Below are 71687 nucleotides of genomic sequence, written 5' to 3' on the forward strand. Positions count from 1 at the left end.
AGACTACTTCACAAAGTGGGCAGAAGCAGAAGCCCTAGCGACGATTACCTCAAAGAGGATCCTCGACTTCGTGGTCAAGAATATTGTCTGCCGATTCGGGCTGCCAAAGAAGATCGTGTCGGATAACGGAACACAATTCGATAGCGACCTCTTCACCGAATTCTGCGAGAGGCACGACATAGTTAATAGCTTCTCCTCCGTGGCATATCCCCATGCTAATGGGCAGGTCGAGGCTATGAACAAGACTCTAAAAGCAAGCCTTAAGAAGAGGCTGGATGAAGCCAAGGGGATTTGGCCCGAACAGCTCCCCCAGGAACTGTGGGCGTACCAGACCTCGCACCGAACATCGACGGGTCACACTCCTTTCTCCCTTACCTTTGGGAGTGAGGCCGTCCTTCCTGTCGAAGTAAAGATAGCCTCGCACAGGGTCCAGACATTTGACCAAGACCAGAACAAAAAATTGCTTTGCGCATCCCTCGACCTAATTGACGAAAAACGAGAATCTTCGCAGCTACAACTTGCTCATTATCAACAGAAGATCACTCGTTACTTCAATTCGAAGGTCAAGAAACGCATTTTTAGCGTAGGCGACCTGGTGCTCAGAAGAGTCTTCTTAGCCGGTAAGGATCCCAAGGACGGAGTGTTAGGGCCAAGCTGGGAAGGACCTTATCAAATAATAGAGGTTGTGAAAGAAGGAACCTTCAAGCTAGCTCGGCTTAATGGAGAGGCGGTCCCACGAACTTGGAACGCTATGCACCTAAAGAAATATTATCAGTAATACTTTTGTAAGGCTTAATTAGAAAAGCCACCTTGTTTTATTAGATAATGAGATAGTTTCTTCGTATTATTGTATATTTTTGTGGGCGAAATGTTAGAAGAGCATGTTTCAAGTAACCATGCAAGTTCCTTCCCTGGTTACTTGGAGGGCATATATCCTGGAAGTAACCAGGTCCTAAACTTAGAAGTCGATTCAGATTGGTTAATCGATGTTTTTCTTAAAAAGCACGAGATATCAATAGAATTGATGCGAACTAAGTTTTTAAAATCAATATCCTGGAAGCAACCAAGTCCCGAACTTAGAAGTTGATTTAAATTGATTAATCGATGTTTTTCTTAAAAAGCACGAGATATCAATAAATAATTAACGCGGACTAAGTTTTTTAAAGTCAATGTCCTGGAAGCAACCAGGTCCTAAACTTAGAAGTCGATTCAGATTGGTTAATCGATGTTTTTCTTAAAAAGCACGAGATATCAATAGAATTGACGCGAACTAAGTTTTTAAAATCAATATCCTGGAAGCAACCAGGTCCCGAACATAGAAGTTGATTTAAATTGATTAATCGATGTTTTTCTTAAAAAGCATGAGATATCAATATATAATTAACGCGGACTAAGTTTTTTAAAGTCAATGTCCTGGAAGCAACCAGGTCCTAAACTGATAGACCCAAAACGGATATGTTTTAAAAATTTATACTCGCAAGCGCACGAATCGTATATGGAATATAGTGTTCGTGTAAGCACGAGATCGAACCCAAATGAGTTGTCTAAAATAAAAAAAGAAAACTATTTTAAATCAAAAGTAATAAATTCTAACCTAGCTCCAAAGATTGATAAGATTTTTGTATAATGAAAATAAAATAAAAGACAATAATAAAGATATTAAAGACAAATATATAAACATAAATTAAAAGTAAAAATCAAGATGGTAAAATAAGATTGTTAAGGATTAGAATCCACAAAACATAAGTTCAATAATATTTATAAGTACATTGATTCCCAAGTTTTAGTGATAGTTAAAATAAATCAAACTATAGTTTTCTAAATAGATTTATAATTTTAAGCACAAATTACTTCTAAAAAGATAGGATTTTTCTTCACTTTTCAAAAATTATAATTTCAAAGTATTTAGTGTAAATCAATCTAATGAATAACAAATAAATCAATGAATATTATTTATAAGGCAAAACATAATATTTTTGTTCTAAGCATGGATGTGTACAATTTAATGACACATCTTACACAAAGAATATTATATTTTTGCACTAATGAAGAACAAAGTGTAAATATGTGCTAACAATCCAAAATACATGATATTTAAGATGAAAGAAGATATTTGAACAAGAAAAATCCATAAACTTTGTTGCACAAAATGGGAAATCAATATACAAAATAAACACTATCTAGTTACATATTGTTTCATCATCACCTTAATAATCTTAAAAAGATTAGAAACACATAACTAGAATAGCAAATACAAACTAAAAATTACAAACATAAATAGGAAAATTTGGAGAATGAATCCCCAAATTTTTCCTCTAAAAATACATAGAAAATAACCAAAAAGAAGAAGAAGATGAAGAGAATAGAGAGGTTTTGAAATGTGTAGAATTTTTGGTATGGTAACCTCTCCTCTCAAAATTATCCCTAAACTCCCTTATTTATAGCCAAAAAATGGGTATTAAAGTAATCAATTTAAATTAATTAAATTTATTAAATTAATAAAATATGGAAAATAGGGGTAAATTGTAGGGTGTAATAATGATTTTTGGGTAAAATGTGTAGAGAATTTTTGGTAAAAATGTGACATTTTTAAAGAAAGGACAAATGAACATTGTTGGGCTCAAGATAAAATGGCTTTGTGGCTGTGACAGATAGGAATTTGGGGGCTTGGACCGTGCGTGGTGCATCTGGAGAAGCTGCCAGGCGGAAGTGTTTTTCGGAAGCAGCTAGTGTGAAGGTGTTGGCCGAAGGTGGCAGCTGGAGACTAGGTGGCGTTGGGTGCTGCTGCATTGGTGTTGGGCCTGCTAGTAGATGAGGCATGGGCCTGGTGAAGGAACTGAAGAAGGGTTGTTGGGCCTTTGCTGAGGAGGCCGCTTTGGTGGCTGGCGAGGGGAAACCGTGGGCTGGGTTCGAGCCTGGCTGAAGGCAGGGATCACTCGGCTGAATGAAGGCTGGAGGCGGCTGGGTGCATCAGGCGGTTGACAGCTGGCGGATTGGCACTTGGAGTAGGAGGTGTGGCCGAATGGAAGCTGTTGGCTGGGACATCCTCGTGGGCTGGGCTTCGGTGGCAGCTGTTGAGAGATTGGGCCTTGTGCTGATGGTGTTTCAAAAATGCCATTTTTCACTTCTTTTTCAGCTTTTTATCATTTTTTCCAAACACAAAAATACAATAAAATCCCTACAAAATAAACATAAAATAAATCATAATAAAATATTTTCAACTATAAAATAAATCAATTTAATTATTTGAAAATATTAATTATATCTTAATTTATATTTAACATTTAAATTCAATAATCCAACATTTTTTACCTCAAATTCAACTACAATAATTCAAATAATTAACTACATCATTTTACAACAAAATAACTATAAAAAACACACAAAAAATATATAAAATTAAATAAACCCAATAAATTCAAAATTACTTTAAAACTTAATAAATCAATTAAAAACTCAAGAATTAGACAACAATTAGCACATAAAAAGTGGTAAAATAACTCTATTTTGTAGAGTTATCATAAACTTAGAAGTCGATTCAGATTGGTTAATCGATGTTTTTCTTAAAAAGCACGAGATATCAATAGAATTGACGTGAACTAAGTTTTTAAAATCAATATCCTGGAAGCAACCAGGTCCCGGACTTAGAAGTTGATTTAAATTGATTAATCGATGTTTTTCTTAAAAAGCACGAGATATCAATAAATAATTAACGCAAACTAAGTTTTTACCAAATGCGCTAAGAATAAATGGCAATAATGGTAAAAGTAGATTAAAATGAAAAATTGGAAAAACCCATTGTCTCGAGGAGAAAAACCTAGTGGTAAAAAATTACAAATAAATAAAAAAAAAAAAAGAGAAGTCTAGGCCCCCCCAGGCCGTTCCGTTGAGGTCACCCCTTCGGTCTCCTATTCGCCTGCAGCGGAAGTCTCCCCGGTCTCAGAGGGTGCCTCCTGTTGAAGGCGAGCCTTGAACTTCTCGAGGAAGGGCTCCCATACCTCTGGTGCCAGGAAGGAAAAATCTCCATCCTGGTTGAAGGCCCAACAGTAATAGAGCATGGCTTCCATGGAGGAGCTGGAAGATGCCCTCTCTGCGACAAGGGCAGCCTTGGCCTCCTCAAGCTCGGCCTTTGTAGTAGCCAGGCCGGCCTGTGCAGCCTCGAGATCAATCTTCGTTGTGGCCAAGGCCCCCTGGGCGGCTTCCAGATCGGTCTTCGTGGCGGTCAGTGCGACCTGCGCAACCTTTTCATTTTCCTTGACAGCCGTCAAGGCAGCCTTGGCATCTCTCTCCTGCTGTAGTGCAGACGAGAGAGCGGCCTGAGCGGTCTGGAACTCACCCTTGATCTCATCAAACCTGGCCCTAGACCAAGCTATGCTGCGGTGTAGAGCCAAAGCCGTCTGCAAATGAAAATATAGTAAGGCATGTGCTAAAAGAGAAAGCAGAGAAAATTGACTAAGTTAACTACGCAACCTTACCGTGAGGTTCATCCCCAGCGAGGACTCCATGACATTCTCGAGGCTCCTCATCTCGATCTCCCGCAAGTCCCTCAGGGTGGCGTTGTAGTAATGCTCCACCATGTAGCTCGCGGTCTCATAGACCGTCCCTCGGAAGGTCTCGGGGAGTTTCTCCAAAGCCTGGGTGTTAACTGGTATACGCACGGTGGGAGTGGGAGTTGGCGGGGTTCTAGTTGGTGTCTCCTGGTCCCGAGCTAGGACAGGAGGTAGCGGAGGAGGTGGAGGCATGTTCTCCACTGCTGCAGGGCCCTGGCTCCTCCCCTTAGTGGGAGACTTGTTGACGGGTCCGGGAGGAGTCTTCTTGGTAAACCGGGGCTTCTTGACTAGGGGCCCTGACGATCCGGAAGGGGGATTCCCCCCCTGGAAGATGGACTGCAGGACGTTGTCTCCGGGTTGTGCCATCTCTTCACCTGAAACAAAAAAGAAGCGTTAAGACACATGTAAGGTTATTCGATTAGAAGAAAAATCTAAGGATATATTAAAAAGGTCTTACCCTCCAAGCTGGAGGAGGAATCTATTGCCACGACCTCCGGCCGCAGAGCTTCTATGGGGGACTCTAGGTTTATAACCTTACGAATGAGAAGGGGCTCGGGCTCCGGATTAGCCTCAGGACTGGACTCCTCTACATACTGCCTAAGCCCCGGAGCGACTACACCCTCCAGAAGGGAGGGCCACGACCTAAGGTTGGTCCCGTACTCCTCAAAGAAGGCTGACCTAAAAGCCAGGGTGTTGTCTACTGCTACAGTGCCCCTAGGGTGGCTCATGTCAAAGGGTAACACCATTTGATCTACACACTGGAGTAGAGTTAAGTTAAGGTCTAGGTCATCTTGGTGGCGATGTACGAGCTGGCTTGGGTTAAACCTAGCGAGCCGAAGGTCTACGACAGCCCTGTCTAAATCCCTAAACAGGTATGGGTTACCTTGGCCAGAGGGGCCGGCTGCTGCCCCGGACTGGATCCGATCCGCGTCAGGGTCCCGAGCAACCTCGAGGGGCCACTTCCGACGCACGAGTGGCACCTCGTCCTCCTCATCCTGCTCGTCATTCAGCGCAGCGCCCCCCTCGGGAATGGGCGCCAGCTCGCGGGTTACTGGGATGGTCCGCGACCTCCTCAAGGCCAGAGTCTGACCCGAAGAAATTAACTTGCACGCCAGCATCGTCTTATCAGACACGAGCTGGCGGTAGTCTTTTTCGCTTGGTGGGAGCCCCGCCAAGGTCTCGTATTGACCCTCGAGGGTCACCGATTTGGCCGTCCTCGCAAAAATAGTTGCACGATGGTATTCAAGTGAATGCTCAAGGAAAGAAACACATCAGTGACGATTTTGCAAGCTAAGGATAGAAAGAACTTATGAGGACGATTGAAGTAGTGGTGATCGCAGTTGCGAAACCCCGTCGACATAAAGAACTGGTCCTTAAAGTCGTTGGGGTGGCTGGGCAGCTCGATGACCGCAGCAGAGTTGGGAAAACAGGTAAAGTAATAGAACATGTCACCTCGCCCCTGTTGATCCAGGCTGCAGAGGAAGAAAAAATAGAGGATGTCCGCTGGTGTAGGGACCTCCCATTCATGTTTTAGGAAGAGGTACCTGAGCCCCGCCAGCAGACGGTAGGAGTTCGGGGGCAGTTGAAAAGGAGCCAGTTTCACGTAATTCAGAAAGTCTGCGAAGTACTGGTCCAGAGGAAGGAAGGCCCCGACCTTGAGGTGTTCGTCGCTCCAGGCCGCGAACTCCTCGTCGAGAGGTGTGCAGCTCCTTGCACCCTCGAAGGGAGGTCGGACAACAAGAGCGCCTGTCCTAATTTCGATGTTATGGGACAGCAAGATCTTGTTGACCCTCCCTTGGGTCGTAACCTTCGAGACTATCCTCTCGGCCTCGAAGAAGGCATTAGGTCCCACCTCGACCTCTTTCTCCACGGTGGGACCAAAGTAGGGAATTGGAGATTCAGCAACTATCTCTTTCCCCTTGCTAGGATGACGAGCCGGCGGCACTCTTTTTGGGCATGTTCTTCCTGGGACCCATCTGGTCACCTAACAAACAAAGATGAAGAAAGTTTAGATAGGCGGCCTAAAAATAGAAAAGGGAATCTAGCGCAAGAAGTGATTATTGTACACGAGCTAAGGTAATCTCAGCCCGCGGTGTGTGAGGCCACGCGATGCTGTGATCACGCGCTTGTGTTTCCAACGGATCCCCGATTGCTCAGGATCTATGTGTCAAGAGGGTCAGGATAATGTTTTCCTTGGAGGGAAAGTTTCAAAAAAGCAAAACCGCCTAGGAAGCGTGACCCCTAAGCTACTCGGTTTTGCACCCCAGAAACCTATCGCCTTCCCCCCTCCAAACAGGCATCCCAGAAAAAACTACCCAGAAAAATTTACCCAGAATTTATCTTGCCCTATACATCACATTCCTAAACATGTTCTTATATGATCAATGCCCCTAGGATAAAAACCTACGCACAAAACACCAGCCAAAAACAACCTACTGTGTGCGACTAAGAAAGAAGTTAACCTAACAAAGGAACGGAAATATCACAAAGTGCAACAGGCAGAGGACTTACAGTGTTTTTTCCGTATGAAAGTCGCAAAGAGCGTAGGAGTCAGAGTCCTGGTGAAGCCTTTAAAGCTGGAGTTGCGAGAAAACTCGTGGCAAGAGCGTAGGGATCTCTGGGACGACAACCGAAAGAAGAAAGACATCTGAGGTTAAAGAGGAGAGAAGATGAAGAAAAAAAAATTCAAATAAAAGATGGCTCATGCGAAAGGTGGCCAACCTTATATATACGTAAAAGGCAAAGGGATGAGGATCGTTCGATCGCATCAATGCAAGATACGAGGGTCATAACTCGAGAGACGAAACGATGGCCGAAGATAGGCTAGGCCATTTAATGCGATTATCGGAAGACGGACCGTCGCCAACCACGGTGCTCCACGTGTCCGATACCTACGCAGTGGACGGGACATGAAGAGTTGAAAAAAGGAACCTAAAAGCCCCCGCTGTGGTCACAAATGACGTCATGTGTCATGAACAGAGGCTTGGGGGGCAAATGTACACCCTAAATATCTGTGAGTTATTAGCGAGCTGGAAAAAGGCATAATTCAGTCCGCCACGTGTGAATCGTCCACCCGGAGCTGCTATTATGAGTCTCCACCTCCCTAGCCCGAGCTGATCAGAGAGTTAGCAGTCTACTCGACGGCAAAGGATCAGTAGTATGGACTGGCGCTACATCAAGCCCGAGGTGCGGCATAGATTTTACACTCGAATCGTTGTAAAGGCTACCACGCAATGTAAACGTGCGCATATCAGACATCACGTGTCTATTCCATTCCTGAATTCTCGGACACGCAATATAAACGTGCGTGTTCAGGCTTCCCATGACTGGTTTGGGCCATGCGGCCCATTATCCCCCTTACCTATTGATTAGACAACACCTCATTGTCAAGTTTTAGGAATTAATCATCAGTGTCACAGAAGTGACATGACGGGTAAGAAGGTCACGGGATGACCCCCTTTACCAACGCCCAGGTATCCTCTCCCTATAAATACCAAGGCCCTGGGCGTTGCAAGGGGTTGGTGTTTTTGTGGTAAAGAAACACTCTGTAAGGAATACTCAAGAGATATCAATAATACTGACTGGTGGACTAGAGGGATTTTAACCTTCGAACCACCTAAAAAGGAAAGGAGTGATAACCTTCCCCCGATACTAATTTTGCCAGTTTAGAGTTACGACATTTTCATAGTACGGTTCACGATTTAGCACTAATCCATCCCGTTTATTCGTATAATTACCTGTTGACGAAGAACCGCATCAACAGGTGTATTATCTTGTTTAAGATATTTATTAGTTGTTTCCAAGTGGTTTGAGGTTTAGAAAAGACATAAGAGATTGTTTCCGTTGAAAAGTTGTCCAGTAAGTGAAATTTTGTGTTTTATGAGGATTTTGTGGTTGTTGGAGTACAAACTATTTTTTTTTTTACATATTTGACTGAGTTTATAAAACGGTAGATATTTTTATAAAAGTTTGAATAGACGTGGATACTCATTTAATTTGGGTGATGATCTTGGAAATTAGAATTTATCAAAACCGATATATAATAATTTTGTGATGACGTTTGTTGGTATTTGATATATGTAGTTGCGAAGGTTAGTTGATATTGATTACTAATTGATTTTGATATTTGAGGATAGGTAAAATTAAGTGGAAGCTCTCACAATATTTCTCCAAGTATCTAAGATAAATTTAACACTCGATCTAAGTAGTTTAAGATATTTTAGGCATGATTTGGATATGAAATTTGATATGATGTTTTATGGATATTTGTAAATGGTAGTTCAATGTCTTGCTTCCATCATTATGGTGTGTGTTATCCCCATTTCCTGTCGTGGGCCTGGGACGATGGTCCAGGCCCATGGTCCGGGCGTTCGGATGTGGGCCCAGCCCAAGCCCGCTTGGTACAGGAATAACCAAGGGCTACGGCCCAAGTGTGATTCTGGCCCCTGATGGTGTCTGGGATGGTGATCCAGGACAGTAGCCCGGGAGACGTACTGACAGTTCGGATTGCTGTTGAAGTATACGTAAAACGATCCCAGAGCATGGTAAACGGTCCGGGCCTGTGGTAAACGAAGAGGGACAAAGGTAAACGAACCCGGATCAGGTCCTCCCGGTTTGGCAAGGAAAAGCATCCATGACCCTGAAGCCGTCCCACGACGCATGGGGGTTGTCCCCACTTTTCACCTGCGGAAAAGGCCACCTCGGGATTGCACGCCGTTGTTTCAGACCTGCACTGCCAAGTACTCTGACTGGCTTTGTCCCCTGAATCTGCCTCGTAACTCGAAGTGCCCAGACCAAAAGCACCATTCTGTCGGGCGAAATATAGTTCTTGGGCCGCCCTATTGGGACTTAATTAGTCTTGAACCTATGTATGTTTTATCTTTTATATTGGGCTTTCGCCAGAGAAGCCAAGAGTATCCACATCTTTGACGGGCTCGGGTCATACCCGGCCCAGATCCAGTGTTCCTATGAGTCTATAAATACAGGCGATAGAGCACTGAAAAAAGGATCTCTCTTGGACTTGTATACAATTGCTCTGTCAAAACATAGAGAGAAACTCCATTGTAAAAGACTTTCCAAGCTCTAATACAACTGACTCGTGGACTAAGGCTTATTAACGCCCCAACCACGTAAAAATCCTGTGTTAATCTTCTAAATTCCATATCATTGGTCTCAGCTAATATTCATTAGTGTAGTTTCCGAAAATCTCGGTAAACATTTTGGTGCTTTCATTGAGAGCTGAAGAAAGCTAGTGCTAACACCAAGCCTTTACTACAATGGTGAACACACGACACACAACATTCGACCCTAGTAATCCAGAGCAGGGCAATGAAGATCCGTTACCTTCCCAGCATCTTCCTCAGGATCTGCCTAAGAACGCTCCTCCTAAAACATCTCACCTTGACGAGTCACAAGACTATGAGGGTGGGACAGAGTACGAAGAGGAGAACGAGGACGAATATTATGAAGAGGAAAGCGAGGGGGAGTACCACGATGAAGCTGCGGATCCTAAGATCCCCGAAGGAGAGCCCAACCAGCAGGACCTGGAGGTGACTAGACTGAGGCAGCAAGTCCTGGACCAGGAGGCCAGGATCGCTGAGCAAGCGGAGGCGCATCGGCGTATGCAAGAGTCTCTCCAAGCCCTGCAGGCATTCATAGCCGCGCAGGGTCCGGCGACCAATCCTACAGCTGGCCCACTTCTGGGAGCGCAACAGCCCGCTCCGCAAGTCCGAGCCGGGGTCCCCGAAGAAGCAAGGCCAGCCCCTCCCCCGGAGCAGTTTCCTGAGCCAGCCCAAGGAAACTTGGATAGGGAGAAAAAGAAGGCCGGTGGAAAGACCTGAGAAAAGAGCACCCCCATCACGAAATTCGGGACCCGTTCCCGGCCGCTCCCTAGAAAAGAGAAGGTGCGCCCCGTCCCAAGACGAGGCCACCCGATCGATCCGCAGGGGACACGGCCGCGGAACGCACGGCCCCGGCACGCCCTAGGGCGAGACGAACGGGAAAGGTCTTTGCACCCAAGCGCCTCAGTAAACAAAAACCGTCGGGAGCGGCCGTGCAGCGAGGAGCGTCATGCCCTTAGTTCAGGGGACGACACATCCCGGATAGACCTACGCGACGGACTGAATGCTCAGAAAGAGTGGGCCTGTAAGGAAAAGATTCTCCCCGAGGTGGCGACCTTAAGAACAACATCAACGATAGGAGGAACGGAAGAATCCCCCTAGAGGACGGCACGGCCAGGCAGCTCATGGAGCAGCTGGCCGCTTTGAAAAAGGTCACGGACCGCTTGGTCCGCAAGCAGGAAGGAGTGGATAACGACTCTAATGAAGAGGATAAAGAGCCCTGCGCGAGGCACACCCTGGACGCTGTACTCCCTAAGGGGTTCAAGATGTCAAGCCTCACCGCCTATACTGGAAACAGCGACCCCAGGGACCATCTGTCCCGATACAACCGGCTCATGACAGTGGCCCACGTCAGTGACGAAGGCAAGTGCCTCTGTTTCTCAATCACTCTAGGTGGTCCCGTCGAGGAGTGGTGGAAAAGACTTAAGCCGAGATCCATCCAATCCTGGTTCGGACTGCAGTCAACGTTTCGCAAGCAGTTCGTGGCTGCCATGAGGATGGACATGCAGATCAGCGCCCTCGCAAATATCAAACAGCTCCCCACGGAGACACTGAAGGCCTACATCCAGCGCTTCACTGAAGAAGCCTCTAAGACAAAGGTGGACAACGGACAGCGCCTGGTAGCATTGCAATCCGTGATCTGGGCTGGGTCCCATCTCTGGGATGACATGCAGCATAATAAGGCGGCTACCCTAGAAGAATTCATCAGGAAGGCCCAAGGATTTATCAATTGGGAAGAAGCCCAAATCCAGGCTTTCGGATGGCCTCCGGCACCACAGCCCAGCGCCCAAGCGTTTCCGGGGTACGGGGCACAGTTCCCAGCACAGTCCTACGTCGCGCCCCCGATAGCCTCGGGACCGACCGTTACTCCTGGAATCACCTACACCCCTACGGTGTACGGTCCCGCCTCTTCGGGATTTGCCCTGGCCCAATCCGCCCACTTCTCCGGATATGGGGCCGCGCCGGCGTGTCACAGCGTCGCCCCCGTCGGGGCCCAGCAGTCACAGGCGGGAGTGACAGAAGCAAGCGTGAACCCCTCCCGGGGGAAGCGATCTGGCAAGGGCCAGAACCGACCCAAGCCGATTAAGAAGGGAAAAAGGGGCTACGAGCCCCAATATCATAATACACCAATCTAGTGGACACCAGGGAGAACATCTACCTGGCCACAGAAAGGGCGGTTCACTACCGGAAGCCTAGCCCCATGTTCACGGGGGGGAGGAATCCGAGGGATACCAGCAAGAGGTGCGCCTATCACAAGGATGTGGGCCACACTACCAAAGAATGCCGACAGCTCAAAGATGAGATCGAGAATCTCATCAAACTGGGGCATCTCCACCAATGGGTCAGGATGCCCGTGGGAGTCCCGGGCCTGTCAGCAGGCCCCGGACAGCCCACGGTCCCGGTTGCACCCAGGGCATACCCGCCTCAGGGAGGGTATGCACAGGGACTGACGGCACAAGCCTCTCAGGGGGCCCCCATTGCGCAAGCTCTCAGCCCTGGAATGCCTTACTCATCCGGCGCCGTCCCCCCTCGAGTGGACGGTAATGTGGCCACCATCTCGGGCGGACCTCACCTGGGAGGACCGTCCAGGAATGACCAAAAGTGCTACCTAAGTGAACTGGACCATGATCAGGAGGTATGCGCCCTTGTCCAGGCCCTGGCTCAGCGCCCGAAGTTGATGAACCTCCCCATCAACTTCACGGAGGATGACGCTCGCAACGTCCATTTCCCGCACCATGACCTGCTGGTCATAGATGCGCAAATCGCCAACAAATTGGTGTCCCGCGTGTTGGTGGATGACGGGAGCTCCGTCAACCTCTTGTTCAAGCCTGCCTTTGGCTTGACTAAAGCGGATCTGGCATCGTGCCTGACCCAGATTTACGGCTTCAACGAAGACGCACTACTCCCCATGGGGAAGATCCAGTTGCCCGTTACGTTGGGAAGTGAGTTGCAGCACTCGTTCAAGTTCTGCACCTTTGTAGTGGTGGACTGCCCCACCGCTTACAACGTCATTTTTGGTCGGCCCGCATTAGTCGAGTTCGGGGCCATCACCTCTATCCAGCATCTTTGCATGAAGTTCCCGTGCGACAACGGAGGGGTGGGGACTATCCGCGGAGATCAGAAGAGCGTCCAGAAGTGCTACCATGTGTCCGCCTAGCCAATATATATGGTCTGGGACGAGCCCTTTCAGGACTTCATCGACCCGATTCCTCCCCCACCTGCTGAGAGGGTGATCTGGGAAGAAGATGACATGGACCCGAGGATAGGGGATGACCGCGTCCTAAAGCCAATGGACGAGATAGAGGAGGTGTGCATCAACGACACCGATCCAACCCGGGTCATCCAAGTCAGGAAAAATCTGCCGGCGGATGTTCGGGCCGCCATCATCGCCCAAGTTAAGGAGAACCAGGATATCCTGGCCTGGTCTCACTCGGACATGACAGGGATCGATCACAACATCATCTGCCACGCGTTGAGTATTGACCCAAACACGACCCCGGTCCGCCAGAAACGCAGGCCTTTGGGGACGAAGAGGGCCGAGGCCCTTAAGCTGGAAGTTGAGAAGTTGTCTTCAATCAACTTCATATGCGAGGCTGTATACCCCGTGTGGCTGGCCAATCCCGTTCTGGTGCCGAAACCAAACGGGACATGGAGAACGTGCATCGACTTCACGGATCTCAACAAAGCTTGTTCGAAGGATTGTTTCCCGCTGCCCAGGATCGACCAAATGGTGGATGCTACGTCCGGGTACGAGATCCTAAGCTTCATGGATGCTTACTCCGGCTACAATCAGATCTCTATGCATGTGGCAGACCAGGGGCACACCAGTTTCGAAATGGACAAGGGAATATAATGCTACATAGTCATGCCCTTTGGACTGAAAAACGCCGGGACAACCTACCAAAGGCTCGTCAATCGAATGTTCCGGGCCCAGCTAGGGAGAAACATGGAAGTCTACATCGATGACATGTTGGTCAAGTCCAAGACATCCCGGAAGCATTCGGACGACCTGGCTGAAGCTTTCGCAGTCATTCGGAAGTACGGGATGAAGCTGAATCCCAAGAAGTGCACTTTTTGCGTGGCCTCCGGGAAGTTCCTGGGCTTCATAGTAAGATTCTGGGGAATAGAGGACAATCCGAATAAGATCAAGGCACTGATTGATATGCCCTCTCCTCGAAAACATAAGGACGTACAAAGCTTGACTGGGCGAATAGCCGCCTTAAGCCGTTTCATTTCCAAAGCCACGGACAAGTGCATCCCGTTCTTTAACGTCCTTCGGGGAAGCCAGCGTTTTGAATGGTCAGTTGAGTGCGAAGAAGCCTTTCGGAAACTGAAAGAACACCTAGCCCAAGCACCGATCCTGGCGAAATCGGTGGACGGGGAACCTCTATACCTCTATCTGGCAGTGACCGAGCACGCGATCAGCGCCGCGCTGGTACGGGAGGAGGAAAGGACAAAGCTCCCGGTGTACTACGTGAGTAAGCAATTGATGGATGCTGAGTCTCGGTATCCATTAATCGAGAAGCTGACCTTTTGCCTGATAATGGCATCCCGGAAGCTCCAGCCATACTTCCAGGGCCACGCCATAAAGGTCCTGACCAACCACCCCCTGCGGCATGTGTTACAGAAACCCGAGTCCTCGAGAAGACTCCTAAAGTGGGCCATGGAGCTAAGTCAGTTCGATATATCCTACGTCCCTAGAGTGTCCATCAAGGGGCAAGCCCTGGCCGATTTCATCGTTGAGTGCTCCGGGGTATCTCGGGAAGACGATAATCCCGAGGTCCCCACAGCGCCCGTATCGAAGGTCTTCGTGGACGGGGCCTCGAACATGAACGGGGCCGGGGCCGGGATCATCTTGGTGTCACCATAGGGGCACCAGTTACAAAATGCTCTTCGTTTCCAGTTCAAGGCATCGAATAACAAAGCGAAGCACGAAGCTATCTTAGCCGGGCTGCGTTTGACCCGGGAAGTAGGGGCAGCGAACTTGGAAATCTACAGCAATTCCCAGCTGGTTGTCAGGAAAATCTCGGGGGAATATCAAACTAAAGAAGAGAGAATGGCGGCTTATGTGACCCAAACGAGAGAGATGATGCAGGCGTTCACAAAACACTCCATCCGCCAGATCCCCAGAGAGCAAAATATCTTCGCGGACACACTAGCAAAGCTGGCCACCGACGCCGAAGCAGAACTGGCTGGGCTAGTCCCTGTTAACCATCTCCCCATCCCAAGCATCAGGGCCCCCGCGGTCCACACCGTCGATCACTCCACGTCTTGGATGGGACCGCTTATCCGCTATCTGACAGCCGGGGAGGTACCAGCCGACAGGGCCGCAGCCAGGAAGCTTCAGTACCAAGTCCACCAATATGTCATGATGGACGGAAAACTCTATCGCCGGGGTTTTCCATGCCTTACCTTAGGTGTGTGCCCGGGACAGAGCTAAGCGCCATCATCCATGAAGTGCATGAAGGCTTTTGCGAAGATCATACAGCCGGGCCCAGTCTATCCAAAAAGATCCTGCGCCAAGGGTACTTCTGGCCGACCATGAAGAAAGATTGTATCGATTACGTCCGCAAGTGCAAACAGTGCCAGAGGTACGCAAAGGTCCCGCGGGCCCCCCCGATAGAAATAACCTTGATGACTAGCCCCTGGCCCTTCGCGGTGTGGGGGGTCGATCTGGTAGGATCGCTCCCAACCGGGAAGGGAGGAGTGAAGTATGCCATCGTGGCCATGGACTACTACACCAAGTGGGTTGAGGCGGAGCCCATGAACACAATCAATTCAAAGAAGGCCTTGGATTTCGTCATCAACAACATAGTGTGTTGGTATGACCTCCCCTACAAAATCGTATCTGATAACGGGAAACAGTTTGACAGTGCCCACTTCACGGACTTTTGCGAGAGGCATGGCATCGTCAAAAACTTCTCCGCGGTCGCCAGGCCCCAAGCAAACGGGCAGGCAAAAGCCATGAACAAAATCCTAAAAGGGACGCTGAAGAAAAAGCTCCAGGCCTGCAAGAGCAAATGGCCCGACGAGCTACCCCACGTGCTGTGGGCATACCGGACGACCAAGAGGACATCAACCGGCCACACTCCTTACTCCATGGTCTATGGATGTGAAGCCGTCATCCCCATTGAAACGACCATCCCGTCTCACCGAAGAGACACGTATGACCCCGCCTAGAACCACACCTTACTCCAAGAATCACTAGATCTCATCAAGGAGATCCGGGAGGAATCGCAGGTGTAGCTGAAGATGTACCAAGGCAAGATCGCACGACATTTCAACTCGAAAGTCAAAAGCCGAAAGTTCAGAACCGACGACTTAGTCTTGCGAAGATTCTTCCCTGCTACTCAAGATCCGGTAGTGGGGGTTCTGGGCCCAAATTGGGAGGGGCCATATGAGATCCAACATGAAGTGTGCCCCGGGACATACCGCTTAAACCGGCTAGATGGCTCGGAAGTCCCGCGAGCCTGGAATACGGAACATCTCCGTCAATACTATCAGTAGTCAGGAGAGCGTGTTCCAATTTTGTATTTTCATTGTAAACAATGTACGCCTCAGGGCGACCCCCTTTGAACAATACAAATGGCGTGTACAAAACGCCATAAAGAAATATTGTTGAATAATGAGAATCTTCCTCAAGTGACCCCAGACCAGTCTCCGCTCACTTGCGGGGGGTATCCCAGGTATGAGAAAATACCCGGTGGGGCGCAAGCTCAGGCTAGTCCCGGCTCGAACCAACGAGGTCCGGGTGATACAAACCCCGTGGGATCAAGCCTAAGGCCGGTCCCACCCCGGACGAGGGATGTCCGGGGGTATAAATTAAAGAGGACCAAGCCTAAGGCCGGTCCCACCCCGGACGATCGATGTCCGGGGGTATAGATTAAAAAGGACCAAGCCCAAGGCTGGTCCCACCCCGGACGAGCGATGTCCGGGGGTATAAATTAAAGAGGAGACGAACGATGTCTGGGTGGTATAAATTAAAGAGGACCAAGCCCAAGGCTGGTCCCACCCCGGATGAGCGATGTCCGGGGGTATAAATTAAAGAGGACCAAGCCTAAGGCTGGTCCCACCCCGGACGAATGATGTCCGGGGGTATAAAATTAAAGAGGACCGAGCCTAAGGCCAGTCCCACCCCGGACGAACGACGTCCGGGGGTATACATTAAAGGGGACCGAGCCTAAGGTCGGTCCCACCCCGGACGAACGACGTCCAGGGGTATGCATTAAAGGGGACCAAGCCCAAAGCTGGTCCCACCCCGGACGAACGATGTCCAGGGGTACAAGTTAAAAGGATCGAGCCCAAGGCTGGTCCCACTCCGGACGAGCGATGTCCGGGAGAGAGAAGCATCTGGTACGCCCCAGGGCAAAGTCGTGGCCTACAACTGATAAAGGGAGAACAAGGTTCCAAAATAAACTCAGCCACGTTGGCCCGGTCCGTTGGAGCCGGGATTGGAAACTTGGCAGTTAGGTCTGAAAACTCGACAAGCTAGTCAGTTAGTCTAGTCCAAGCCGTTGGAACTGGGACCAAACCCTCTGAATCAGTCAGACACGACAATAAAATGAAATTTCTACTTAGGGAATAACAAAAAAAATATATAGATACCGGAAAAAACAATACAAAGTGTTTTGGACGCATACGCGTCCAGAAAAGTTATTACAAAATTACAAAAAAAAAAAGAGATAGAGAAGAGACAAGGTGAGGATCCGGGCCTAGGCTTCATCCCCCAGGAGCTCCGCGCCTTCCTTCTCCTTGGCCTCGAACTCGGCCCTCTTCGATTCCGGATCTGGGAAGACCAGGAGGTTCATGCTTTTGTCCTTGCGCCAAGCCATGTAAATGGCCTCCTCGAAGGTGACCTCCAGCATGCCGTCCGCCTCCTCCTTCTCGCGGCGGGCCTCTTCGTGCGCCGTCTTCTCCTCGCGGAGAGAATCGTCCAGTCCGCGGACCCGTGCCGTCAAGGTCTGGATCTCCTCCTTGTCCCGGGAAGACTGAGCCGCGGGCGCCTCTAGAAGGGTTGCCCTCTCATTGGCCTCATTTCCCTTCCGGGACAAAGCCTCTTCCAGCCCGGCCTTGACGCGGTTGAACTCCTCATGGCCCGCCCGAGCCTGGGCCGTCTCCCTGGCAAGGGCCTCCTTGGCGGCCTCCCTCTGGTTCACGGCCGCCTCCAGCTTAACTGTCTCCATCTTCATGGCCAACTTGACCACCAGATCGGCACTCCGATGGGACAGCAGATCAACCTGGAGCAAAGAAAAGTTAGGAGAAATCCTTATTAACAAATAAGAAGAGGGAAGAAAAAGACAAGTAAAACTTACCGCGGTGGCCTGATGGCGGAGTGCCTGAGAGATAAACAGCAAGTCCAGATTGGCTATGGTGGTGTACCATTTGAGTTGGAGGTTGGACATGGTGTTCCCCACCTGGTCCAACAAGTCCGCCGCCAGGGGGCCGTGTCCTGCCCAAACTTAGGGCGAAAGCCTGTCTTAGCGGCTGGCCGATCCACGATTGGTTGAGGGGCGCTGAACGCCGCCAGACGCTCCGCGAATTCGACCTGACAGCGGATCGTCAGGGCCTTGTATGTTTCGTCTCTCCAGCCCCGACCATTCTCCCAGGTCCGATTAATCAGCCGGGACTGCTCATCCCGCACAACGGCTTCCCCCTCCTCGAGTAGTGCCGGACGTATGGGGAGAACCGACGGTGCAGGAATCTCTTTCGTGGCGAGTAGACTTTCGCCGTGCGACTCGTCGGTCGAGCCAGCCTGCCTCGTCCGGGGCCTCTTCTTCCCGGTGTTGGCCTCCTCAGCACCAGTGTCCAGGCCCCTTTTCCCAGAACCTTGGCTGGCCGCTGCACCCATCTCCAAGTTAATCACCGGGTGTTGGGCGGAGCCGGAGACTGCAGCCGAGTCCACGGCTTGAATGGGGACCACGGCAAGGGCTCCCCCGCCGGGTCGAAGTTCTGCCCCGGGCGCTTCCTTGTTGAGGCTTGGGTCCGAGCCCGTCGCCTCGTTTGCCTTTCTGGCAGCTTTCCTGGTCGCCTTGTCCTTGAGGAGCTGCCTCATTTTTCTTGCGGGGGTAGACATGCTGGAGTCTCCTGCAAAAGCACAGAAAATATAATTAGTATGGAAAACCAAAAGAATCAACATCAAAACTAATAATGACCCGGGACGAACCCTCATCTATGCCCCGGGCGCGACTCAACTCCTCTAAAGCGAAGAATGGACTCGATCCCCCATGTCGTCCAGGTTCAGGAAATTCCCGTACTAAAGGAACCCAGATAAGAACATAAGAACCTCCGAGCCTACGGGGACGGGAGACGAAGGTATCATCTCCCCGTCAGCCCCGAACGCGAGGCCTCGGAGTACTAGCCTATCCCTAGCTAAGTCCCCGACTTGGGGAGCATAAGTCAAGATTAAAGGGGAGTTACCTCACCCCGATACGCTAGCCCCAGGAGTCCCTGTGTTCGGTAGGGCGTTCTCGAAGAGCTCCTCCAGCTCCTCAGAAGTGCCCGCCTCCGTCTGGGCCTGGTCCCTTTTTTGCTTGGCCGCGTCAGCTCGCGCCGCCTTCTCCACTTCTGCAATGTGGTCCAAGGCCAGTTGCTCCTGGATGGCGACATTCTTCTCACACTGGATCCCTCGAAGGTTGTGGATGACAATGGTCTGGTGGGCCGCGAGCATCCCGACCAGTCGGAGGTTATTCGTGTTGACGTAGCCACCTACGTCCAGGTCCTCCGCGCTCAGCCCGGAGTAGAACTTCCTTCATTCCATGATGAACTGGGTGAGGGGAGTTTGAGCGAAAGGTCCTGACACCCGGAGGAATATGATGAGAAACGAAGAAAAAGAAAGAAAAAAATAAAACAAAAAGGGGACAAGGTTCGGGGAAGCACTTACCCACTCGCTGGAAGTCTAGCAGCAGCGTGGGGTTCTTCTCCACAAGGAACCCGGACGTCATAAACCAGTAATGAAGGATGTTCGGGGGATGCTTCCAGGAGCTGGCGGGAGCGGGATAGCTACCTCGCGGCTTCAGTCTGTAGAAGTCGTCCAAGGTCCTGTCCTTGGCATTCCCCTTCGGCTCCATCTTGTAGAAATACAAGATTTCCGCAGGGGTCGGCTCCGCGATCTCCTTCGCGATGTAGAACACTCGCCATCCCGCGAGTAGCCAGTACGCTTGTGGCAGGAGCTGGAACGGCGCGATCCCCACATACGTCAGGAACCGCACGAAGTAATCGTGGAGCGGGAGTGTGGCTCCTGCACTGATGTGGCCGGCGCTCCAGGCCCCGAACCCTTCTACAGACGTGTGCGCCCGCTCCTTAATCCTGGCCATGCGATTGTGGAAGAGTCTGGGAGTGGACTCTAAGCCCAGGCGCTTCTCCAGGATGTACATCATCCGGTAGTTTCGGAACAAGTTGGTCACCATGTCCATCTCCCATCTGTTGCCCTTGGGGGTCCGGGACCCGGAGAGGACGACAGGGGCCCTATTGACTTCTTCCTCGAAGTGAAGGGTGACGCCCGTTGCCATAGTTGATGATCTGGGAACAAAGAAAGAAAGCCAAGCAGTCAGTACCTAAACCCAAGAAAGTCGGTTAAGGTACGGGGGGTCTCCTAAGGACTTCTTGGAGTCCCCTCCGGATCAGGTCCGGGATCACCAAGGAACCACGAAACCCAGATCGGGAATGGAAAAGGGGCTACTAAGGTTCCACCATCTGTCTGGGAAGCATCCGGACCCGGAGCAACCCGAACCAGGCGGCCTTCCTAACAGTTCCTAAGTGTAATCAGATTCTAGCAGCCTAAGCATACGAATTAAAAGAACAGCCTAAGTTCGTATATTCATCAAGAAGGTCAGAAGGACTTACTGGGAGTTGTTGGCCGTAGAAGATGGTGGTTGTCCGACGGTAAGAACGGCAAAACTTCGTTCTTGAACTGGTGAAGCCGGTTCAGCAACTCGTCGATAGGGCAGACCCAGGACATGCTCTCAGGTGGATGGGCAGACGCTGGGACTGTCGGAAATAGACGATGGCGTAGAGTAAGCAGGTGATGAAGGATGTCGTCGGCGATATCGGACATGCAAAGCTTATCAGTTCTTGAAATGGCTCGAGAGTGTAAAAATGGCAAATGAGTGTCTGGGGAGTATTTATAAAGGCCCAAATCCTGGCCTCTGATCCAACGGATAGAAATCTCCCCATCGAATGGTCCAAGATCGTGCAGGGGCATTTATGAGCACTCTAAAGCTGGATCCTCGCCATCTCGGATCTAACGGCCCAGGAGAGGCAAATGTCAAAGGTCGCCCCATCTGACGGTCCACATCAGCACAGGAGCATTAATGAAGGACCCCCGTGCGGATGGGACGCTTCGAGATCTGTGATGACGCACTAGCCTAGGCATAGCGACCCTTGAGGTGGCTAAGTGACCTTTCGAGGTCGAGATCCATCCATGCAACAGTCGCCTGGCGACACGTGTACCCCTACCACGAAGCGGGACTTAGGTAAACGTACCCGGACACTGGTAAATGGTCCGGGCCCAGCCTACGGCCAGCACCACTGCCCTTTGTCACGGACCCACAATTCCAAGCAGGAACTAGGAAGACAATCGTGGGGTGTCTGGGAACAAGGCAAGCCTACACCTGGCGGCCCCAGGCGAAGGCTTGGGGGGTAAATGTTATCCCCATTCCTGTCGTGGGCCCGGGACGATGGTCCAGGCCCATGGTCCGGGCGTTCAGACGTGGGCCCAGCCCAAACAGGAATAACCAAGGGCTACGACCCAAGTGTGATTCTAGACCCTGATGGTGTCCGGGATGGTGATCCAGGACAGTAGTCCGGGAGACGTACTGACAGTTCGGATTGCAGTTGAAGTATACGTAAAACGATCCTGGAGCCTGGTAAACGGTTTGGACCTGTGGTAAACGAAGAGGGACAAAGGTAAACGAACCCGGATCAGGTCCTCCCGGTTTGGCAAGGAAAAGCATCCGTGACCCTGAAGCCGCCCCACGACGCGTGGGGGTTGTCCCCACTTTTCACCTGCGGAAAAGGCCACCTCAGGATTGCACGCCGCTGTTTCAGACCTGCACTGCCAAGTACTCTGACTGGCTTTGTCCCCTGAATCTGCCTCGTAACTCGAAGTGCCCAGACCAAAAGCACCATTCTGTCGGGCGAAATATAGTTCTTGGGTCGCCCTATTGGGCCTTAATTAGTCTTGAACCTATGTATGTTTTATCTTTTATATTGGGCTTCCGCCAGAGAAGCCAAGAGTATCCACATCTTTGACAGGCCCGGGTCATACCCGACCCAGATCCAGTGTTCCTATGAGTCTATAAATACAGGCGATAGAGCACTGAAAAAAGGATCTCTCTTCGACTTGTATACAGTTACTCTGTCAAAACATAGAGAGAAACTCCATTGTAAAAGACTTTCCAAGCTCTAATACAATTGACTCGTGGACTAAGGCTTATTAACGCCCCAACCACGTAAAAATCCTGTGTTAATCTTCTAAATTCCATATCATTAGTCTTAGCTAATATTCATTAGTGTAGTTTCCAAAAATCTCGGTAAACAGTGTGAAGTTGGGTTTCTATAAAATAGGTCATAGTAACCTCTTTAAGTGTTAAAAATTTTCATGGTCAAGATTAGGAAATTCCAAACAAATTTTGGGATTTTTCAAAAGGATTAAAACAATGAGCTAAGTTTTTATATATGTCATTAAAGATCCTAAGAAAAATTATATGTTTGAAATCATGCGAATGGTAAAGGGGAACTAAAGCATGGTCCTAACCCTAATTTGTACATATGAACTCAACCTTATGTGGGTTAATTTAGTTTATCAATGTGTATGTTTATATTAAAGTGTGAGGTTATGTTTTGAAAATAAATTGAGTTAGTTAATACTTATGTATAATATGTTTGAGACACACTTTATGTTTAATATAAATAGTGTGATTTATATATATAAAAAACCAATATCCACACTTCCGCTAAAAGTAATTATGATATGGTTTAAGATTTTTACTTTAGGAATCCAGTCCTCAGTAATCATTTACTTGTACAAACTAATGAAATCTTATTTTAATTTGCTAAACGAATGGAAGCCAAAACAAATGATTTGTAGTATTAATTTTAATAGAAATTACCTAGTTTACCTATTGCTTCTGTGATGTTATGGTTTATATGTACATCAATATATATATATATATATATATTTCATAGGTTTTATTTATATATATGTATTAAAACTCCATTATATATGTCTTTATTATATGTGATTCCTTTTATATATATATAATTGTTTACCCAAAAACATTTGCTCGATGACGTGGCACGATCGAGGCGCATGTGAGCGGCACGTGACTGTTTATTAATGAAAGTCCGGTCAACCAACGACCAGGAAATTAAGCTGCCTGATAGGCACGAGGGACATGCTAAGTAATAGGGAAGCTGGCATATGTGACTAGATCTGCTCGTTGGACCGAAGCCACAATTCAAATACGGTTATGAGTTAGATATTTCTAGGATATTTGATTTTCTTTATATGTAAATATTATTATTTATGTTATTATTTAAATATGATTGTGGCATAAGTATAGGACGGCCCATAGTCCCATATGTACATTCTAGAGCCCATAAATAGGACTTGTGGGGTCCATTCGAGGGATAAGCAATAATTTGTACTCAAGAGAACAAATAATTTTATACACGATTTTGTATTCCACTTTGGAGCTTGTGAAACTTAGTGAACTCTAGTTTGCTGATCGCAGGTTTCAGGGTTTACATCAATAAAATCACTAAGTGGTCGTAGGTTATTCTCAATTTCTGGAGCCGAACCACTATAAAATAGTTGTGTCGTTTTAGTTCTTGCATTTAGTTTATTAATTATTTCATTTGTAGTGACTCCTTGTCATTGACTAAATCAAGGGTTGATCTAACGAACACAACGCATGGGCAGGGCTGATCTTAATCACTCCCGAGGGACATCGGTTTCCTGCTAACTTGCTCCCTGGGATCGCCTCGTGCCGAGTAACTCAAATAAACCCACATAATAATGGGGTCTCTCACATATATCACATAAATATACAATTATGCCCGCAATAGGCCCACATGCACATTTAATATCTTTAAACATGCACAACTAATCATTTAATAACATAATCCACATAATTACAATTAAATATAACAAATAAGCACATAACTCCACATATTGCCATCATGACCCCATATTCAAAGCCCTAAGCCTTATTAGGAAATTTTGGGACGTTACACGTTCATAGGTATCATGTATAAATATCTGAGAAGAGCAAAGGGGAAGTGAGAATCTACGACCAATAGATAGAAGAAAAATGAAAGCAAGGATAACACTGCTCGTATATAAAACTTAAGCTTTTATATGACTAGCAACATCCTAATAAAAACAAAATAAACATGTGAGCATGGTGGAAAAACATATCAAAAAGCGAATTTGAAAAGTTTTTTTTGGAAAAACTTTTCAACTCTAAAAAACAGGCGGGAAAACCCAGTTTTTCCGAAACATTCAAAATCAAATTTTCACTTCGATTTTGAACCCGAAATGAATGTAAATATACTCCCTATTTCTTTTTACACATTTTCTTGTACATTATACTGCCTAAAATCCCTATTCTAGCATAGTTATTCTATGTATTTTTGCCTAAATCTGATTACCCAAAAAACTTTCCAAGAACAATGTGAACCCAGTTGTGAAAACAGGCAAATCAGTGAAAAAATACGTGAAAATTGCTACAAAAGTAAGAAGATGGAGTCGAAAACTTACTTGAAGTATGAATTTGTTGAAGAAAACATGAGGGTGGTGCTTGAAGTTGATCGTAGATGCCTCGGATCGAACTGAGGGTGCTGGTTTTCTTGGAGGTTTCACTACAAGAAAAAATGCTTTTAATAACACCAAAAATGTGTTATCAAAACATACCATAACACTTTTTGATGTGTTAAGACTGACTATGTTATCGTAGGTCAGGATACTTTACTTAACACTTTATCATTGTTATGCAGATGTGCTATTATACCGTCAATGATAGCACACTTTCTGTGTTATTTTAATAAATAGATAAGTGTTTAATTATATTGTTTATAGTTGATTATATAACATATTTCAATACTTATAAATTTGTGTTATATAATGAAGTTTGCATAACAAAATTCTTTACATAAAAAGTATTATTGTAATAGATATTATAACACAATTTTCGTATTATTTTAATATTTAGATAAGTTTAAATTCTCATTATATATTCATTTATATAATACTAATTTATTCTATTATATTTTAATTTTTTTTATATAATTAAAATTAACTTTCTAATATATACTAGCATCATCAAATGAACTTGATTTTCAAATAACAAAAAGTAAAAATATTCAACATTGTATTAACAATCCACAAATTAGTTTAAAACATTTAACACTGTCATCAACAACAAAATATTCTTGAAGTATTCAAGTAGTCTTAAATATTCAACATATTGAAAAGTTACTACTTTCAGTACAAAATATTCTACAGCTGCCCAACACAAAGCCTTCAAAATTAAGTTTCATTTTCTCCTCCAATTGATGGAGAAAGAGACATTTTTCCCCTACAATAGCAGATAAAAGGTAAGGTATATGCTTAAAAAAATTAACTCAACAAATTTGAATTTTTTTTGCATGTACTCAACAAATGTAATCAGTCCAGGACAGAGAAAAAAGAGCTAAACTGAGTGTAATGGGATGAGACAAAAACACACTAAAACAAAAACTAATGAGAAAAAACACTTCCCAAAAAGGAGCAACTCAAACCATATTTTAAACTCCTCAAATAATAAGAAACAAAAACCGGGAATAAGAAACTATTATGTAGGCATCACATTACTTCAAAAACATAAAGAATGCATAAAGTACAACATTGTATTACTGTCTCATGAGCAGTCTCCTGAAAGAAACCATCAAAATAACTTATAGGGGCAAAGGATATAGAAAAACTGTTGACAACATAGTATTACTGTCTCTAATTCTTTACTCATACAGTAACAAGGAAAAAGAAAACCTTTTGGATAGCTAAATTATTTCATCACTGATGTTACATAAGATTATATTTAAACCAATTGATATTTTTTCTAATGGGAAAAAAGAAATGAGGGGAATATATTTGATCACTGTCATAAAGACTTGGATTGAGCTGAAAACGGAAAGAATCAGTTCCAAGTCAAAAAGTGAATCAATAATATATTTCATAGCAAATGGAATTTAGAAACCTAAAGCTAATTATGATAAAGCGATTAAGCCAATAAATCGAAGCAAACAAATACTTTTATCATCTAGCTTTCCAATGTTTTTTAATCGAAATGAATTGTTTGAAACTCAAAATTCAGAACAAAAGAAAAAAGAAAGGCAACTAAAGACTGAATCTTACTTAAAAATGTTAATCAACCAAAGCGAGGAATGGTTTGGCAAAGCAATGAAAAAGCAAACTCCAGCAGCTAACCAAACAATAGAGACAATTGCAAGGGTAATCTTAGAGACAGTCTGACCTCCACGCTGTATAAATACAAAGCCATCATCACCAACAAAAGGTAAAATTCAAAAATAACAATGCATAACAACATAATTACCACACCAAAACAATAAGGCTCCTCAATCAAGAAGAAGAAACCCAATAATAAAACACTACAGATGCACCTGGAACTCTGCAGTAGGATCTTCAACCAATGACGGAAGCTGAGAAAGGCATATCTCAGCAGCCATGTCTCATGCATCCCTGCAGTGTGCAATAGTTACAGAGTGACTTTCGGACTAATAAAACAGTAAGTATTAACTTCTTTAGTGTTTCCTTTAGTACTACCACATGTGATGCTGATGGGTAGGCGGCAACAATGGATGAGAGATCAGGGAACAATTGGCAGAATGCATAATTCGCTCAGCAAGTAAAAAATTTCGAAAAAAACTAGCGACTAACAAATCTTGCCTGAACAGCCTCTGGAAAAGCTCATCAGCAGAATACAAAGGTATGAGAAACATATAGCACCAAAAGAATCATAAGGGTACTTCAATTCAAAGAAGTTAGACCATAGAGCATCAAACCATAGGAAAGAAAAAATTACCATGTGGCAGAACGTTCCATGCAACGGTATTAGTCACTGCAGTGAAAATCCAATTTAATTCCCCCAAAAGTGTTTTGCGGTCATTTTGGCGGCCCGGGATTTTATCAATTAGCGACTCATCAAGAGATTCATGTAGTAATGAGCGTCTGCAAAACCTGAGAAACAGGATGCATCATGAAACTGCTACCATTCAATCAATGGGAATCCAAATACGATTTTGGGAACAGAAAGAAAGTCAAATAACACAAGAAAAATTGCATTAAAAATCACTGAATAGTACATTTACAAGTCTCAAAAGGAAGAAGCAAGATCGGCAACATCAAGAGATGAAAGAAAAGTCTGGCAGTACTATCAGAATTGAAATTTCAGCCTCCATTAAAATCAGCAGAATAACAAAATTCTCAAAAACTAAAAGAACTAATAAGCCAGTTGGTCAGATCAAATATATAATCCATACATATAAACTGATAGGCAAAGACCCAGATATTACAGCTAAGTGCAGGTCCTGTTATAAAACTAAAGATAGCGGTGAATGCTAAACATTGAAATAAACACATCAGAAAACTTCACCCAGCAATTGTCTAGCAAATAAGCCAAACATGGAAGAGAAGAACAAAATCATTAGCAACCCACAGAGTATAAAAAGGTGATAATTGTCAAAAGCCTAAGATAAAATTATAATAAACCAACTTCACCCAGCTTGTTGATGAGCTCTTATTAATCTATGCACCATAAACTTAATCAAGCAATAAGGACGCATCTGATCATCGTATAGAGATGGTAGACCATGATAGTAGCAGATCAGTATAACTAATGTGATAAAATACCAAATTCCAACCCAAGATGATCTGCGGTTCATAAGCTTACAACAACAAACTTACAGTTTTTTCTTATATGATACATTGAAAACTTCAAAAGAAGAAAATGGAAAACTAAGATAAATACTTATCTGTTTGTATTATTATTTTTATCTGTTTGTATTATTATTTTAAGGTCTTCATGAAGTGAAGGATAAATGAAGAAATTGATTAAAATGATGACCACTAGTCAAAACTATGTGATACATGTGTGTGTGTGTGTACTGTCACACGTTTATTAAACATGTAAACTTTGTTATGCATTATCATCGAATATAAAAGATGGAAAATGAAGCATCTTCAAAGATTAACGAAAGAACTAGTCCTTGGTCCCAAAAATCTATCAGCAACTGTAAATTCCATCAGAAAATAAAACCAAGCAAAATCTGATAGTTACACAATGCACCCATCAGAAACTGATCACAAATTTGAAGGAAATAAAAACTAATAATGAGATAAGCACAAATCCAAACGCTTGAAGAAAGCCTAAAGGATTGACATGGTCGTCTTAAGCATGGAAATATATACATTTGTACAAGTACATAAAATATAATACAGTCTCATAGCATGCTAATCATGCACAGTACACTACAGTATCACTAATCATGCTAATAAGAAAGTACTACAATTTCTAACTTCCTACAACTTTAAACAAACAGCATAGCTAAAAGACTTCCAGTTGACAAACTAAAAATAACTAGGAAGCAGCCAATATGGAATAAACACCACAAGGCAAAACCAGAAAACTGCATGATCTCAAATAAAGATGCATAAACGCGATAGGCGATCCTAACAGACGAACAAGGAAAGAAGCTCACCATCTCAAAGCCATCTTAATAGGTGTTGTGAGACAAGACGTAAACACATCTGCAGGAAATTCAGCACTTTGTGGAAGAGTCTCATGTGCTTCACAAGCTCCAAGTAGAATGCAATCCCTTGTGGATCCAGAGGAGCTAGAAGCAACCCAATCATGAAGCTGCCAAATCATCAAATCAAGTCACTATATATACAAATATATTTATATATAAATATCTGAATTACAGATAATGAATTCATGTCACGTAGCACATAAAAGAGTTTAGCGAGTCAATGAATTCATGTACGTATAATGACAATGAGTGAGTCAAACTCTAAATTTGTGTAGAAATGCGAGTGAAGTATACAGATCACAGTAGAAATCATTTATCATGTCTATTTCTAGTGAGATCGAACAACTATATAAAATAATACTATAAAAATCCCCACACTGCCAGACTATCCTTTACAACTTAATATTAAGATCCTGGCACTATAAGAATAGAGATTAAGAGTCTGACACCATAGGAATAAGTCAATGCAGCAGCAATGTCTCAAAATGGGTCATTTCACATCTCTTAAATGTCTAATAATTTGTATTCTGGGTAGCTCAAACAAGCTATTATTTATTACATGTTTTCAGCAGTCAAACCATGCCTTGTGTGAAACTCTCTTAAAAAGAGGTTTATAACTTTCCATTTTGTTTGGTGAGGGAAAACACTTTCATAATTGATTATAGTAGAAACCAGTTGTGTCATTTGATTGATTATAGTGGAAACCAGCTGTGTCATTTTCATTTCTACATGTTTGATTTTTCATATCTGTTTTAGTAACCATATTTATTGTGTTATGAGTTTTGTGCTTAATCAGAAAGTGTGTGATCTTGAAGTGGTGTGTATGTATGCAGCACACAAGAATGAAAGGTTCTCTACTGTTTCAGGTCTGAAAACCCATGTAATCACATAGATAATAACTTTTTAACTACTCAATACAAAGTTAAAAGCGTATGCGTGATAAAGAAGTCTTAAAATACACACCAAAAGGAGATAAAGTCATAACTCTCACCCCAAAATATCACCCAAAACCCAGCTTAATTTATTATTTTGAAAACAAAAAACAACTACCAACAAATCAAAGAAACAAAATGGCTGAATACTTTATTATTCCTAACCCACACAACAACCCAAAACTTCATCTCTTCACACAACGAATCCAGAGACTTTTCCTTTAAGAGGAACATTGGAGGAAGAGGCTAAAGAGATGTGGAACAAACTAGCCTTTTAGTCTTAAGTTTCTCATTCTAGTAACTTTTAATTGTAGTATTCTTTGTTATAGTACCAATATCAGTACTTTATGAGAAATGGATTTGATTAGATACTGAGTTTGTGTTTCATTTTTCAGTGATTTTCTTCCATTAATGGTTTGACACTATTTTGGTTACATCATTAGTTATGTTTTGTGTGTTTTTATTTCAATAAGAATTGCTTCTAGTTAGGTGTTATTTGAGTACTGGTTCAGTGGTTTCCTTTTTAGTTTATTTTAATCTCTTTGTTATGATATTTTTATCTTGGTACCAATAGAGTAATTATCTATCCAGCATAATATTCAAGCTACAATCATAGTGAATTCTGTTAAGGAAATAATGGTGCAAACTCTGTACATACATTTTATTCATGATTATGATGTGTATCATGTTGATTTTTTTTAGAGTTGGAAGATCAGGCTCCAATTCATATGGCTTGATTCAAGACTTGGAATCATGGTGGCCAGGTTTGTTTGTTCCAATAGTTAGGCTGCTCTTTCTTTTTGTTTCAGGCTTACTCTGAGAACTAGTTCTATAGGTAATTTATATATAGGGTCCTTTATAATATATTTGGTTGTTTCTAATCAAGTGTTACAAAGATTTAAGCGAATTAAACAATCTGGGGTAAAAATCAATTTTAATTGAAATTCTTGGATATCTATACTTGAAGATCTAAAGAAACAGATGACTTCCAGAAGCATTCATTGCTTTTCCTTGCTAATGGCAGAATCCATACGAGAAAATAAAATTAAATACTTGTCAACTTAAAAAAATTGGCCTAGGATATAGAAGTGAACTGAAAAGTTCAATGGAAAAGAACGATAGTTCTAATAGTTTTTGAGTTTAACAAGTAGTAAATCCTATACGGAAAATTAAAAAAAAACATAATCATGTATATCTCAGCCGTAAAGTGAACATAAACATATTTTATAGATTTCAAGTGATGATAAATTTACTTGGAAGAGAAAAAAAGAAAAAAGAAATAAAGGAGGAAGATGTCAATACTAAGTGTGTATGTATATTTATGGATTATAGTACAGAACTAGTATAAAACATTAGTAAATGCGATTTATGATGACAGCAATCACAAAAATGAAATGCGGAACAGAAAAGAATGATGAAGCACCTGTATGAAATGATGAATTAAGATTTCATACTGCTCCTTTAAACTGGCAAAAAACCCCAACTCTTCAACCCGGCCATAACTGCAACATATTGCTAAATAATGAATTCTAGTGTTTTTTCATCTAAATAAGAACATAGAAAAGATCACGTGATTATGTAAAAAAAATTAAAAAAAGAAGAAGTTAATTACAGCTCTAAACTAAAACAGAAAAGAATTAGCTATTGCTTTCATACTTTTATGAAAAATGTGATTAATTTACAGAGGATCCTGTAGATAGTTACCTCTCTAAAAGTTTCATTGTAGTTGCCTCATCCAACACATCCTTGCATTCACATAGAAAAGCACAAAACTCTTTTATTATTGATCGGTACTTTGAACTATGGTTATCCAAAGCAGTGTCATCTTCCAAGAGTAGACGATTTATCTGAAATGGAAAGATCAAGTATGAGATTTATCTGAAACAACAGCAAATAGTAATAAATTATACAGGAAAGTAAAACCAAAATGCTCTGCCATAAATGATAATATATGTATAATTCTGTGTTCACAAAGTTGGAACTCATATCTATCAGATAAGTTAGTTTTTTTATGCTGAGTTGTACTATTGGTTTGTTTGTGTTAGAATCCTTTTTCTTTTGGGGAAATTTCTGCTCCCTTCTTTTAGTCATTATGTATTTTTTTTTTTATAATATCTCATTTTGGATAAAAAAATCTGTAACCCAACTAGGCAGCAGGACAAAAAATAAAGAGAGAAATCAGAGTTCTTAAATCCAAACTTTATGCGTGCACACACACACACCCAAAAAAAAAAAAGGTGTGGGGAATAAAAGCTTGTCAAAGTATAATTCAGTTGCCCAAGTTGATATCATTGTTATTTGGCACTTATCACCTTTGGCAAGATTATCAATCTTTTGCAGTAAAAAAGTTCTCAAAGCATCCTGCAAGTAGGCAAAGTACTTAATAAAACTGAAATTCTACGCATCCATCATTTAAATGAACAAAATCACCCAGAACATTAATTGGCAGTTACGTGTTCGCTCACAGTAATAAACTTCAGAGTAATCTCCTCAAATGACAATACGTAGTTAATCTATTAGTAAACAAGCTTGAGTTTATTGTTTTAATTTTGTTTCGTTGAATCATTTTACCAAAAATTATTAATCTATTATTAAACAAGACTAAGTTTACTTTTTTAATTTTGAGGTGATGAGGTGATTTGCCTCGAGTCAAATTTCTCCATACAGAATCAATATATAGTTCACTCCTTGTCTCCCTTGCTACTATCTCCTATATATGTTTTGTTTGTCTTCAGTATTGGTTACAAGAGAAGTAAATGAGATCAGTTTAATTAAGCCAAAACTAAAGGAATGGATATCAATGATTGGAGAAGAAACTACACTTAGAATATGCAATACATAACTAATAAGGGCTTTGAATATTCATTTTCAATTTCTTTTTTAATGCTACCAATAATCAAACATATACCAAATGTTTTATTTATATATAAATATATATAAGGCTATTATTAATTAACTAATAACAATGAATATTGTACAAGTATAACAATTAGTTAACTATATAGGAGTGTTATTAGTTTGGTTTGAGTATTAATTTTTGTGATTTCCACAAAAGTTATAGACAGGTGCATGAGCATCTAACCTTTTGTGATTTCCACAACCATGTTGGTTTCTTCAAAACTATAACTACATCCTGCACTTCATCTGCAAATAGTTGTCAATATCAATGTTTTTAGTGAAAACTCTAGCATAAAAACCATACCAGCTTGCATAAGCTCTTCTTTAACTTTCATTTCAATATCTATTTTATGAGTTCAAAGATTTTCTATGGTGTTATCAAACATATCAACCTGGTTATTTGTAAAATAAAAATATATTATACCACACTCAAATTATTTTTTCAAATGTGTTGAACTTGTTAGCTAGCCCTAGATTACTAACAATTTAAAATGCCATTGAGGAATTATATCAACCATTTTGTATGCACACAAATTCTTCCATAGTCCACAAAATAGAATGCTTTTCTATTCCTCACGGTACTTAAACAATTAATGTTACAAACTAAAGTTTATCTGAATTCTACTAAAACAAAGGTGTAAAACACTACAAACATTTTAGCATGTTTAATCATCAATCAAACTAGTCATATAGATTCTATGAAAGCAACCAGCGCCAATATCAACTAGATGTCATAGAAATTCACTACCATTCAAGCCCATATTGATTTTTATTGAGTGATTTTGATTTATTCTTGATAACAAAAATATCAAACATATAAAAAATGCTCCGACCCAAGTGACCTAAGTTGCCATTATCCATGTTTTGTTTTAGATGTTAGGAAATGAAATATATATGCTCAGTTAGTTGCAGAGGAAAAAAAACGAAATTACCAATAGAATAAGATCTAAAACCAAAAAAAGCAAATATACTTACCAAAAAATTATCGAGGTCTTGACGGTCATGGTGGGAAAGGTTAGAAGAATGAGCAAACGAAGCTAAGAGCGGAGCAAGTGGTGGGACTGAGAAAGTTGTGCGTCGATCAACGGCAGCTAATCGATCGGTGTAGCCACGCCCAGACAAGACACGTGAGCCGCCAAGAGCCGTTCATACAAAGGGTGAGTCACGATCTCCACCTTCAAGTGATGGTCTTGGTCGCCGGAGATCGAAACATCGCCGCCTCCACCTCCGCCTCCGCCGCTTCTCAGACCACGGCCTGAACTAATGTTCATGTTGCCAACACCACACCTAGCTATGAACTCAGTAGTACCAAAACTATAGTAGTGGACCACACCCTCTTCAAGTTTGAAGAGAAAAAATCAAAGGGGAGAGAGAGAAGAATAGAGAAGGGTTTTATGGATATTCGGCCTTATTATATGTATGTGTATATATATTGGGATCTGAGACGCAAAACTTTCTGCACCAATTCTGAGAGATACAAAGATTTCTCATACACAGAGAAAGAGGAAGAAAAAAAAAAGAGAAAGATGGGGTTTTTTTTTCTTCTCACTTTTTTTTGTTTTGTTTTTGTTGGGTTTTGTTTCGTTTGATGTTTTTGAGAAAAGTGAGTTCAGAGAGTTGAGAAGAGAAGGGAGCGAAACGAAGAAGTCGAACGACTGGAAACGGAGTGAATGAGAGATAGAGAAAGACAACAGAGAGAGAGGAGATTTGAGAGATGGAAACAAGCAGGGGATTGACTTCGGAGACACCGTAGCCGAAGAAGAAAACGGGGGAGTTCGAACAATATAATTAAAAAAGAATTAGCTAGCAAAAAAATATAACTTTTACATAGGCGGGCTCCCAAAATAAATTACCGCCATTTTTTATTTTACCCCATATATATATATATATATATATAAGGATACCATAATACTTTTTCAGTAGTATTATATTCTTATGTTATGAAAAGAGGTATTTGGTGTAGTGTTTTTCTGATTGTTCTTGAGGAGAGAGAAGGCTCGGGTAACAAATGAAAAGAAGTGAGATGGTATATATTTATACTGGTTGGAGCATTAATGCAATTCTGCTCGATGGCGTGGCATGATCGAGGCGCATGTGAGCGACACGTGACTGTTTATTGATGAAAATCAGGTCGAACAACGATTAGGAAATTAAGCTGCCCAATAGGCACGAGGGACATGCTGAGTAACAGGGAAGTTGATGGGCTGACATATGCGACCAGATCTGCTCATAGGATCGAAGCCAGAATTCAAATACGGTTATGAGTTAGATATTTCTATGATATTTGATTTTCTTTATATGTTAATGTTATTATTTAAATATGCTTGTGACACAAATATAGGATGGCCCATAGGCCAATATGTACATCCTAGAGCTTATAAATAGGACTCGTGGGATCCATTTGAGGGATACATAATAATTTGTACTCAGAGAGAACAAGTGTTTTTATACATGATTTTATATTCTACTTTGGAGCTTGTAAAACTTAGTGAACCCTAGTTTGCTGATCGCAGGTCTCAGGGTTTACATTAATAAAATCACTAAGTGGACGTAGGTTATTACCAATTTCTGGGGCCGAACCATTATAAAATAGTTGTGTCGATTTAGTTCTTGCATTCAGTTTATTAATTTTTTTTGTTTTTAGTGACTTCTTGTCGTTGACTAAATCAAGGGTCAGCAATAATATATAAGATTATTTTCAGTTTTTTCACATTATTTTTTTAATATGGATTTATAAATATTTACACAATTTTATTTAAAATTAATAGTATCAGTGACTATTTAAATTACAAATTTGATTTATAAAATTATTATAGAAAACTGTTTACTTTTTTAATAATTTTTTTGTTAGATATTAAATCCGAAATATCATTTTAATTTTTGAATATTTAGAATAATTGAGAAAAAAAATAATTTTGGATATTATTGTCTATTTGAACATGCGACGGTTTTTTAACTAAAAATTAAAGGAATAAATCTTCATTTATTTATGTGAGAAAATTCGTTTTTAATATTGGAAGGACCTCAACCATGACAGAACAGAGTTTCATAGTGTTCCCAACTTCTATCAATATAGTTGTTTGATGTTAGGTATTAGATTAAATTAAATTATTTAATTGTTATTAATTAAATTAACTAAATATATATACATGTTTATTGATATTATCATCTATAAATATTTTTGTTTATTTGTCCAGGTTCAAACCTACGATTACGAACTTCCACCAAGTGAAAAGCCCCCTCACCACCTCTCCTCATCACTTGGTCCACCAACGATGTTGTCAGGTAAGAAAAACAATATATTTAGCTCCTTTTGATCCGTACGAAGCATTACTATTTACTGCTTGCATGGAACACACGTCGATTATTTTTAAGAAGCAAGGGTTATGATTTTTTTTAAATAACCCAATCTTCAACTATATGTCATGTACTCGGCAATGAAAATAATTACTTCACACTAACCGGGTTTCTATGAAAGAATATCGTACTGGTCACACTCACATGCATTTAACTAGATACAAAAAATATAAGTACTTTCCATAGTGAAGTAAGAGTAAAAACAACACAAATTCATGAACTCAAGAGACGGCTCGGTTGGACGGCGGCAGCGGCGCGCGCGCATGTAGTGGTCAAGTGTGTGAGTTCTCATCCATTCACACAAAACTGGGTACTCATTGGGGCACACCCCAATGGATGACACTTGCATCTTATATACACTCTTGGAAGAGTGTTCCAAATCCATGTGGAACTTTTCCCATATCACACACAAATATACTTTTTCAATTTTTAACAATTCACTTTTAACTTTTAACAAAAAAAGTTCCAACAATCCCCCACTTGAATTTTTAAAAAATATTTTCTCGAGCAATATCAGAAACTATAAGATTGTGCATAAACAAATATATCTTTCGATTTGAACATTTGCGTAGTGAATATGATTTAGATTATGCTAGAGTGATACGTAGTCTTGAACTCTATTTCTAACATCATACCACGCACCAACCTTTCAAGGGCGTAGTCAAAAAGCCCGTGCGTTAATGGCCATGCACGTCTATCCCAGTATAGTGAATGCTCTAGAAATTTCGCCCAAAATTCCATAGGAAACGGCCCCACTTCCACATTCACATAAGTGAGTCTATCAAGAGTACTCCTGTAGCTAGGTACTCCACTCCACATAGAGTATAGATCTCATTAAGAGTTTCTATTAACTCATCCTCTCATCACTTCAGGAATTCATGCTTCTATATATGCTTTAATGGAAATAGCATGATCCAACTCATATCACTTCACAACTTTTTATTACCCATTGAACCTAGTTCTTGGGATCTCCAGCCTTTAGGTTGGGTTACCATCATGAGTGATTCATCATTCTAAAGGCAATAGTCCCATTCCTTTCGATGTTTTATGGACTTTCTCTCTAGCTAATCCTTTCCTCAAAGGATCTGCTAAGTTATCATCAGTGCGTATATGGTCCACTCTAATAGCTCCTGTTGAGAGAAACTCTCTAATAGTACTATGCTTACAACGTATCTGTCGTCTCTTACCGTTATAATAACGGATCTGAATTTTTGCAATAGCCGCGGTACTATCGCAGAGGATCAACACAGCTGTTATCAGTTTTTCCCATAAGGGTATCTCAGCTAGCAGGCTTCTCAGCCAACCTGCTTCTTCACTAGCTGTAGATAGTGCTATCATTTCAGACTCCATGGTGGATTGTGCCAAAATAGTCTGTTTCTTAGATTTCCAAGAAACAGCTCCACCAGCTATACTAAAGATATAGCCACTTGTTGCTTTGGAGTCATCTGATAAAGTGTTCCAGTCTGCATCACTATATCCTTCAAGAACAGCTGGAAACTTCTAATAATGTAATCCAAGGTTCATGGTTCTCTTAAGGTATCTCATGACCCTTTCAATAGCATGCCAATGCTCTATACTAGGTCTACTAGTAAACCTGCATAATAATCCCACAACATAACCAATGTCGGGTCTCATACAATCAGTGGCATATCGAAGACTGCCAATGATGCTCGAATAGTCAGACTGCCCCACACAGTCACCAGTGTTCTTAAATAACTTAACACTTGGATCATATGGTGTGCAAGCAGGTTTACATTCAAAGTAATTGTATTTCTTTAGAATCTTCTCAATGTAGTGAGATTGATCCAAAGAAATTCCCTTTTCAGACCTAGTAATCTTAATACCAAGGATTACATTTGTAACGACCCAAATTCACTAATAAGGCTTAAGGGCCTTGATTAGTGTTCCGGGAGGGCATAACTGGATTATATGTGAATTAAATGATTAAAAGCATGTTATATGATTATTTGAATGTCTGTGATGCATGACTGTGTGTATTAGTATGCATGTAGGCCCTAATTAGGTTAGAAGGGCATATTCGTAATTTTAGCCCGTTGATGGCATAAATGTAAATAATTGTGATAAGTTGTTGAGACCACAATATTATGTGGATATATTTGTAATATGTGACTTGAGGCGATCCTAGTGAGCGATTTAGCGAAAAAGTCACAGCAGGGATTTATACTCGGCTCGGGGCGAGTCTGGGGGTATTTCTAGGAATTTAGAGAATATACTGGAGTCTATTTTGATATTGAGGAATATAATTGGTGATTAGTTAGGTGTCGGGAAGTAAGCGGTAAATATTAGAAGCATTCGAGGAATTAGCGGGAATTGGGTGTAATGACCAAAATGCCCTTAAGATGTTTAAAAGCCTAGTTATAAGTGGGAGGGCAATATGGTCTTTTGGTGTTTAGAATCAGAGATAAGGGTCATATTGCTTTATGCCTTAGTGGATTATGTAGAAGGTGTTGGAAGTCTGAAGTAAAGAAAAGAAAAGAAAGAAAAGAAGGAAAAGGATAGAAAGGAAAAAGCAGGAGACTTCTCTCTTGCACGGTTTGGGCATTTCTTCATCAATTCTCTGGAAATTTGGAGCTAAAATTCAGAGAAATCTTAGGCTAGGACTCAACACTAGGATCCTTGATTTGGCATGGGGAATTGGCAGAGGTTACTCATCATTTGAGGTAAGATTTTGAGGTTAATATTCAGTTCTTGGTTTGGTATTGAATTGGTTTTTCTAAGCAGAGTTTCTGTGGAAATTCTAGGGAATTAAACCTAAGGGTTTGAGGAGGTGAAGGCTAAGAAAGTGTGGAATACAACCTAGGCTGAGCTCATCCATCAAAGGTAAGGAACTCTAGCTTTAGGCTTTGTGATTTATGTTGTTTTGTTGAGTTTTTGAGCTCTAGGTTCACCCACGGTGGATGTTGTGTTTTGGGATGCATGTGATTGAATTATTGGTGTTTAGGTTGTTTGGGATGAGTTGAAGATGTTGGGAGGCTTGTTTTGAAGTTTGGTTGAGTTTTGGAAATGTTTGGCACGGGAAAATTTGAAGGAGGGAAATCTGTGCTAGGCTGTGTTGTGACTATAGTGCTGTAGCGCTAGTCATTGGGCGCTACAGCGCTAGGCCCTGAAGTTCCAGAGCTTTTTGGCTCTGATTGTAGCGCTATAGCGCTCTCCTTAGGGCGCTGTAGCGCTACCTTGTTCCCAGAAAAGGGTTTTTGGGCTATTTCTAAGGGTTTTTGACCGGGGGCTCGGGGTTTGATTCCACCACCCCGTTTGGTGGAATTAGGGCTTCCCAAGGGCTCAGGATTGGTCTCGTGGCTAGGTTTTGGAATTGAGGTTTGGAGTTGGTTCTAACTTGTGACCGTGACTAGGTGTACGCTAGGGCTCAGACGGGATCGTGCTTGAGGATCGAATTGAACGAAACTATCGAAATCTAAAGGTAAGAAAACTGCACCCGGTTATGTGTTTGTGATGGGACTAAGAGCTCCCTATATCTGTATGATGTCATAGATGGTATTATGCCATGGGACATGTGATAAATGACCTAAGGGTGCCATAAACAATACTTGTGCACAGGGCGCGGCTCGGTCATTGGTTGCTGAGGACAACTTAATATTCACTGAGCTCGATTTAAGCGGGCCGGAGTCAGTGGGATAAATAGAGGGTGTGGCCTAAGGGCGTTAACCTTGGTTATCATATGTGAATTGATTATTGATATGAAATGATGTACTTGGTATGCTGAATACTTGAATAACATGAATGTTTGTAGTGTTGAGTACATGTTTTGTAACGACCCAAATTCACTAATAAGGCTTAAGGGCCTTGATTAGTGTGCCTGGAGGGCATAATGGGAATTATGTGTGGTTTTAATGATTATGATTTAAAGCATGTTATATGATTACTTGAATATCTGAGATGCATGACTATGTGTGTTAGTATGCATATAGGCTCTGATTAGGTTAGAAGGGCATAATCGTAATTTTGGCCATTATGGGCATAACTGCTTTGATATATGTGATAATTGTCGAGACCACATTATTATGTGGATATATCTGTGATTTGTGACTCGAGACGATCCTAGTGAGCAAAGTAGCGGAAAAGTCATAGCGGGGATTTATACCCAGCTCGGGGTGAGCTTAGGGGTATAAATGGGAGTCTGGTGGATATATTGGAGTCTATTTTGACATTGAGGAATACCATTGGTGATTAATTAGGTATCGGGAACTGAGCGGGAAATAATAAGGACACTCGAGGAATTAGCGGGAATTGGGTAAAATGACTAAGATACCCTTAAGTGGACTAAAGGGGTTAGAATTAATAGGGAGGGTATAATGGTCATTTGCTTTACAGAAGTTAGATTATACTAAGGATTTATGTTAGTGGAATTTGTAGAATATCAAAGAAGTCTGAAAAAGAAGGAAAAGGAAGGGAAAAGAAAGAGGGAAAAACAGAGAGAGTTTCTCTGAGTCGGTTCAGGCTTTCTTCATCTGTTTCTTGAGGACTTTTTGCAGTAAAGCTCAGAGGAGAGCTGGGGTAACTAGACATCAAGGATCTTGACCTAAGACCAAGGAATTGGCAGAGGTTTAGCAGGGTTTCATTAACACTTGAGGTAAGCTTCTAGAGTTCATCCATTTCTGTTTCTAGTTTTTGAGTTGTGGTATTTAAGTTGAATTGAATGGAACTTTGGGGAATTCAGGCTTAAGGCTGAGGAGTAGCAAGCCAAGGAAGCCTAGGGATAGCTTGTGGGCGAAATCCTATCAAAGGTATGAATTCTAAGCTCTAACTCTGATGTTCAGCTGGTTTTTGTTGGGTTTTAGAGTTTAGAGGTGACTATGGTGAATTCTGAGTTTGTGGTTGCATGTGCTTGGGTTTTATATGTTTGGGGTGCTTAGGATGAGTGGAGTGTGTTCATGAGGTTATTTTTAAGTTTGGGTAAGAGTTGGAAGAGGTTTGGTTGAGGTTGGTTCGAGAAAATCGCAGAAGAGAAATTTTGGTGCTGGGCTGTCTGTGACTAGCGCTACAGCGCTAGCCTTTGGGTGCTGTAGCGCTAGGCCATGTTGCTGAAGGGTTTTTGGCTTCTGCTTGTAGCGCTATAGCGCCCTCCCAAGAGCGCTATAGCGCTATCCTGCCTTCTGAAGGGGATTTTAGGGTTATTTGCAAGGGTTTTTGACCTAAGGTTTGGGGTTTGGTTCCACCACCTTGTTTGGTGGAACTAGGACATCCCGGGGGCTCGGGATTAGCCCCGGGGCTAGGTTTTGAACTTGAGGGTTGATGATGACCTTGGCTATGATTGTGTTTAGGTGAGCGCTAGGGCTCGGGGGCTCAAGGGGGATCATGCTCAAGGAGTCAAGGGGTTAAAGCTTGTGAATTGAAAGGTAAGAAAACTGCACCCGGTTGTATGAATGTGATGGGACTAAGTGCTCCCGAGAATTGTATCGTGTCAATGTTGGTATCACGCCATGGGACATGTAAAATCGGCCTAAGAGTGTCGTACATACTATTAGCGCACAGAGCGCGATATGGCCACTAGGAGCCATGAACACTGGGATAACAGAGGGAGCAGCCTGTGAGTGCTAGCCCTGGTTATCGTTATAAACTGTGCATGTTATGAATTGATATGCTTAATATGTGGAATACTTGACTATATTGAGTGGTTATTTGACCGAGGCTATGTGATGCAATGTGAGATATTGACTTGTCTGATAATTGCTTATACTCTGTTGATATTGTGTTTTCTTGCTGGGCCTTGGCTCACGGGTGCTACGTGGTGCAGGTAAAGGCAAGGGCAAGCTGAAGCAAGCCTGAGGTGGAGAGCTCCGAGGTGAAATGTGCATAGCCAGCTGTTCGATCACCACGATCGAGGAGTGGACCAGGACAGGGATAACCTAACTGCTTGTTTTGCCTTAGTATGGCTGGTTATCGTATCAGAGTCACACAACTTTTGTAAACGATCTTTAAACTCGTATTTTTGGGATCCCGTGTAACCAGATAATGTTTCTTAATGAAAAGTGTGGCTTTCAAGACCAAAACGCTTTTAACCCTAGGTCCTTTGTAGCTTCTGCAACACGATTTTAAATAAATGACTTGATTAGCAAGTCTGGCACTCTATAAACACACAGTGTAACGGTCTTGGCTATCCAGGGCGTTACATGTTTATACTGTATGAGTTATCTGGTTGTTTGCTTGATGATTATGCTCTGTTATTGTGTTTTCTTGCTGGGCCTTGGCTCACAGGTGCTACGTGGTGCAGGTAAAGGCAAGGGCAAGTTGGACCAGTCCTGAGATGGAGAGCTTTGGGGCTGAATGTACATAATCAGCTGATCGGCCGCCACGGCCGAGGAGTGGTACAAGACGAGAAAAGCCTAATTGTCTGTTTTGCCTTAGAGTGGTTAGTAACTGTATTTTATTTCCAAAATTTTGTAAACTGTCTTATAACTTTACTACTTCTAGGATCCCATGTAAAAGAAAATGTTTGATTATAAGAAGTGTAACTTTTGAGACCAAAATCTTTTAACCCTAGTTCAACTGTAGTTTTAGTAACACATTTCTAATTAAATGACTTGATTAGCAAGTCTTGCACCTTTATAAACACACAATGTAACGGTCTTGGTTATCCAGGGTGTTACAACGTTTGTTTTCCCAAGGTCTTTCATATAAAAGTTAGCACATAACTGTAGAGTCTAAGAACTTTACTTAGCTAGTTAGATAGTAGTAGTAATAGTAATAGCTAGTAGTAGTTATAGTATGTTTATTACTGTGGATTTTGGTTCAAGCCAGGACTAAGTTGGAAACTCCTAGCAATAGTTATGGATTTTATAAGTTTTACCTATAGTTTAAGAATATTAATTATAACATAAGGTTTGATTAATATTGCTGGTTATTAATATGATAATTATAATAACCTAAGGTTTAGATAGAGCCAATAAGAATATGACACTTGTCATGAGCATGGTTATTCCTAAGGTTTAGATCAAGCTAATAGGATTATGACATTTTTTATATGCATGATTATTAAGGAATTAGTATTTTAATGATAAAATAAGGGAAATATAAGACTTAGTCTTCACCAGAATCTGTTAGGAGTATGACATTTGTCACAATTTTATTTATTTATGGATTAGGTTGTTAATAAATTTTTCGTAACTTTAGGGTACTGTAACTTCCAACCTATTTTTGACCTAGCTATGTTATGAATTTTGAAAAATAGTATTTCAAGAAAGTTGTAGATAATTGAATCATCTTTCTAACGGTATAAAGAGAGTCTAAATCGGAGTGCTACAGCTCTAGATATATTGATTTTACTGCAGGTAAGTTTAGAGTTACAAGATTTAGGGAGTTAGAAGTTAGGATTCTATTTGTTTTTATTATTTTTGTTTTAAAAATCATACTTTGACTCCTTAAACATCTCTCTGAATAATTTGACCAAGTCCTAAGCCTTTGGCTGAAGAATATTCAAATATTTTCAATTAAATTCATTATTTTTATTCAAAGCCAAAAAGAAGATTCTTATTCTTAGAACTCTATAAATAGGACCTAGCACCAAGCCTTTTCAATCATTCTTCAAGTATTGATCAGAGCCTTCCAGGTGCTAGTAAGACTATAGAGTGATAAACACTTGGGTTGGGGTCATAAGCTTAATTATTATAAGCTTAATAAACACTTGGGAAGTAAGGTTATAGTGTATTTCGGTTTCGAGGTATAGTTCGGTCATAGAAGCATTCAAGGTATTCCTAATTCTAGTTTCTTTCTGTATTGATTCTTATAGTTTTTCTACTCAAATCCTAACTCGTATTCTTTATTCTTGGTTAGGCATCTAAGTTCTTTGAACTTAAGGTTTTCGTTGGTAAGTATCATTTCGATGGTGTAGTTTATTCTTTCCATCTCTTTTCTTTAGTATACTCACCTATCTATTATGGTTTTTAGGAGTGTTCCAAAGTCCCGATCTTGTTCTCACATCCCGGTTTTTGGTAAGGAAAATAGGGTAGATTTGTATGCTTTTATGTTGTTGATATATGTTAAGTATGATATGTTTTTAGTTGTTTTATGTATATGGATTGTTTAGATAACAATCACATAATTTATTTAGATAACAAATATATATAACTTGTTTAGATAACAAGTCCCAATAGTAGATTCCTTGGGCATATGATTGTTTAGATAACAGCCCCATAAATTTATATGACTTGTTTAGATAACTAGCCCCGTAAATTTATGGGCATATGATTGCTTAGCTAGAAAGTCCCAAGAAGTATGATGGCCATTGTAATAGATGTTGTATTTATATAGTCATATGATTATAGTTTACAGTTTATATATAGTTTATAGTTTATGTGTATGTATATGCTTCATGCTTGTAGTAGATTTTCCTTGCTGGGCATCAGGCTCATTCCTTTATGCTTTATATGTGCAGGAAAATAGTTTTGGCAGCGGGAAGGTTCTTGGCAGCTTGGGGATGTGTATTGAGGCAGGATGGAATCAGTGGACTGCGCGTACGAGTTGAGGATGAAGTTTTTTTTTTAGTCTTTTAGTTATGATTTCTATGTATTATTTGTCCACACTTAATTTTGTAACCAAATTATTTAAGTTATGTTTTGTTTTATTTTCAAAACAATGGGATCTCATATCCTAAATGAATTTTTATGTATTTAACATTTACTTTACAGTTTTTAAATAAAGTTATGGTTATTTCATATGTACATTTTCTTAAGATTAGTATAGTAGTTATTAATGGTCCAAAATCTAGAGTAGTTGGGTCGTTACAATAACAGAGATTTTACAGCATTCACAGCATGGATATTCAAACCAAAAATGAGCAAGTCATCCACATATAGACATACAATAGTGCAAATGTCATTATCAGATTTATAATAAATGCATTTGTCACTTTCATTCACTTTAAACCCATGTGAGATAACTAAATTGTCAAATTTCTCATGCCATTGCTTAGGTGCCTGCTTAAGACCATATAGAGACTTATCTAGTTTACAAACCTTTTGTTCCTGGCCATGGATCACAAACCCTTCAGGTTGATCCATATAGATCTCCTCTTCTAATTCACCATTCAAAAAGGCAGTCTTAACATCCATTTGGTGAACAACTAGATTGTGAATGGAAGTTAGGGAAATCAAAACTCTAATGGATGTTATTCTTGTAATAGGTGAAAAAGTGTCAAAGAAATCTATATTTTCTCTCTGCCTAAAATCCTTGGCTACCAAGCGAGCCTTGTACTTATCAACAGTACCATCAGGTTTCAATTTCTTTTTCAAAATCCACTTACAACCTATAGGCTTACAACCAGGAGGTAAATCAACTAAGTGCCACATATTGTTAGACTCAAGAGAGTCCATTTCATCATTTATGGCTTCTTGCCAGAGGTTAGCATCTAAAGAAGACAAAGCTTCTTGGAGGTTAGTAGGATCCTCCTCTAATGTATAGACACGGAAATTAGAACCATAATCCTTAGTAACTCTAGCTCTCTTACTTCTCCTAGGTTTTGATTCTCTATCCTCAATATGCTCATTACTCTTAATCGTAGGAATGTTGCTAGTAGATGCGCCCCCACTATTTCTCAATTTAAAAGGGAATCTATGTTCATAAAATTCAGCATCATTTGATTCCACAATAACATGTGCATTTAAATCATAGAACCTATATGCTTTACTATTAATTGCATATCCGATAAATACACATTCATAGGCTCTACTTGCTAGCTTACTTCTCTTAGGATCAGGAATACGAACATAAGCCAAACAACCCTTCTAAAATAAGACAGGTTAGGTTGCCTATTTTTCAAGATCTCATATGGTGAAACTTTGCTCTTAGACTTAGGAACTCTATTCAACACATAACAAACATTCAAAAGAATTTCACCCCACCAATGAAATGCAGCACCAGAATTCGATAAAATAGCCACAACAGATTTAGTAAAAGTTCGATTCTTTCTTTCAGCTTTACCGTTCATTTCAGGTGAATATGGTGTAGTGGTTTCATGTACAATGCCATGTGAATTATAAAACTCAATAAACATGCTTGAATCATATTCAGTTCCTCTATCACTACGAAACCTTTTAATTTTCTTATTGAATTGATTCTCAATTTCAGTCACAAATAATTTGAACATGTCAAGCGCATCACTTTTATTTTTCATTAAGTACACATAAGTAAAGTCAGAACAATCATCAATAAATGTGATGAAATAATGTTTACCATTCCTAGTTAACGTTCCATGAAGATCACAAATATCTGAATGAATTAAATCTAAAGGCTCAGATTCTCTAGTAACTGATTTATGTGGTGTCTTAGTTATTTTTCTTGACTACAAAAATCACATTTTTCAAAATCATTATCTGACACTTTAGGAATTAAACCAATGTTACTCATGTTCTTAATAATGTGCTTAATAACATGACAAATTCTAGCATGCCAAACATTAAAATAACACAACATATAAGCAGAAGGAGAAACTTTATTGAGTTCAACATTTAACTTAAATATGCCACCAATAGCATAACCCTTCCCAACAAAAATACCATTCTCAGTGATGGTGTACAAATCAGCCCCAATAGTTTGAGTAAACCCTGCCTTATTAAGCAGAAAACCAGAAACCAGATTCTTTCTCATCTCAGGAGTATGCATTACATCTTTCAGTAATAAAGTCTTTCCTGAGGTAAACTTAAGCTCCACATTCCCAATCCCAGCAACAATAGTGGTGTGTGAATCTCCCAACAACACTTTCTTATCATCAGCAGCAGTGTATGTTTTAAACATAGCATGATCATAGCAAACATGGCTTGAAGCGCCAGTGTCTACCCACCACCCATCTGATCCACCAATAAGGTTGATCTCAGAAATCATAGCTATAAAAGCTTATTCAGTCAAGTTAGCCTGCGGAGCAGTGCTTGGCTTGTTCCTACACTTGCGTACCATATGACCTGGCTTGTTATAGTTGTAACAAAGGAATTGTCCAGAGTCATTTTGTTTAGGTGGAGGTTGCTGCCTTCCAGGTTGGTTCCTGTTATGGTTCCGACTCTGATTGTTGTTTCGAGGAGTGTTCTGGTTGTTACGGTTGGAATTTGAATTCGAGTTGCAATTCTGATTCTTAATTTTTTTTTTCCATTAGGGTTCAGAACCGCAGGTGTGGACTTCTTGGGGTTGCTGTTAGAGACAACAAGCACCTCTTCTTTCTAGTCTTGTTTCCTTGCTTCCTCCTCGATACGAAGGCGGGTGATCAAACTCTCTGAGGAAAATTCCTTACTCTTATGCTTGAGAACATTTTTAAAATCCTTCCAGGAAGGAGGTAATTTGTCAATTAAAACGGCAAATTGAAACTGTTAATCAAGAGTCATACCTTCTGAGATAATCTCATGCGCGATTTTCTGAATTTCGTGAGATTGGGCTTCCACAGATTTATCGTCCACCATTTGATACTTCAGGTAGCGACTGACATCGTATTTTTTAGTCCCTACCTCTCCTGTATCATATTTCTTTTGCAGTGCCTCCCAAATTTCCTTTGCTGACTTGTCTGAATTATAATAATCATAGAGATCATCAGATAAACCATTAAGAATAAAATTCTTACAGAGGAATTCGTTTTCAACCCAGGAGTCAAATTCCTTCTGTTGCTTCTCGCATTCAGTCTCTTTGTCGTTGTCGGTCGAAGGTTCAGAGACAACCAGCTTCAGAGTAGTGAGGACAAACGCAACCTTCTTCATGGTCAGATAAAAGAGTATCTTTTGTTTCCAACGCTTAAAGTGCAAACCCTCAAAACGAAATGGCTTATTAATATCAGTAGAGGCAGAACCAGAAAAATCATCGATAGTAGCCATAGCAGAACACAACGCCTTAAAATTGATAATTCCGAATTGAAATAAAAAATTGGAACGAATTACCGATCAAGTTTCTGGCTGAGTCGCGGACTATGCCGCTCTCTTCAAGACGTTTCACGGCTCTGCCCCAAGTGTGCACGACAGTCTATCAACCACGCCATCCCCAGAATAAAACAGCCACTGTATACGATACCTCTCTACACCGAAAGGCTTCGCTGTCGTACACCCTCAAAAGCTCAGAGAAAATTCGATTTTAGAAGAGAATATTTTTTTGGAAAAAAGATGTTTTCCCCCGTTATTCTTTATTTTATTATTAAATAATTTTTTCAACAAAAAATAAAGTATGACACCACACCACCCGTTAGATCAGTCAGACGGCGGCGGCAGCGCGCGTGTGGTGGTCAAGTGTGTTAGTCCTCACCCATTCGCACAAAACTGGGTACGCCTTGGGGCACACCCCAATGAATGACACTTGCATCTTATATACATTCTTGGAGGAGTGTTCCAAATCCATGTGAGACTTTTCCCATATCACACACAAATATACTTTTTCAATTTTTAACAATTGACTTTTAACTTTTAACAAAAAAAATAAAAAAAAAGTTCCAACAGGTCACACTCACATGCATTTAAATAGATACAAAAAAATATAAGTACTTTCCATGGTGAAGTAAGAGTAAAAACAACGCAAATTCATGAACTCAAGAGACGGTCTATAATGATTTTACCATAAGAGTCGATGGCCTAGTTTACATAAAAACGAACATAATACATATAAGGTAGTAAGTGCATTTGGTAATTAGGTGTCAGAATAATGAAAAGTACGGGCCGTACAAAAGTTAGCATGCATGTATATCTCGTCCTCGTCCAAAATGAAAGTCTCACCGTACATTTCCTTCATGGTTTGTTCCCCTTCACCATAACATTGAACTCATCAATATCATTCGCTATGACTTCCGCTGCTTGAGCCATTTGTTCGATGTCAGGTTTGTTGACTCCGTTTGTTTCCATGTTGTACATTACAATGGTGACAGAAGTGATGGCCTCCTTTAGCTCCTCCATGATTTCTTCAGTTGTTCGGTTATTCTCGGCGTCAGTATTCCCTGAGCCAGTTGCCGTACTTCCATCGGGGTTCGGTATTTGAACCGTGTACGGTACCGGGAGAGCAATCACTGTCTCCATATGCGTGTTACGAGGTCTGGGGTCGACGGTGGGATGCGACACTATCTCCACCTTCGGTTTTCCCTCATCGGAATCATGGTCCTTGTCACTAGGCATTGTCATGCAAGGGTAAAGCAAACAATAATGAGAGATATGGAAGATTTAAGATGATTATGCAGTGCCAAAGAACCACCACAGACCACCTTATTTATGGACTAACATTAATGCTTCATATGCCCTACAAGTCCCCAATTAAATAAACAAAAAAAATTGTCAATAAATTATGACCCAAGCTTTGGGTATCGTACATACTCGTTAAGTATGTTACTATTCATGTGTGTTAGTTTGGTTTTGTTGAACTTTATTTGGACATGACCCTAAATTAATAAGATTAATTTATGACCTGTTACATATTTTTGTCGACTTTTTTTTATAGTATTCATTTTTTAAAATTGAAATTTTTTCTTAAATGCATGTGACAATTACATATGTTTTATGGCATTAGTTAACTCACATTTTCATTCCTCTAAATAATTTGGGCCAGTCCGGGCTGACCCATAATTGAAAGAGTAAGCCTAGTATGACCCGTATGTACGACCCATATAGTTGCGTGTTGGGCCAAAATTGGGTCGACTTTTACGCCCATTTTATTATTGGCAAAAAATGTGAAGATGAGAAATTGATTCTCGTACCTACTCTTTAACAATCAATGGACTCATCAACAATCCAAATATATTTATTTGTTTGACTTTTAGTTTGAAATATTTTTATATACTTTTTTGTGATGTTTTACACAAAATTATATCAAAGATAATTATTATAACTTGAATTTATAAGTAATAAATGCTACAAATTTTATCTCACAAATCTTAAAATAAATTAATATAATAACATATATCTATATTTGTTTTCAATAAAAAAAATAACGAATAATGGTAAATGCACACTCATTTTGCACACAATAATGTGACATGCATCTTAAACCCCACATTAAAATCTAACACCTATCTACATATAAAAAATTTTAAATAACTATTAATTAATAATTAAATATATCACTTAAAAAAACGTATAAAGTTTCCAAACCAAAAATCAAATATATATATATATACACACACGTAATATGATTAATTTTTTTATTGAAAAAACTATTAAAACGTTAAAAATTTGAAATTGAAAACCAAAATATATTAATAATTTAAAATATCAATACCCATTCATATAGATATACACATAATGTTAGCTTTACTCAATTCCTCAAAAGGTAGTAATTGGTAATTCTAGTTTCAAAATATTCAATCTCTCTCTATATATATAAATATATGTGTATTTTTTATTAATACTGGTTGTATATCAAACATTGTTACTAAATATATATACATGAGTATTCTTTCAAATTGTACTAACATTTCCTTTAAGTATTACACTTTCTTAATTTAATCACAAACTTAACAACTTTCCTAAAATAACTTAATTAATCAATTTGGTGGTTTATTACTAATTTCTTTTATATACCATTTGACTACTAAAAAATCATTCACTACTACAAAAAAGGTTTTTTAGGACTAGCATTGCGAGTCCTAAAAATCTTTTAGGACTCGCAGGGCGCGAGTCCTCCATTTGAGAGCCTTAAAAACTAAAGTTTTTGCGAGTCCTAAAAAATCTGTGCGAGTCCTAAAAAATCTGGTTGAGTGCCTATAATTAAGTTTTTAGGACTCGCAATGCGAGTCCTAAAAAATCTGGTTGAGTGCCTTTAATTAAGTTTTTAGGACTCGCAATGCGAGTTCTAAAAAGAATGTTTTTAGGACTCGCAACGCAAGTCCTAAAAAATCGGGTTGACTGCCTTTAAGTAATTTTTTAGGACTCGCAATGCGAGTCCTAAAAGATCATGTTGTGTATCTTTAAATTAAGATTTTATGACTCGTTTTGCATGCCCTTAAAAGTAATTTTTTTTTTAAAAAAAATGCAGCTACATTTAGATTTAAAAAAAATATATCCCTTTTCCAAAATGTAATGTATTATATATGTTAGATTTCTAAAATTTTCAAAAGAAAATACAACAAAATAATTTTTTTGTTAATTACTCAAAAATATAATTTTAATATTTAGTCTACTCAGCTTACAAAATCATATTACATAATAGTTATAGTTGCATATGGATATTTTGGTCAAAGTAATGTTAGTCCATGCCATTCCAAACAAAATTTCAACCAAACAAAAGAATTGATATTTCTTTCCCATTCTATTTCTATTCTCACATAAACACTACCATTTCAATCCCAACCAAACAAGATTGTATTTAAAAAAGATGATAAGAAATCACCTGTACTGTATTACAGTCTAGACAGCCTCAGACTAAGATAGTACATATAGGACATAAAACTACAAACAGAGAACAACAAAGACAGCAAAGAGGCCCTCATGAAAAACTATCAAAAATACAACCACAAGTGCCAGTCACAAAGAAGCATTGAGCATTCCTTAAAGCAAGGAGTGCTACACCAAAAAAAAAATGCTTTCTTTTCGAGCAAGAATGATTTCACAGCATCACAATTTTTTATTATTATTAGAAGGTCTCTGAAGATAGCTTAAGGATTTCTTCATGAGGAATGAACTTAACCTTACCAGTTTCTACTGGCTTTTTCTTCTTGGAATGAAGCTGTGAAATTGACAATTGCCCCTTGCTCATTGCTATTGTGACAGCTTCATCTCTCTTCCCAGATTCATAGACCCAATCTTCAGGGACCTAATGCTTTATTTTTCTTCCCATGCAATAACTGAAAACAGAGAGATATAAGAATCATTTATGATTGATTATTATCAATACTTGTATCATCACACACACTCAAAAAGACATGGAAAAATATATATGAAAGTTAGAAGCAATAAACACGTGCAGAAGAATATCTTGAATGCTTATAAATAAGCTTAATCATGAACATTTTTGAAAGGTTTAAGTTAACTGTATAACTGCATTCCTTTTTGTTTTGTTTATAAATGACCTAACCTAAATAATAAATTAGATTTATTAATTGGTCCAAGAAAAAAATGAGAGCCAAAAATAGATAGAAAAAAAGGTTGTGCTAGTGATAGTCAGAAGAAGCTGATATGTGTAATAGCATTACTGCTAAATGCCAATAGATAAATTCTCAAAGAAACATACTTTCTGTTATTTTCACTAATGATGAGTTGGTTCAATTTAATATAATATATAACATAGATTAAGATAAACTAAATATTTGTATTGTTAAAAAAGTCTTATAGAGTAATAGACTAATCTAATACAACACAAATCAATTCTAAGTCCACAACATAATAGAGAAATCACACCAAAAAGTCCAAATTTCATAGTCTAAATATCTAATAAGTCTAAAAGCAAAATTCAAATTCAAACAAGAAGGTAGAAAATAAAGCCCAAACCAAAATCCAACATTCCTGGTAATATCAATTTCCCATGACCACCCGTGCCAAAGACAAAGCAAATGGATACATGAATAAATAATAATGTATGAGATAATATCATATTAAGGGAAATACATAATGTTAATTGAAATACAACTCTAAGAATTAAGTTGCTTGTTACCTTGAAATTAATTTCCCATGAAGAACAAGACATTAATTCCAAACAAGTAAAATAAAGATAGTTCTGATTTTTTTTTACTAAAAACACAAGACATTAAATCAAAACAAGTAAAATAAAGATAGTATTGAATTTTTTTTATACTAAAAACAAGACATTAATTCAGAACAAGTAAAATAAAGAGAGTTCATGAAACTACTATACTAAAATCATGTCAACCTAATCACAAAATACAGAATTATTATATCCAATATAAACACAATTTCAGCAACAAAGCATGTGAAATATTTTTACTAAAAAACAGAGAAGTAATGATCCAAGTAACCAATCACAAATTTAAGTATATGGCCCATTAGTGTGACAAATCAAAACAATCAAAGAAAAATGTCACTGCAGCAATGGAAATAATTATTGTTAAGAAATTATTGAAACAAAAACAAACCCACCGTGAGCACTAAGCAGAGATAACTTCCAAGAAACTGAAATTAATGAAATTTGATATGATAATTTTCTCACCCACCAAATCTAATCCAAATTAATGTTCACAAGTTATAAATCTCAATCACAAGAATAAGTAAATAACATCACCAATTCAAAATATCTAACAGAAACAAAAGAGTTGTAATACAAATCTCTATCTATATCTATAAATCCAAGTAACCAACATTTGAGATTTGACAAAACTCAATCCATCCAAAAGATGCAAAACTGAAAACTTAATCAAAATAAAACAATAGAGTTATAAACATACACAGATGATAGATTTACAAAAAAAAAAAAACATAACACAAAAGCAATCAATAGATAAAAAAACAAACAAGATAATACCAAGATATTTAGACTTATACCTCTATGAGTAGTGAGCCCGTGTGAAGCTTTCGGAGGGCTGACCCCCGCCGTTCGTCCAAAGCCGCAACCACTCCGAGACCCACCATTTGTCCTGAGTTGTCGCCGTTCTGAGCCCTTCATGCTGCCATGGAGACTGATAAAAGTAGTGTGAGAGAGGGAAAGACATTCAGATTTTCTAACAAAAAATAATGGATCAGGGGAAAGAAATAGAGTAACCTGGATTTTAGTGGGTTTTCAAATTCCACCGAGACCTCTGCTGCCACCGCCGTCGTGGCCGAAAACACCTGCAGCGTCGAGACTTCTTGCAGCTCCGAGCACCCCTGCAGCGCCGAGAACCACCTGCAGCGCCGCCGAGAACCTTGGCCGAGATTGTCCAGGCGTCGAAAAGCGTGGCCGACCAGCAGCATAGCCGTTGCCGAGCACCATAACCACCAAGAACAACTGCACCGCCGGTTAGATGGGAACCCAGCCGCACAAAACTTCTTCTTCTTTGTTGTGCTGAAAAAAGAATGAACCCTAATCCCTAAAGCCCCAAACCGAATATATATGTATTTCTTATTAAAAAACTGATTTTAATTAATCAATAAAAAAGTGATTTTTAGGTCTGATTTTTTAATTAAAATTTTCTTATTTAATTCATTAATAAAAAACAGATTTTTAATTTTTAATTATTAATTTTCTTAAGAATATATTTATATAATATATATATTTTTTAGAGCCCACTTTGAGTATCATCAATACTCTTTTAGGACTCACATATGTTTTTAGGAGACTCATTGCGAGTCCTAAAATGTGTTTTTAAGGACTCTCAATGAGTGTCCTAAAAAGTCCATAAATTTTTGTTAAAAAACAAAAATCAAACTTTTAGGACACATATCCATTTTTAGGACTCCCTCTGCGAGTCCTAAAAGAAATTCTTTAAGAACTCGCGTTGCGAGTCCTAAAAAGTACAGGAGTTGTTTTTAGGACTCGCATTTAGGCGAGTGTCCTAAAAAGGTGTCCTAAAAATGTGTTTTTGTAGTAGTGATTTTTATTATTTGAACAATGAAGGTAAAGCTACAACCAACTTGAAGTTCATACAATTATCATGGTGGCATGAATTATTGAGAAAATCAATTATTTTGGGTACCAATTGGTAGTTATTTATTGTTTATGCTATTTGCCCTTTTAGGTTTCATCCGAATCTAACACAAAATTTAGACCTTTATCCAACTTCTATATTGCATGCATTTGATTTTAATAAAAACTTTCATTCTATGAATATTATAACACACTTATATTGTGATTTATATATTTTATGTACATATCATAGATGTTTCCCTTCACTACTTTGACGTTTATTATGATTAATTTCTTTTACGAATATGACATACAATTTATTTTATCTTATTTTTTATACTGCTTACATATTCAGTTTATATGTAAGAAAATTAAATGTAGTTTTTATTTTATTTAATATTACCAAAAAGTATATAATTATATAAAAAGATACCATTAAGTATATAATTAAATAAATGATGATTTTTTATGTATGACATAATAATTAGTGGTATTTTTTTAAAACTTTGATGATGATAATGTTATTTTTATTGGATACTAACAAGTAATTTTATTTTAATTATGCATATCATCAAGGTTATGCTTTTATTGTATGTAGGATACCAAAGGGTATTAAAAATAAGAAAAGAAAAAAGTATTTATAATTTTTTTTTGATGGATACGAAATAGAATTTGTAGTTGTTAAATTGATAATTATATATGTTTGCAAGTATGTTAACAATTGATATATTTTTTTATTATCTAATATATCCACAAGTATGTATTTATATATAATATTTGGAAAGATTACTCAAATTAATAAACAAATACATTTAGCTACCCATAAGTATCACTGTTGTTAGATTGAAGTTGCTAGTGTTTTATTTGTTGTTCTTCGCCGCATTTAACTTGATTGCAGGGAAATCTTGTTGTTGTAATCCAACAAATACCATATTTACATTTGGGATATGATAATTGGGATTGACATATGAGAATATCAATTAACTACCCGGCCGTAAGTAACAATTGTCAAGTATTGATACGGGGAACTTTCAAGAGCAACATGTCACATTTAGTTACCATCATACATATAAAAGTATCAAAGTCAAAGCAAATATTTATCTAATTATAGTTATTGTTGATGCGGTTTTTCGCTAACAAGAAATTAAGAAGTAAAAAGGACAGATTAGTGCTTAGTAATAAACCATAATGAAATAATAAGAACTCACTCAAAAGTGCCGAACTTTTACGTGGTTCAGTAGTTAAAATCCACCTAGTCCACGAGTCAATATTATTATTGTTTCTCTCTCTATTTTGGCAGAGTTTTGGTAATACAAAATAGTGGTCCCCTTTCCTATTCAATATTCCCAGTATTTATAGGGGAATCCCATGGACAGGTTTGGGTAACCGTGTAATTACATATATGGTATATAATTAATACAGATTATTCCCATTTATATCGGGATATGATCAGATAACATAATAAACACGTTCCTGCTATCTTGGGTAATAAATGACATAAATATGATGCAGCTTGGTTATTAATGAACGTATAAAGAATCCCCGAGTCTCTTGGGATCCTTTAGTATGCGTTATATCTGGGTCCTCACGAGCTGAATGTCTCATACGAGCTCAAGCTTGACAGCTATCTGACTCCTAGCTCATAATGATCCAGGACGTCCAATATCGGGTCTGACCACCATGAACCTCGAGCTGCTCAAGTGGTTAATGATTAGATATTCTACTTGGTTATCTTTTCCACATATTTACCTACCAGCTGTACCCGGTCTGAGTGAGTAAAATTAGGGTACAACATTTGCCCCCCAAGCCCTTGCTCGTGTTTGACGTCGTCATCTTCTGACATACATAATAAGGGCTTTTAGACTTCTGTCATATAAAATTGTGCCTGCCTACTACTCGAGTACTAGACATGTGGCCTTCCGCGATTGGCGTCTGTTCGGGTTTCGAGGACTGAAATAATTGTCTTGTCAACTTTCTGCTGCCATCTAGTCTATTTAATCTTGGCCCTTGGATCTCGAGTTAACCCAATTGGATGGTCCAGATTAATTTCTGTAGTTTACGTATAAATAGGGTGATCAGTCTTCAAACCTCACAACCTTTGTATTAAAAAATTTCCCCTTTTTAAACTCTCAAGCTCCCTTTCTTCTTCTCTAGAATTCCTAAAACTTTCATCGTGTTCCAGACCTTCAGAAGCTTTCTAGGAGCTTCCCGTGGCCACATTTACATCTTCTTCGAAACGAACATATTTCCTGTAAGTACCTTATCCCTTGGTTTGATTTTTTTTTTTTTTTTTGCATTATCCAATGAGATTTCTGTTCTCAACAATGTTCATTAACAACGTTCATTGTTTGTTACTGTCAGGCTATTTCTAAGTGTTCATAGGAAATAGGTTTCGGTTTAGGCTCAATGAGTGAACTCAAACATGTTTTAGAAATAAGACATTCATAAAACTAGGAAAATTTCCGGGTTAATCTGGGGTAGCTCTAATGGCAAACTAGTTTAAAGTATACCCATTCGGGGTAAAGAAACTGAAGGTTTTTAGGTTTAATACTAGGTAGCTAAGGGGTTACGCTTCCTTGAGTGGTTTCACACTAAACCGCTTTCTAAAGGAAAGTCGTGGGTCTAAGATTTCTGACACGCGGATCCCGAAGTATCTGGGGGTGGTTAAGAAACTGGCGCGTAGCCTAGGATATCGCGTGGCATCACGCGATGAGGCTAAGGCTAACTTTAGCTCGTATAATGAAAATAATCCATTTCATCCCACGTACCTTTACGACATAGTTATAGACAATCTTAGGTCGCCTACTAACTAGGCTACTTTATTGTTAGGCGATCTGAATTATGGCGCCTCCAAAGAAGACCGCCACGAGCTCATCTACCTAGCGCAAGCACAAAGGCAACAGGTCGCCTCCGAATCTCTTATCCCACATTTTGGTCCCGTGGTAGAGAGGGAGGTCGTTGTCGACCCCAACGCTTTCCTCGAGGCTGAACACATAGTCTCTAAGATAACGACTCAGGGGAGAGTAAACAAAATTATACTAAGTCATAACATCGAGCTAGGAATAGGAAATCTCCTCGCACGACCTGCCTTTGAAGGAGAGCGGAGCTGTGCCCCCTTTCAAGATGATTACGTGGCTTGGAGTGACGAGCACCTGAAGGCTGGTGCTTTTCTTCCCCTGGACAAATATTTCATAGATTTTTTAAACTACGTAAAACTGGCTCCCTTCCAGCTCCCCCCGAACTCCTAAAGACTTCTGGCGGGACTAAAGTACTTGTTTCTGAGGCCTGAATGGGAGGTCCCCACTCCGGAAAATATTTTGTACTTCTTTTGCCTCAAAGAAAAACCCGACCAGAAAGGGCGAGGTGATGGGTTTTACTACCTTACGAGGTTTCCAAATTCCACCTTTGTCATCGAGCTCCCCAGCCATCCAAACGACTATAAGGATTTATTCTTTATGTCGAATGGATTCAAGAACTGTGAATATCGATACTTCAACCGTCCTCGTAAGTCCTCTTTCTTTGTAATTTCAGCAGGTGAATTTTGTCCCTTTAAAAAATATTTTTTTTTTTAGGCTTTGACTGAGTTTGTTCCTCGTGCAACTATATTTGCAAGGATGGGCAAATCTATGACCCTCGGGGGTTAGTACGAGAAACTATCCAGTATTTCCCCTTGGGAAAAAGATTATCGCCAGGTCGTGAATGATATCCCGATGCTGGCATATAATTTGATCAGCGAGGGTCAAACACTAGCCATTAGGACCCGAGCTCCACTCCCAGTTATCCTAAAACTTCCCTCTTCTCAAGAGGCCTTGCCAGCCATTGAGGACACTGACGAGGAAGAGGACGAGGTGACTCTCGTGCGAAAAAGGCAGACTCTTGAAGCTGATCAGCGTCTCGATCCTGATCGAGCTGCGTTAGGGGCAGCAGCTGGCCCCCCCGGTTAAGGTAACCCATACCTATTTAGAGAGTTAGATCGAGATGCTGCTAGCTTTAGGTTAATACATTTTAACCCCAACCATGTAGTTAGCCGCCATCCCACCGATACAGACCTAAATGTAACTGTCCTCCAATGCGTGGATCGCTTGGTGGTACGCTACGACCACAGCTATCCCAAAGGCACCATTGTATTTGAAAACACGCTGAACTTTAGATCTTTTATCTTTGAAGAGTACAAAACCAACCTTAGGACTTGGCCTTCTCTGCTCCAGGGAGCATTTGCTCCTGGTTTTAGGCAGTATGTAGACAAATCTAGCCCCGAGGAGTGACCTGAACCCCCTAGGATCTTAAAGATTGTATCCTTAGATTCCCCCTCCCATCCATTAATCCCAGAGCCAGAGGTCGTGCTTAGGCCGGTTCATACACCCGAGCTGGTGGTAATAGAGTCCTTTCAGGCTAAAAGGTCCGGAACAGGCCCCGTTGTGAAGAGGCCCAGGGTGATGAAGAAGGCCACCCCTAACATGGGGGATACTACAAAATCCCCCTCTAAGGGTAAAGATACGAGCTCCACTCGGGAGCCAGCTCTGGTGACTACTGTCATCATTGGGCAAGTTCCTCCTCCTCCCCCTCGACACATGCCTCCACCTCCCCAAGTAATTCAAGCCGAGGCCCCCATCGTCCGAAAACCGGTTGAGCCACATGATCTGGAAAAGATCCCCGAGCCCTTTTAGGGTATAGTGTATGAGACAACGAGTCACATGGTGGGCAACACACATAAAGTGTAACGCCCTACTTCCTTAGAGCCGTTACCAAGTGAGTTTTAAGACAAAACAATGTACAATGAACTCGCTAACCGAGGTTTTTAAAACAAAAGTGTGACTAAGCAAAAGTTAAGGCTGTAATATTTAAAAATGCGTTGTTTCATTGAAAACTTCTAGTATTTAACATTTGGGATCCCAAAATAAGGTTTGAAAACTATTTACAACTTAAAATAAGATTACAGTTGGTCCGTTATTAAAATCACAGGTTATTACAGCCATTTCTCGAAAATACCCCCAACCAAAGCAGTCGGGCAGGCCAAACATGTACGCGTCGCTTCATGCTCTCCGTACTCATGGCTGGTTGACTCAATCTTTGCCCTTACCTGCAACACAGAGCACCCGTGAGCCGAAGCCCAGCAAGAAAAACTCATACAGTACATAACATATGCAAATTATACAGTTAATCATATCAGATAGTCCATAGATAAACGGGTCAACCATTAGACTTAAGCGACCCGGCCATGCCGCCCCAGAAGCCTTACCAAAGCCTGGGGTCTCGGTCCTCACCGTAAGGATATCACATGTATCCATGGGGCCCCACCCTGACTATAAGCACTTCACGTGCTAAGTGGTACTTCTGGCCCCACTGCCGTTCTCGGCTCCATTGCCGTTCTCGGCTCCTCGCCGTTTCATTCAACTATAATCACAGATAGTCTAACTCAAACAACATTTGAACATATATCAATTCAATCAAGTCTGCACCCTAACATGTAATGCAATATAGGGTCGTGCCCTGCAATCACACTATGGGCCCATGCCCTGTCCTATGGGTGCTATAGTTTTCTTACCTGTCAATTTGATAGCTTTCATCACTTGACTCCTTGAGCACGATCCCACTCGAACCTTAGCGCACACCTAAACACAGCCATAGGTCAAAGTCAACACTGAACCCCAAGTCCGAAAACCTAGCCTCGGGACCAATCCCGAGCCCCCCGGGAAGTCCTAGATCCACAAAACAAGATGGTGGAATCGAACCCCGAACCCTAGGTCAAAATCCCTTAAAAATAACCCAAAAACCCCTTTTTGGGAACAGGGTAGCGCTACAGCGCTCAAAAGAGGGCGCTATAGCGCTACAAGCAGAATCAGCATCCCCAGAAACAGGGCCTAGCGCTACAGCGCCCAAAGACTAGCGCTGTAGCGCTAGTTGCAGGCAGGCATCACCAGTTTTCTTTTTCTGCGATTTCTTTGAGCCATTCTCAACCCAAACTTCCCCAAATCTTTACCAAACTCAAAATCAAGCTTATAAACACTCTCCACTCATCCCAAGCATCCCAAATCTTCAAAACCCAAGCACATTCATCCCAAATCTCAAAATTTACCATAGATGAACCCTAAACCCAGAAATTCAGTCAAACATCAAGTTAAAGGCTTAGAATTCATACCGTTGATGCAATTTCGACCTTGATTCATTTCCTAGACCGCCTTAGCTTGCTCTTCCTCAAAGCTTGCCCAGAAATTCCCTCAAGTTCCCATCAACTCAGCTCAAAACACAGCTCAAACCAGCCAAACCCTTAAAACTGAAATTTCTAAAAACTTACCTCAAAAGTTGATGTGTTCTCGCTAATCCTTGCCAAATCTTCAAGTCTAACTTTAAGATCCTTGATGCTCAGCCTATCCTAGCTCTCCACTGAGCTTTGCCCCAAGAAAAATGAAGAGAAATGGTGCAAGAATGCACAAACTGCCTCTTTTGGAAAAACCCCTCTGTTTTCTCTCTTTTCTTTTCCTTCCTTTTTCTTTCTTTTCCACAGCCATCTAACTCTCTCTATCAATCCCACTAAGTATATAAAGCCTCAATTAATCTATCTCTAAAAATCCAATTGACCAAAATGCCCTCCCTATTAACTCTAAACCTTTTTGTCCACGTAGGGCCATTTTAGTCATTTTACCCAATTCCCGCTAATCCTCAAGTGTCTCTAATATTTTCCCGCTTGCTTCCCAATACCTGATAAATCACCAAATATGTATTCCTCATTATCAAAATTATCCTCAATATATACTCTAAATTTCCTGCTTATACCCCCAGGCTTAACCCAAGCCGGGTATAAATTTCCTCGACTTTCCGCTAATCTGCTCTCTGGGATCGTCTCGAGTCACAAGTCACAGATACATCCACATACCAATGTGGTCTCCACAATCATCTCATATCAATACAGTTATGCCCAAAATGGCCAAAATTACAATCATGACCTTCTAACACAATCAGGGCCTACATGCATACTAATACACATAGTCATGCATCTCAAATAGTCAAATAGTCATATAACATGCTTTAAATCATAATCATGCATTTAACTCATTAAAGTCACACATAAATCCCATCATGCCCACCTGGCACGCTAATCAAGGCCCTTAAGCCTTATTAGCGAATTTGGGTCGTTACATAAAGCCAGTGCGAGGGATCTGAGGGCCATAGAGAAGCGCAGCCTGGAGGATGTCCTCAAATCTGCCATGGGGATGAACATCACCGTGAGTCCTTCTCCCACATTCAATTCTCTTTTTTTTACTGTGTTCTTCCTCCTTTTTTTTGAACTTGTTTTGTTATTCTGCAGTCCGTCTTGGCCCAATACTGAAGCATAGCTCGTTCTAAGCCAGAAATGAAGAGATCTGAGCCGAGCTTGCCACTGCCAAAGTCTCCCTGAATGTTGCTCAGGAAAGTGAGCATGCCGTCAAAGCTGCGTTGACAGTTGCTCAAAAGAATGAGCATGCTGCTAAGGCTGCTCTTATCTCTTCCCAAGAAGGCGAGCATGTTAAAAAGACCGCATTATCCACCTCCCAAGCTCAGGTCGCAAAGGCGAACTGCCGTGATAAACAACTTCCAGCTGAGAATGGTGAGCTCAAAGTGAAACTGCTCGAGGCCGAAGTTAAAGCCAAGGAGGAAGCGACATTGTCATCATCAACCATGGAGAAGATGCTTTACCATTGCTGGGCTTTCAACCAGGACGGGAACTTCTCCTTCATGGAGCCCGGGCTATGGGAACCATACCTTGCTAAATTCAAGGCTCGACTTTTGCAAGAACCCTCGAAAATTGGTGAGGCTTCTGGAGCAGCGGAGGGAGATGGTGAGGAGGTTACTTTGGCGGGCGAGCTGATGAAGCCCAATGATCTCATTTATGATTTTCTTTTGTAATCATTTTCCAACAATCCCTTGGGATAAAAACAAGTGCCTCCAAGCTTAGCTCGAGGATTTCTTTTGAATATACATTGGACTTGTAATCTATTTGTCTTCTTTATTATTCTCATGTTTATGAATTCTTAGACTTTTGCACATTCAAAATCTTAAGAATCGTCTTTAGTTCGAGGTAGATTATTTTAATCTTGGGTGTATCCAAGGTTCTACTCACTTATTTGCATCATACTTGTTAAGAATCAGGCCTTGGACCTGGTTATGTCTAGGGTTTTTGATAAGCTTAATAGGGTTATACTTGTTGAGAATCAGACCCTGGACCTGGTTATATCCAGGGTTTTAGATGACTTAAACTTAGTACGTGCAAGGTTAATTGAAAACTCAGGCTTTAAAAAACCTTTGAATAATCAATTTTTTCCAGCTTCTAAGTTTCGGACCTGGTTATATCTAGGGTTTTTGATGAATTAAAGCTTAGTTTGTGCTAGATTTATTGAAAACTCGAGCTTTAAAAAGCCATTAAATAATCAAATTTTCCAAGCTTCTAAGTTTTTAATCTTATCCGAGTAGGCTTACTAATAATAAACTCACCGACCTTGGTTATGTGCCCCCCAAGCAACCAGAATGTATAAACTTTCTTGGTTACTTTTACAATTATGAGAACATGAGCTTGTAATAATAAAACTAAGAAGTGGCTATTTAATAATCCATCTATTATTTAATTGAAACAACTTTTATAAACAAGCCTTACATTGATAGTAGTACTATTGATAATACTTTTTCAAGTGAAGAGCATTCCAAGTCCGTGGGACTACTTCCCCATTCAGCCAAGCTAGCTTAAAAGTCCCCCTGCACAAGACCTCTACAATCTGGTATGGTCCTTCCCAGTTCGGGCCCAACACACCATCCTTAGGGTCTTTATTCGCCAAAAAGACCCTTCAGAGAACCAGGTCGCCTAATCCCAGTCTATGCCCCTTGAATTTTAAATTGAAATAGCGAGTGACCTTTTGTTGATAATGGGCGAGTTGTAATTGCGATTCCTCTCATTTTTCTTCGATCAGATCGAGAGATGTGTTAAGTAGCCTATTATTTTGTTCTTAATCAAACGTCATTTTCCTGTGAGTAGCTACCATTGTTTCAATTGGAAGCATGACCTCGCTTCTAAAGGTTAGGGAAAAAGGAGTGTGCCCTGTGGTGGTACTGTGAGACGTTCGGTAAGCCCAAAGTACTTGTGAGAGTTGTTCGGGCCATAATCCCTTGGCTTCATCTAACCTCTTCTTCAAGCTCGTCTTAAGGGTATTATTTACAGCCTTGACCTGCCCGTTGGTTTGTGGGTATGCTACCGATGAGAAACTCTTCGTTATGCCATATTTTTCACAAACTGCGTCCCATTGTATGACACGATCTTCTTAGCGAGTCCAAATCGATAGATGATATTTTTCACCATGAAATCCAGGACCATCTTTAAGGTGATGGTTGCCAGAGGTTCTGCTTCCACCCACTTCGGGAAGTAATCAATCGCTACCACCGCATATCGAACTCCTCCCTTTCCCATGGGCAAGGAACCTATCAGGTCAATTCCCCTTGCTGCAAATGGCCACTGGGATATAATCATTGTTAGCTCGATTAGAGCAGCTCGGGCAACTATGGCGAAACACTAGCATTTGTCACACTTCTGGACATACGAGAACGAATCTTTTGTTAAAATGGGCCAAAAATAGTCCTGTCTTAGTACCTTCAGTGCCAGGTTTTCCCCCCAGCATGATCTCCACAAAAACCTTCATATATTTCTTGCAAAATGTTTTTTGCTTCCTCGGGTGGAACACATCGTAGGAGAGGCAATGAATGGCCACGCCGATATAAGGTCCCGTCAACTATTACGTACCTTGGAGCTTGATAGAGTATTTTTCTCGCGTCTTTTCTGTCATCAGGTAACTTTCCAGTTGCGAGATACTCCATTATAGGAGTCATCCAGGTCGGTCTTACATCAATCATTTTGACCTCCGTTGCTTCTCCTGTTACACTTGGGCTCTCCAAGAACTCCACTGGCACTACATTTAATGTTTCAACCTCTTTCGTGGTAGCAAGTCGTGCCAAAGCGTCAGCGTTAGAATTCTGCTTGCGGAATATCTGTTCAATAGATCTGTACTCAAATTCATAAAGTTCCCCTTTTACCTTAGTTAGATAGGCCGCCATCTTAATGCCTCGAGCTTGGTATTCTCCCAATACCTGATTCACCATGAGCTATGAATCACTATAGCACTGGATGAATTTTGCCTTCAGCTCTCTTGCAATCCTCAACCCTGCCAGCAAGGCCTCGTATTCTGCTTTGTTATTGGATGACTCAAATCCAAATCTCAGAGCTGTATGGAACCGGTGCCCTTCTTGTGAGATTAAGATGATCTCAGCTCCTGATCCGTTCTTGTTTGACGATCCATCAACGAGATTTTCCATAACTCCTACACTGGCTCCCTCAAGAGCTCTTCTTAAAAACTGGTGCATTCTGCCATAAAATTAGCAAGGGCCTGACTCTTGATTGAGGTTCATGGCATGTACAATATCTCAAACTGGCTAAGTTCGATGGCCCATTTCAAAAGACGTCCTGATGTTTCAGGTTTTTGCAAAACCTGCCTTACAGGTTGGTCGGTCAAGACGTTGATAGAATGGGACTGGAAGTATGGTCAGAGCATTCTAGAAGCCAATATTAGACAGAAAGCCAACTTATCTATTATAGGGTATCGTGACTCAGCTTCGAGAAGTCTCTTGCTCACATAATATATTGGTTTTTGAGCACTGTCTTCTTCTCGAACTAACACGACATTGGCTACATACTCTGTCACGGCCAGATAAAGGAACAAAGACTCTCCAGACATTGGTTTAGATAGTACTGGGGGCTTGGCCAGATGCATTTTTAGGTTGTGGTATGCCTATTCGCACTGCTTGGTCCACTCAAATTTCTTGTTTCCTCTAAGCAAGTTGTAGAATGGCAGACCCTTGTCAGTGGATTTTGAAATGAAGCGATTCATTGCTGCCACCCTTCCAGTTAGGCTTTGAACTTCTTTACGTGACCTGGGTGAGGGAATTTCCGACAACGATATGATTTTTTCAGGATTCGCCTCTATTCCCCTCGTGTTGACTATGAACCCCAGAAATTTTCCAGATGTTACTCCGAAAGTGCATTTCTGGGGATTCGGCTTCATGTCATATCTCCTTAATATTCCAAAACATTCTTCCAGATCGGCCACATGGTTATTGGCAGTCTTTGACTTGACAAACATATCACCGACATACACTTCCATATTTCTCCCGATCTGATTAGTGAACATTTTGTTGACCAAGTGCTGGTATGTAGCCCCGACATTCTTCAATCTGAATGACATAACTTTGTAATAGTATACATTATGCTCGGTCATGAAACTAGTATGTTCCTGGTCCGTAGGGTTCATTGCGATTTGGTTATATCCACAGTACGCGTCCATGAAGGACATGAGCTCGTGACCTGCCATGGCATCTATCAACTGGTCAATCCTTGGCAGTGGGAAACAGTCCTTGGGACAAGCTTTGTTTAGGTCAGAGATGTCGATACAAGTTCTCCACTTCCCATTCGGATTCAAGACTATCACAGGATTGGCAACCTAGATCATGTATTTTGCTTCCCGGATAAATCCACATTTTAGTAATCAAGCTCCTTCTTCCTCATGGGCTTCAGCTCGAACCATTCCCAAACCTCTCTATTTTTGGGATTTCGTAGGCACATCCTTGTCCAAATTTCAGGTGTGCATTATTATATCCGGACTGATTCCCACCATATCTTCATGCGACCAAGCGAAGACGTCCAGGTTTTCCTGTAAAAAATCGACCAACTCCTTCTTTCTTTTGTCGTCAAGATTCTTTCCAATCTTTACGACTCTTGAAGCTTTTCTGGGATCGATGTTTACTTTTTCGAGCTCATCTATGGCTTTAAGCTCTAATCTATCTTCGCCTACCCACGGGTCAATGTCGTCGTGTTGGGCGACCTCACTATCCTCTTTCTGCTGAGGTTCGTCCATCCCATGAGTAACTTCTACTTCCTAGAACTCCTCATCTCCGTCACTTATGACCATCGCTTGCTGCCTGGGTTGTGATTTTCCCTTTATAGAAATTCTATAGCATTCCTTGGCAGCGAGATAATCGCCTTTAACTGTACATATCCCTGTAGCTGAGGAGAATTTCATTGCCAGGTGGCGGATAGAGGTTATGGCTTCAAATGCCATCAGCGCAGGTTGGCCCAAAATCGCATTGTATGCAGCTAGACAATCGATTAACACGAACTCGAGTAATTTGTAAACAATTCGTGACTCTTCTCCCAATATCACCACCAGTCCGATCATCCCGATGGCTGCTGACCCTTCTCCCAAAAACCCGTACAATGTCATCAAGGTCTCCTTTAAATTAGTTATGGATAACCCCATTTTTTCCAGGGTGGTCCTGAAAAGTAGATTTACAAAACTCCCGTTGTCCACTAGTGTTCTTCGGACCCTTCGATTTGCGAGTTGAACAGTTACCATCAGCGGATCATTATGTGAGAATTGGACGTGGCTAGCATCCTCTTCCGCGAAAATGATTGGTTGCTTTTCCAATCGCTATTGTTTCGATAATCGTTGCTCCGGGACAAACTCCATCCCATTATGAGACTTCAGTTTGTTAATGTACCTCTTTTGGGCCCCGCTGCTCGTGCTCGCCAAATGAGGTCCTCCCGCAATAGTGGTTATGTCTCCCCCTACTATCGGAGGAGGTTCGACCTGACTTGCCTAAGCCTCGACTTGGCCTATCAAAGCTTCAGGGACTGACAGAGGGTTCTGCCCGGCGGGATGATTAGGGACTACCCAATTTCGGGCGTACTGGGCCAACGGTCCAGCTCTAATGATAGCTTCGATCTCATCCTTCAACTGTCGGCATTCATCAGTGTTATGACCAATGTCATTATGGAATCGGCAGAATTTTGAGGGATCTCTCTTCGCCCTCTGGTTCTTCAATGGTTCTGGCTTCTTCCATGGAAGGCGATTAGAATTTTCCAGAAAAATGTGCTCCCGGGTGTCTGTTAGGTCGGCATAGGTAGCGTAGACAGGCTTGAATTTCTCCCCAGGCTTGTTTTTCTTTGTCCCACTCTGGTTTCCCTCACCATTCCCCTTCCTTTTGTTATTCCCCCCTTGTTTATTCTGGGTAATGGTTTGAGCCGTAGCTGCAACATCCGTTACCGCTCCACCGGGTTTGACAGGGGTCTGGCTGGTTCCCGCGACAGAAGCTCGTGCCTCCTCTAAATTTATCCATTCTTGAGCTCAGGCCAAGAATTCTTCTACGCTCTTAACTCATTTTCTTTGGAGTTCCTGCCATAAATCGCCCCAGACAAGGATTCCTGTCCTCATTGCCATTAGCATGGAGCTGTCATCATCATCCCTAGCTCCTGCAGCGACATTAACAAATCTACTCAGATATGCCTTCAACGTCTCGCCAGGTTACTGCTTTATGTTGGCCAATGAATCAGCCTCAACCCAAGCTGCCTGTGACGCTCGAAATGTTTTTTTGAAATCGGAAGAAAATTTCTTCCACGAGCTTATGGAATGCCTCTTGTATTGTTTAAACCACTGCCTAGCAGGCTCGATCAAAGTTGCAGGGACCAAAATACAGCTTAGATCGAGCCCGACATTTTGGGCCATCATCATGGTGTTAAACATTCTGAGGTGATCAGACAGATCTCCTTCTCCATCAAACTTTGACATGTGTGGCATCCTAAAACCTACGGGGATATGTTGCCGCCGCAATGTTTGGAGCGAAAGGCTTGAGCTCCTCATCTGATCGCAATCATCCTTTTCTTTTCCGGATAAAAGTCTTTTCATTTGTTCTTCCATCAGACCTAATCTCTCAAGGGTTTGGTCCCTAGTCCCTAGGTTAACTGGGGCTGTTTAATAGCTCCCATCCTATCGTATGCATTTGACGGGTTATTGTCCCTCCAAGTTCAAGCTTGGTTTTGTGGGGCATTCCCGTAATCGCGTACTATGGACAGACCTCCCTCTTGTCGAGTGTAGCTAACACCTTCATCCCGAGCTGAATACCTTCTCTGCGAGTTCAAATGATCGCGCAAGTCGAGTTGCGGATCATACCGAGGGCTTTGCCCTGAACTCAAGTGATTTTTTAGGTCGCTCTCGGACCTACCGTGTAGCGTCCCAAATTTTCTAATGAGGCTTATGGCCTTGATTAGTGTGCCTGGAGGGCAATAAGTGATTTATTGTTATAATATGTGAATTTGATGAGTATGTGATTAGAAATGCATGTTTAGGTGAATTAAATATGCATGTGGGCCCCGTCAGTTTATTAGGGGCATGTTTGTAATTTTAGCCCGTTGAGGGCATAAATGTGGTAAATGAGATATACTTGTGATATATCTGTGTAGCACGATCCGAGACAGTCCTTGCGAACTGTTAGCCAGAAAGTCACAACGGGGTTGAGAATCCGACTCGGGGCAAGTCGAGGGGTAATTCGGGTATTAGATGTTTTATGGGGTTATCGGGTTATGGAAATAAGTATTTGGAGATATATTTGAGGTTAGAATGTTTAGGAGGGAATATTGGGGAAAATTACCATTTTTCCCTCGGGGACGTTTTCAGTACCCCGAGTCTTTGAGGTAACCTTAGAGACTAAGTTAAATAAAATAAACTAAGGATATGTTCAGAGTTTTTTTGAGGAACTGACCCAAACTCTTTCTCCTCTCTCTTTCTTGTTTTCTCTCAAACTTGCCAAGGGAATTTTGAGGGGAAAGCTTTGGATTTGAGGCTACAAATTTGGGAAATCAAAGCAAGGAGCAAGGTTAAAGATAGCTGAGAGTCAAATTGTTCTTGAGGTAAGGATCTAAGCTTGAATTCTGTTTCATTTTCCTCTGTTTTGTTGAAGTTTGAGGGGTTAAAGCTTAGATAATTGGACTTGAGTTATAGTAGGATTTTGGCTGGTTTCTTTGAGTTTATGTGCTGCCTAAAGTGTATTAGGGTGGTTGTGAGATTCAATTCTATTTTTGGGGTGTGTTTAGAATGATTTCAGGGGAGTTAGCTCAAAAAGGTTGCATGGGAATTTTTGGTCTCGGGCTCGCGCCGCGGCCCTGTTCTTCAGCGCCACAGCCTGCTTGCGTTTATAGATTAGTGGCCTTCAAGTAAATTTCCCAAGCACCGCGGCCATAGGCTGACAGATACGAGGCAAGTTTGCCTCTGATTTGGGGAGCGCTGCAGCGCTTAAGGAAGGCTGGGCCGCGGCCCAAAAGTGGATTTTTAGGAAAATGAGGGATTTTAGCTCGGGAACTTGAACGTTAAGGCTCGGGAAGGTTTCTACTACCCGGTTTGGTAGAAACCAAGGTCCCGGAGGTTAGAATTATAACTCGAAGTTATTTAACAGATTAGAATGTGGTGATTGATTATTATTCTTGTGTTGTGACTAGGATTTCTTCAAGGCTCGGGTTAGAGGACTGTGCTCGTGATCACGGTGCTTGGGAAGCTCGGGACACAGGTAAGAAAATTGTTGTTCCCGTAGAGCTTGCATGCAGGGTAGGGCCCTATATGATTGTGTATGCAGGGCGTAGCCCTTTGATCGAGTTTATTCATGTTTGGTATTTGCTATATTATGATGTTTATGCATATGTGTGAATGTTCGGAAAGAGTCGAGAACGGCGTAGGCCGAGGTCGGCATGGCTGGGAACGGCAAGGGGCCGAGAACGGTGTTAAGCACGTGGACTGCAAGGCCGAGTGTGGCAAGGGGCCGAGAGCAATGTTTAGCGCGTGGAGTGCGAGTTGCCAGGGCGAGACCTTAAAGGATACCTGGGATATCCTTACGGTGTGGACCGCAAACCCAGGGCCTGGTAAAGCACCTAGGACGGCATGGCCGTATGTGTATAGCATGTTGATGGCTTGTTTATATGCTAAGTGTTTGATATGCATATGTTATCTACTTGTGAGGGTTTTCTTGCTGGGCTTCGGCTCACGGGTGCTCTATGGTGCAGGTAAGGGCAAGGGGAAAGTCGACCAACCATGAGTATGGAGAGCGTGAAGCGGCACATACATGTTTGGCCTCCCTGGTTGCCACGGCCAGGGGTATTTTGGGAGATGATTGTTCTGAACCTAAATTTTGTTGTTTAACTGATTCTGATTATATTTTTGAGTTGTAAACATTTCTAAACAGTATTTTGAGATCCCAAATGTTAAATGCTTTATGTTTTTTTTTTCAATAAATGGAATTATTTTCAAAATATAAGGCTCTGATTATGGTTTAATCACACTTTTGCCTTAAAACCTCGATTAGCGAGTTAATTGCACGTTTTTAAACTCATTTAGTAACGAATCTAAGGAAGTAGGGCGTTACAACTTGGTATCAGAGCGAGCCAAGGTTTATGGTTCCTGGAGATTGACCGAATATGTACGCTCGCTATCAGTGACAAGTTTGACTCAGGGTTGGTTGATAATGATTGATTAATATGCTTGAATATGTGCTTGAATGCCGTGTTTGTGTGCTTATTTCATAAAGAGCATGATGAATGAGTTAACATATGCATGATGCCAAGGCATGGCCCGTTGTGTGTTATATGCTATCTGTATGTTATGTGGATTACTGTTTGTGGTTGGCTGATGTGATTGGGAGGTGGTTTTGGATGTTGTTATTATGCCTGATGAGTGGCGTTGTTGATTGCAGGCATATTTGTTGAGATGCCTCGACAATTATCTAGACTCCGCGGCAGTAGGGCCAAGGATGACAACCAGGGTCAGGACCCTCCACCTGCCCCACAGAATTGGAAACAGATGTTTGCCGAAATGGAAGCAAGACTGCAACGAATAGAGGAAGAACTTCGACAGTTGAGATAGCAAGCCCCTCCACAGATCACTGGGTTGCCAGTCTAGCAGGTTGTGGCGCCAGTGCCAGTTCAACCTGTTGTGGAGAACAGGTGGGAACCTTTATATGAGAGGTTCAAGAAACAGCATCCTCCCACCTTTGAGGGTGGATCAGACCCAATGTGGGCAGAGCGGTGGATGAATATGATTTCCTCAATTCTGGATTTTATGAGGGTTGAGGGGAATGGGAAGGTAGCTTATGCTAGCTACATGTTCAGAGAGGATGCCCGCATCTGGAGGGATGTAGTGGTTTAGAGAAGGAATGTGACCATTATGACTTGGGAAGAGTTCAAGAACATATTCAACGAGAAATATTATAGTGTTGCAGTCCGAGCTGCGAAGGTTGACAAGTTCATCAACCTAACTCAGAATTGGTTGACCGTGACTGAGTATGCTTTGAGGTTTGACCGATTGGCGAAGTTTGCGCCAGATTTAGTGCCGACTGATGCGGCAAGAAAAGACAGATTTACATGGGGATTGAACGTTATGATTTCCCATGATGTAAAGATCACCTTAGATCCAGAGACTACTACCTATGCTCAGGTTGTGGATAAGGCCCCTACAGCTGAGGGGGCCGAGGACCAAATTTGGAAAGAGAGCGCTATTAGGCGCGATTCCAGGAGGACAGTGCCTCCTTTTATTGGATCTAGTCGGGGAAGTTGCTCCAGTGAGCAGAAGAGGAAGGCCCCAGATTCCTTTGTTCCTCCCAGTTCTGATAGGAGGGCACGGGGTGCTTCTAGTGGCCGTTAGGGCGGAAGTGACAACTGG

At 41.2% G+C, this 71687-nt stretch overlaps 3 protein-coding genes across 10 annotated transcripts; all 3 read right to left on the minus strand.

Annotated features, from left to right (window-relative positions):
- Window positions 1-3463: 3463 nt before the first annotated feature.
- Window positions 3464-8935, minus strand: LOC133807277 (uncharacterized). Its single transcript, XM_062245493.1, has 3 exons — window positions 5008-8935; window positions 4476-4924; window positions 3464-4397 (listed from the first exon to the last, which is right to left on the minus strand). Exons 1-3 carry the CDS (start codon window positions 5666-5668, stop codon window positions 3909-3911), a joined length of 1599 nt encoding a protein of 532 aa, XP_062101477.1. The 5' UTR covers window positions 5669-8935; the 3' UTR covers window positions 3464-3908.
- A 7512-nt stretch (window positions 8936-16447) lies between these two features.
- LOC133807278 (regulatory-associated protein of TOR 1-like) lies at window positions 16448-34170 on the minus strand. 8 transcript variants are annotated; one of them, XM_062245496.1, is made up of 9 exons: window positions 33283-34170; window positions 32492-32553; window positions 31114-31256; window positions 30833-30911; window positions 28427-28584; window positions 26752-26906; window positions 26064-26408; window positions 24432-24532; window positions 17983-18754 (listed from the first exon to the last, which is right to left on the minus strand). In XM_062245496.1, the coding sequence occupies exons 3-7, from the start codon at window positions 31128-31130 to the stop codon at window positions 26131-26133; spliced, it is 687 nt and encodes a 228-aa protein (XP_062101480.1). In that variant the 5' UTR covers window positions 31131-31256; window positions 32492-32553; window positions 33283-34170; the 3' UTR covers window positions 17983-18754; window positions 24432-24532; window positions 26064-26130. The 8 variants fall into 8 exon arrangements, with proteins under 8 accessions (XP_062101478.1, XP_062101480.1, XP_062101481.1 ...); XM_062245497.1 differs by lacking the exon at window positions 17983-18754 and adding an exon at window positions 23774-23930; XM_062245498.1 differs by lacking the exons at window positions 17983-18754; window positions 24432-24532 and adding an exon at window positions 25015-25248 and having other exon boundaries at window positions 26064-26188; window positions 26330-26408.
- A 17034-nt stretch (window positions 34171-51204) lies between these two features.
- On the minus strand, window positions 51205-53604 carry LOC133803500 (uncharacterized). The gene is made up of 3 exons (XM_062241564.1): window positions 53296-53604; window positions 53079-53200; window positions 51205-51427 (listed from the first exon to the last, which is right to left on the minus strand). The coding sequence occupies exons 1-3, from the start codon at window positions 53484-53486 to the stop codon at window positions 51405-51407; spliced, it is 336 nt and encodes a 111-aa protein (XP_062097548.1). The 5' UTR covers window positions 53487-53604; the 3' UTR covers window positions 51205-51404.
- Window positions 53605-71687: the final 18083 nt, after the last annotated feature.

This window comes from Humulus lupulus, chromosome X (assembly GCF_963169125.1).
Source record: "Humulus lupulus chromosome X, drHumLupu1.1, whole genome shotgun sequence".
In the NCBI taxonomy this organism is placed as follows: domain Eukaryota; kingdom Viridiplantae; phylum Streptophyta; class Magnoliopsida; order Rosales; family Cannabaceae; genus Humulus; species Humulus lupulus.

What these genes read in the sequence shown, in the direction of transcription:
- LOC133803500 (XM_062241564.1), bottom strand. Translation starts at nt 53,486, where the DNA reads ATGCTGCTGGTCGGCCACGCTTTTCGACGCCTGGACAATCTCGGCCAA. An exon ending in GAAAACCCACTAAAATCCAG is followed by an intron (nt 53,201 to 53,295) that starts GTTACTCTATTT and finishes TCTCCATGGCAG; the next exon opens with CATGAAGGGCTCAGAACGGC. An exon ending in CGGGCTCACTACTCATAGAG is followed by an intron (nt 51,428 to 53,078) that starts GTATAAGTCTAA and finishes CTCTGTTTTCAG; the next exon opens with TTATTGCATGGGAAGAAAAA.
- LOC133807277 (XM_062245493.1), bottom strand. Translation starts at nt 5,668, where the DNA reads ATGCTGGCGTGCAAGTTAATTTCTTCGGGTCAGACTCTGGCCTTGAGG. An exon ending in TTCCTCCTCCAGCTTGGAGG is followed by an intron (nt 4,925 to 5,007) that starts GTAAGACCTTTT and finishes TTTTTGTTTCAG; the next exon opens with GTGAAGAGATGGCACAACCC. An exon ending in CGCTGGGGATGAACCTCACG is followed by an intron (nt 4,398 to 4,475) that starts GTAAGGTTGCGT and finishes TTTCATTTGCAG; the next exon opens with ACGGCTTTGGCTCTACACCG.
- LOC133807278 (XM_062245494.1), bottom strand. Translation starts at nt 26,395, where the DNA reads ATGGCTGCTGAGATATGCCTTTCTCAGCTTCCGTCATTGGTTGAAGAT. An exon ending in ATCCTACTGCAGAGTTCCAG is followed by an intron (nt 26,189 to 26,329) that starts GTGCATCTGTAG and finishes GTATTTATACAG; the next exon opens with CGTGGAGGTCAGACTGTCTC. An exon ending in TCAACAAATTCATACTTCAA is followed by an intron (nt 18,755 to 24,431) that starts GTAAGTTTTCGA and finishes GTGCTTTTGCAG; the next exon opens with GAGACTCCAGCATGTCTACC.